The 63,361-nt window shown below is 37.6% G+C and overlaps 2 protein-coding genes across 2 annotated transcripts in view; one reads left to right on the plus strand and one right to left on the minus strand.

Annotated features, from left to right (window-relative positions):
- Nucleotides 1–18,184: 18,184 nt before the first annotated feature.
- On the minus strand, nt 18,185–40,523 carry LOC128850939 (interleukin-5 receptor subunit alpha-like). The gene is made up of 11 exons (XM_054056757.1): nt 38,528–40,523; nt 36,121–36,320; nt 35,599–35,753; nt 35,317–35,464; nt 34,645–34,753; nt 34,372–34,559; nt 31,478–31,614; nt 28,038–28,182; nt 23,012–23,099; nt 21,359–21,449; nt 18,185–19,975 (listed from the first exon to the last, which is right to left on the minus strand). Exons 2-11 carry the CDS (start codon nt 36,221–36,223, stop codon nt 19,853–19,855), a joined length of 1,287 nt encoding a protein of 428 aa, XP_053912732.1. The 5' UTR covers nt 36,224–36,320; nt 38,528–40,523; the 3' UTR covers nt 18,185–19,852.
- Nucleotides 40,524–55,422: 14,899 nt separating this feature from the next.
- The window catches only part of LOC128851390 (granulocyte-macrophage colony-stimulating factor receptor subunit alpha-like), an 8,789-nt gene continuing 850 nt past the window's right edge, over nt 55,423–63,361 (plus strand). Inside the window, exons 1-9 of the mRNA XM_054059845.1 lie at nt 55,423–55,514; nt 55,605–55,741; nt 58,250–58,379; nt 58,468–58,643; nt 59,257–59,396; nt 60,938–60,976; nt 61,889–62,027; nt 62,591–62,678; nt 63,222–63,303. Of these exons, the coding sequence (XP_053915820.1) occupies nt 55,423–55,514; nt 55,605–55,741; nt 58,250–58,379; nt 58,468–58,643; nt 59,257–59,396; nt 60,938–60,976; nt 61,889–62,027; nt 62,591–62,678; nt 63,222–63,303 (1,023 nt within the window). The remainder of the gene's footprint in view (nt 55,515–55,604; nt 55,742–58,249; nt 58,380–58,467; nt 58,644–59,256; nt 59,397–60,937; nt 60,977–61,888; nt 62,028–62,590; nt 62,679–63,221; nt 63,304–63,361) is intronic.

A 63,361-nucleotide genomic window follows, 5' to 3' on the forward strand; every position in this document is an offset into this window, starting at 1 on the left:
CTTTGGTTCATAACTGGAGCCAAGTGAAAATCAACTGGGATAAATAACACATATTCTTAAAATCTATAAGGCACGTTAAATGAAGAGATCTTGCTTTAAGCCTGAGATCTAAGAGCAGAAATTTGAGTTTCCGAGACACAAAAGTACTGATACCTAATACTGAATTTTTAAGTTAAAATGGTTTTGCTCAAAAGAATAATGGATGTTTTTAGTAAAACAAGATAAAATTCATTAAAAATAATTTGAAGGTGCCCCATAATAGCAGTTACAGTAGGAAGATGAACACGCCCTTATAGTTGCAACTTTTCTCACTACTCCTCCTTTTAAGTCTTATCTTTCCTACATTCTTCACGTTTCTAAAGTGACTCTGTAATGCTATTGATATTATTCTTTTCATCTTTTTTATCTGCAATGTAGATGCATTTTCTTGTTTTCTCTCCGTTTAGTTGCAGTCTCAGATCACAGCACTCTTTTACTCACTTTACGACTTACTCAACATGGGAGAAAATCAAGTATTAAAGACCATTGAATGGGGTGAAACACAGGAGTTTACAGCCCTGAAGGTATTTCTATACTGGAACAACAGCTGTTCATTATGAGCATGCAGCTGCAACTGACTCCACTAGCCATGTGCAGCCCTGAAGATCATACAATGTAGAAGTGACTCCCGTAGGGGTAAACATATATTCCACTCTTAACTAGCTTTTCTGTTTGAGCTCATGCTGAGGTTTTTAGCCATATTCCTAAAACCTAGAACTTTCTGTCATAATAAACTGAAAGACACTGTAGTTTGCACTTTCAGCATTACAATACTTCCTGACCTCCTGTGTATGGCAATGGAAGGTCCATTGTTGTGGGCAATCAATAGTTGGATGCTGAGCATCTTCAGCTCAGAGTAGTATGAAAGTCAGCTGCTGACAGAACGGATTGCTCTCTAAAATTGAATTAATGTGGGAAATAAAATATGTCAGAACTGTTATTCACCCAGTAGTAGGTAGCTTCTGTATCACACTCTGCAGCTCTGTAACAGGCAAGAAGGAAAGAAGGTGCATTATATATCACTCTAACTGCAAAGATCTTTAATGTTCTTATGGTGGTTTTATGCCCTTAAGCATATATATGTTTGCAGGTTTTTGCACGAGTGCATACATTCATCTGTATTTTTAAGTTCTGTAGAAATAGACACAAATACATGCATATTAATGTCCTGTAAGAAGCTGTTGCAATGCATACATATGAACACATATATATATATTCATATGTAGTTTATTATTTTGCCCTGGAATGAATCACATACTTATTGTTCATATTTCTAAATCAAATAAAATCAGATGTTTAAAGTGACTTCAGTGTACTCCTCTAAAACATACAAAAATTTGTACCCTCTAATTTCCTGGAAGGCTAACCAGAAGTTAATCTGCTTCCGTTGCTCACTCCCACTTGTTGGGGTTGTTCTATTTCATGTAAATTATATATACACAGAAAATGAGAGAATTCACATAGCAAGTGGCGTTTCTTTCTCAACAGATGTGCCTTCAGGTGATTGACTCATATACCTTTAGCATCACAGATTGAGCCCAAATCTGACATTTTTTCCTTATGTTTAACTAGATGGCTGGTGCTAGCTGGTAAGTGTCCTGACTTACTAACTGTGCCAGACCCAGCCTCTCGAGGAGCTCTCTGGGAGTCGATGGCGTCCAATGGCTATAAACTGGAGAGGGGCAGATTTAGACTAGACAGAAGGAAGAATATCCTCACTATGAGGGTAGTGAGGCACTGGCACAGGTTGCCCAGGGAAGCTGTGGCTGTCCCATCCCTGGAGGTGTTCAAGGCCAGGTTGGATGGGGCTTTGGGCAGCCTGATCTGGTGGGACGTGTCCCTGCCCATGGCAGGGGGGTTGGAACTAGATGATCTTTAAGGTCTTTACTGAAATTATTAAAGTATTTAAATCACCAAGAGTAAAGCTTTCAGAAGAGAAAGTGGCAACTTCTCCAAAGTTCCAATTTCATTAAATAAAAAATTAAATAATAGTTGCAATAACGAATTTAGGTATTTTAATTAAAAAATAAAAATGTTGAGAATTAGGAGGACCAAATATGTAGTCATCAATAATATCAATTATGTTTAGAAGAAACTTTCCTTTTCAGAAGGTAACCATGCCTGGATGAAAATGTTTCAGCTTTTATATATTGAAAATTTTAAGCTGCTTCGAGCGTACATGAAAGAATATAAATCACCATTTAGCTGACACAGGTGGACACAGAAGTTCTATCCCTCATGTGAGATGTTCACAGACTTCTAGAGACCTGATTACAGGACAGTGAGCTAAGAAGAGCAGAAATAAATAGACAAACACAACTAAATGCACAAAAATAAAGAAGTAAAATATTTTTAAAGGGAGAGGACAACATTATTGATTTAGAAATTCATGTTGTGTCTGTTTTGCATTCAGGTTTCAAATGTCTTCCAAAATACACTCATGATTTCATGCATAATCAGTGTGACATGAAATTACAGTGACTGCTGATGCAAATGAGGTAATTGTGCATGCCAATTACGTGTTACATGCCTGTTGCATTGTTTGAATAAGCAATTACTGAATTTATAGAGACACGCATGTTAACTAGGAATGCATATTAGGCACATAATTACCACCACTTAATTCAGAAAATCAGGCAAAGTAGAATTTAGCTGGGGGAATGGTTATGAATCTTGGCATTTGTCCTAGGAATAAAATTCTAGTTTCATTATATGAATTTCTTGCATTTATACCAGCTTATGCCCCAAAGTGGTTTAGAAAATTAAATAAGCTCAGTAAAATCAGACACGTGTCTAGCTGAGCATATGAATGAACATTTTGATTACTTTTGCACTTCTCAAGTTTTGTGTCCAAATCTTGAGGAAGCAGATTTATCTGTAGAGAGGTCCTGATTTTCTGCTGCACATTGGTTGCCCCACTGGCAGGTTAACCAGTCCCACATGCTGTAAGGCAGAGGAGGTAGTGAAGAGCTGACACAATGAACTTGAAATTTTAGCAAGAGCAGTGCCTGATGCTTTCTGCCTTCAGAAGCTTCACAGTCTTAGATTCCCAGGCTGCATTTTCATGCCCAGTCTGGGAAATGCTCTCATCTGGTGCTGCACCACCATCGATGCAATGGTGATAACTCCAGGTTCATTTGGAGTCCTACAGAGGGCTTTAACCACTGACTAGTCTGGATGGACTTGCTGGTGATTTCTGAGTCTCGAAATGGCATGCATATCTAAAACCTCAATGCTATTGAAATGAAGCCATAATATGCATTTTTCAACTTGAAAAGAAAAGTTTGTATTTAGTTGCTCCTGATGGTGGTTTTGTCAGTGATCACAATGCTAATTAGGAACTGGTAATTCTTAAAAATAAAGAGAAGATACAGAACAACTTATTTTATGGCTTTATAGCCTATTTACATGTCACATTTTATTAAATAATTTACAATTATATCAAATTATAAATTAGATTTTTTATAAACTTTCATAACTCTTCCAAATGATAAAATCAGTAACACGGTACTCTTTGAAGAATTCTTTGAAAGATGATCACAGACACAGAACTGGCAAGAAATCTCTTCCAGACCCAGTCTCACAAATCTAGGTTTTGCTCACTGACCATGCATTTCAATTAAACCACTTGCATGAGTAACACTATGCGCGCAAGTCATGAGGATAAGCCACGTATTTAAGGAATTGCCTGGAGTTCCTGGTTATAGTATATATAGCATTGCTCCAGCATTTCAGCACTCAAGATTCATGTTGCTTAATTATATTTGTAATGGTGTTGGGCTCCACAAGATGTCGAAACAATGTAGTTCTCTCTTTAAAAAATAAAAAATACCTACCTACCCAACATTCCGTCTTTCTGTCTTCTTTCTCCTCCTCTTCCCTCCACTGTCCCCAAAGGAAAACACATTGGATCTGATTAGATTGAATCCTTTTCCTTTTGTACACAAATTAAAGAAAATGACAAGTCATAGTTATCCATTTTGAGTTTTTTCAATGGTCAATCTGTTTTATTCATTCAAGTTCATACTCAACATAAGTTTCTTCTCTTTATGGCAAGGTTGAAAACGTCATCACTTCCTCCTGTGGTACATCTCTTTTCACTACACCTTTCTGATGAATATACATCAAACCCATAGTGATTGCTTGCATCCTCTATGCAGCCTTAAGATTGCTGTATCTACTTCAGACTTCTAAAAGGTTTGCGTGCTTAAAAGCTTCTCTGTGTTCTTTCTAGATCTGTGAGTTGCTTTCATTATGGTGCTTTTCAAGACAATTTCCTAATAAACATATAGATCTGCATAGATTTAATGAAGCATTTTTAATATTAAAATGTTCCTATCAAGAGTAGGAGTTTGACAGAAATTCATTTTTTTTCCATGGGTAACTGCCATTTTACTTACTTTTCTTGTGGAAAAATGACAAAGGAAATCTAAAAAAGTTATTTTTCTTTTTTGACAACATTTTTCATTGCTGTGTTTTTCACAAAGACAGATTTGTTTTAAATGGGGAAGATCAGATTTCAGGTAAATCTTCTGAACACTTGTAAAGCACCACTCTGGTAAGTGTGTTTATACAGTGTGTAGTTTTGGGGTTTGTTATTTGGCAGCTTTTCCAGACTGGGTTTTATTTGGAGAAGTTCAGGCATCAATGTTTACCTAGCACTGCTGCCTTCATAAAAATAAGCAGAGATACATGTAAACATGTCTCTTGCTTGATGAAGGCCTCTGGTTATTTATTTATAGTCATATATTTTAGCTATTTCTAAACTGTTTAAAAAAACTATTTCAAGTAATAGAGAAAGTGGCAAAAATTGAAATGTTTGTGAAACACTGTTTTCAGAGTCTTGAGGTTTCACAGCCCCAGACTTATACTTTGCATAGTAATGTTTGATGCAGAATTATGTTGATTCATGTCAGTCTTGTGGTATTTTACAAATTCTTTCACCTGTTCTCGAGTTAGTCCCTATATATATAAAAGTTTATGAACATAAAATTGCAAAGGAAAGTTAAGTTCATTCATCAGTCTTTCTTCTGGTTTGCATTTTGAACAAAAACTCCCAACTGTAACTCTAACTATTTGTCTGGTTTTTTCAGCCCATAAGGACAAAATTCAACTTTTTCTGAAGACTAAAAACATTATGAAAATTCAAGACCAGAATACTTTTTTTTCTTTCTATTGTCATAAAATGTTATAATAAACCTCATTTTTTTTTAAGTCTACACTGGAATTCAATGTTAGTATTTTATGCCTATTTTTAATTACCTTTTTTTCCCCGCTCACTTTATTTAATGAAATTTCAGTTCTTTGTTTTCTTTCTCAGTTTGATTAGCAGGGAATTTCTAGTAGAGTGGAAACTCCTCACATCTGCTTACCATGCCTTATTAAAAATTCCCATGTCATGTTCATCCACCTGAAATTTTGGAGTCTCCCTCAAAAACGATGCTGTCTCAGTACTCAACAGACAGTGCTGGACACTTTGTGAGAGTTTCCTGTCCTGCCTGGCATTAGTCTTATCCAGTATTCCAGAGTGGGATATAATTGCCTGGGGAGAGCTTGGACTTTGCCACTGTGGAAGTCTTTGTAATGGCAAAGAAAGCAGGGAGATAAACGGACACTTAATGATACTCCTTGTACTGATGAAATGGCTACCCATCACCCCACTCTCTACAGCAGTTTCTGATCCCTTAGACCCCAATTTGCCTGTGGTTTTGGAAAATTGTGTCAGAACCACAAATTTCAGAAAGTAGTTTTCTGTTACTCTTATGTTTATTTGTGCTCCAAGTGGTACTGAAGCTTTAAAGTAGGTCTTGATGGGAGAGCACATGTGGGGAGGAGAGAGTTAAGAGACTTATTTCTATATCCTGTAGATGTAAAGGTGACAAAGATGCAGTTCCAAACTCTGAGGATCTGGTAATCCTCTGGGCTCAAGGAAGAGAATTTCACATCAGGGAATGTTGTTCCTGTTGTACTATCTGTTTTTAACAACAAGATATTCTTGTACCTTTTAATGGCCTTAATTGCACGGAAGATTTCAGGTATCTAGAAGGGCAATCATAAAAAAATACACTAAAAGAGGACTGCATGACCAAAGCATTGTGATATCTAGGGAGAGTATGTATCTTTGTCTATTTTTGCACAAATATAATTTAACTTTGGGTTGGAGTAGGACTCCTCAGCCAGAATGTCTTCTTGCTTTGTTACCAGCTTCAGTTGTTACTAACTGCTGAGAGAAGCCTTCAGTACAAGTCTAATTGAGGGTGAAGTATGCAGAAGAAAATATTCTTAAATAGGCAAATCTGCTTAAAGAAGGAAGGGGAAAGCCGGCCTCTAGAGACAATCTCTTGCACCAGCAGCAGCTTTGTCTTTTTTTTTTGACAGTCCCCATTTTGTTTTCTCCTGTGAGTTGTTTTAAAAAGGAAGCAGGGGCCCTTCTCAGAATTGCAGTAAATGTAATTGAATTCCAAATGTTGTTTTCAAACAAACAAGCCATAGAAGAGTTGAGGATGGGGAAATCAAAACAAAGTTTTTTAAAATGTTGCTGTACAGGCAAACACATGTTTTGAGTTAAGCTCATTTCTGGTAACAGTATTAACTTTTGCGATGATCATGACCAGCAGGCATATGGGGAATGGAGGATGGCATTTGTTATCAAATTAGATCTAAAGGAGAAGAATGCGTATTTAGGGTCTTTTTTTCCTTAATGCTCTTTAGAAGGCAATCTGTAAAGGGTAAGCAGAGGCTGGGAGGGCTCATGGAAAGATCATATTGTTCTAGGGCTGGAAAAGAGGGGTCTACTTTTGTTAACAGAACATTTTTTCAAGATGTCCTTTTCTCTTTATTTCAGTTTAAAAAGTAGTGCTGATATGGAAAAAATCATGCTGAAAGTTTGTATCTGCTCTCTCTCAAAATATTTTCTGTTGTCTTGGTATTTGGATATGACAAGGCCCCTGTGTGTATGAGTGTAAACAAATTACGTTTTATGCTACATTGAAATGTCATAGCTAGATTGTTATATTCCATGATTTTATTTTCTAAAATCCATTCACCTACAGAAAATTTCAGCAATCCATGGTTAACTACAGGAAAATAATGTCTGAACCTACCCCTTGCCCAATCTCAGTTACTTCTGACACTAGACAGTGCTTCAATGATATGAAGTAGTTGTAAAAGCTAGTCTTAGGAAGTCTAAGTAAAAGGGCCTTCTTGGGATCTTACACTCATAAGAGGCTGATACCTCACTTGTCTATCAATTTGTATTGCTGATGAAAAGCACTACTAAAGGAAGGAATCCATATCTTTAAATGATTTAGAAGTGATAGATACAAATTTTCCACCTATGCTGCTTCTCCTTGAACTGCCCCTCTGCCATATAAACCAAATTACGTGGTTTTAACGGAGTAGCTTTCGGAGTAGAAGCTTTCTTTGTTCATTTGTGCAACAGGAGGACCAAGCAAGGACACCTCCATTCACAGCTAAGGAAGGGTCAGCCTGATCACTCAGTGCCTTGTAATGCATGCACTGATTCGAGGCTTTTCTTCATGAGTGTAAAACAACACTGTAACCGAATGTGTTGGTTTTCTCTTGCATTCCTGTAGTGTAAATTGCTGCCTTCGGTGGATTTTTTGAGTTTTTCTCCCTATCTATCGGTTATCAGCCATGAAACTACAAAACACAAGTTTTTCCTTGTTGTTTCACTGAAGGAAGAAACCTCTCCTTATTCTCTAAGGAGATCTGTGGGCTGGCAGCTGTGCCAGTGAAACCAGCCCAGGCTGCAGCCCGTTCCTTCCATTCCTATCACAAGGAAGCAAATTAAGTGTCAATCAGGCTCACACTCTGTCCCAGTTCCATGTTGAAATACAAGCTTAAATTAGGGATGAATAAATTTAGATTAGTAGCAATGACAAAATGGACAAATTCTAAAAAATAATTAATTTCTGCTGAAGTCAGTCTTGCATTAAGGAAGAGAAACAAAATTTAGTGACACCTAACACACAGTACTTACAGGGAGAAAAAAAAAACAAACATGAAGTTAGGCCTTTTTGCTTTTTTCTCTTATCTCAAATTTCATTATCTCTTTTATCAAATAGCAAAGCAGAGATAATAGAACACACTGAGCAACTTTAAAGTTTTGCTTCAAACAAAATGTATTCTCTCTGCTCCAAACCCATGTTCAGGCAGCATCTTTGGAAAAGCATTTTTCTTTCCAAAGGGAGAGGTAGAAGATGGAGAAGGGAGTGAAAACAATGATGTCAGCTGTGTAACTGCTGCTGTGCCTGCACCTACAACCCAAAGGTCTGCCAGGTCAACCCATAGATCTGCCAGTATTGTCATTAAAAAGGGCCCCCAGAAGGTTGTGTGCCCCTGCCCAAAATCATGGGTGGCTGTTATGTAGGAGATCATTACTGTGTCAGGTTATATTCTAACCCTGCTCACCATTTTTAGGAAGTCTCTACAGCCTTTTAGTGAACAGGTTCCAGGAAGAAGATATGGGCCACACCTGCTTATACCACTATCAACTGATGAGCTTATCTACACTTCAAAGACTACATATTTTCTTCCCCTTGCCAAGAGGTAAGAAAGAAAAGGCAGGAACTCAGCTCTAAATCTCCTCTGTGTTCTATCCCAGGGAGGGCATGGCTTAGTCTCCCAAAAGCCCACTCCTCCTCAGACAGACAGGGCAGATCCTTAGCTCCTCCATATCCAGTCTGGAGGACTTGATGTCCCAGGGCAGTTGGGAAGGGCACCTGGCACTACAAACCCAACCACTCCTCCATCTAGCATACTGCAAGAGGCCGAAGGAGAATGTAAGGAGGGGACAAGTGTGGCATGCAGCTTCCCTGTCTGGCTGGTTGTAGCTCAGAGGCTTCCTGAGTCACAGAAGAGTTAAAAGCTCTTGATGAATCAAGGATTACTGTATAAGAATTTTAAATAACATTTTAAACCCATGTTGACCATTAGCATCCACAGAACGACTTGGCAAAGATTTTTACAGCTTAAGAATGCATTTTGTTGGAAGAGATGTATCTGATTTTAAACTGGTTTAGTTTGTACCAGTTGTTTAGTTTACAGCTAGCATAATCATCCTTTTCCTTAAATACCGCTGTTGCAGGCTGGAGCATGCTAGACCACTTAGTTTCTTCCCAGGTACAAGGTGTTTCACACCTTTCGTTGTTATTGTCTTTTACTTCCTAGAGTTAGTTTATTCTTTTTAGGTTGGACAATCAGACCTGCATGAAGGTTTTGAGTCTCTGATACACCCTGAATTTATGAATTATAATGCCATTATAATATTTTCTGATTTGGTCTTTATTACATTCTTATTAGTTACAAGCATTCTTGACACCAATAAATAAATTGATTAAAAGCACACCCACACCCTGCATAGGAAAAAACTAGATAGACCATCAGTTTTTCTTGACAGGATGTTTGTGTTGTAATCCAACAGATCAAATTGCTGCTTTATATCAAGTATCATCTAGCTTTAGCAAAAAAAAAAAAAAAAAAAAAAAACAGAAAAAAGAATCAAAACAGATACAAAATAAAACCCCAGACAACGAACCCCAGTCAGTGAAGAAAACCTAAAATCTTTTTATCTTGTCTCCGATGTGATTTTTGTAATATCAAAATAACTTTTGTTCCAGAAACTTCAAATTTGTTATGAAATTCTTCCTGTTTGCATAATTATGCAGGCTTTTTAAGCCAGTGGAAGTATATCTTCATCCTGATGTGATACTCAGGTGGCATCTGTCTCTTTCTCCTTCTGTGGATGATACCAGGCACTGAAATCAGGCCCAGCTTTTCTGTGCTGAACAGACAGGCAACAATTATACATACTTCCTAGTGTTCTGATGGAACAAAGAAATTCCATATACTGAGTGAGAACTTTTCTATTAATTTCTTTTGGAGCAAAATTGGTGTGCTCTAATACAGTTTACATGATAGTTTAATTTCAATTCACCACAAGTGCAAAAAATATGTTTTAAAGACAAAGAGAGTTGAACACACCATAAGGATAGGTACCACCACTATAATAAATTGTATGCTTTTAAAATTAGACATGTAATAAACCCAAACCTTTGACAAGTAATATGATGCCTTTATATGAATCGAAAAACAATTGAGTATTCTCAGAGAACCCTTTCACTTAGCTTCACTTAAGAAAAGATCATCTTTTACAGAGGAAAAAGAAAAGGAGCATTCTGAGTCTGTGAATTGTTTCACTCCTTATTGATTAGAAAACTAGAAATGAGTCTTCAAAGTTATTATTAAGTATGAACCATACCAACCCAGTCTTTTGCTGAAGTTTTTTAAGTATATGTGTGGTTAATTCAATTCAGTTCAATAAATTTATCTGACCTCATTAAAGGTCAGATCTTACACATGGCATATTAGAATTTGATAATTTCACTTTGCAGAGTAGTAGCATGTCTTCAAGAACTTTGAACCTGATTTATTAGTTAAATGTGGTTGGACTGATCATGCTCTGTGTGTATATGTACCCATGTTTCTCAGTCACTCCTTCTTTTTTCCTTTAATTCATGAGATTCATTCAACCTTCATAGTCATGAAAGAATACCCATAGGCGAAGAATGTAGACTCCTTTTGTTACAGTGCTCATTTGTTTTACTTCAGCAGGAAAACACCAAATTCAGCTTCATATAGCTAGTTTGGAACAAAAGATCCACATGATAATTTTGAAGTATATAATTTTTTGCTTATGGCGGTATCTCACAGATCAAATCAGCTTAGTATCACATGCTTCATGTTCTGACCTCCATTTCTGAGTGAGACAAAAATGGTACTCATGACACCAAGTCAGTCTTAGGTGCATATAATCTTTGAGCATATAATAAGGCCAAAAGTCATCTCACTTTTCTGAACTGCTTTTAGATGGAGTCATAAATAGTTATGTCAAATATTTAAGAGGCATGTTTGGTGTTAGTTATCAGTCTTGCATTTATTCAAAAGAATAATTACGGAAGTGAGATAACTTTAAAATTAGCAGGTATATATGGTCAAGACAAGGCACCTTCTGATACTAGGTCTGAGGACACAGAGCACCTGGAATACATTTTCTTACTCACCATTACATTGCTTACCCCTATCTTTCCATTTTCTACCTTTTAACCATGTTTTCTGTTTGCGCTGCTACATCTTTGATATAGCTAATGTTTTTCCCTTGTTTATTTTCAACTAACTTTATGTTCTTGCAATGGGAGAAGAGTAAGAGGGAGCTCTTGCAATCCAGGGAGAAAAGTAAAATGAGATAGACATTATCCAGGGGAATAAAGCATCCTTTGGAAGTGTCTCTTTCTTTGTGGGCTGCAGAGGGGTTCTGGTTTTCTACCAGAGGCACCTCACTTAAGTGGGATGAATCTAGGTATAGATGTTTGCACATCGATCCACACAAGGCAGCCTTTGTCTTGGTAGAAGACTGGCCATACAAATATGTCTATTTTTTGGTGATTTGAGTAGCTGTCATGGCCATCAAGATGATGTGCAGGTGTAAAACCTGAAGTAAGGGGAACAAGAAAGGATGGACAAGTGATCACTGCAAGAAGACAGGCACATAGATGAAGAACTAACTCATTGCTGTTTTCTCCCATCACCAGGAAAAAAGTACTAAGGCTCTGAGGAGAGATCAAACAAACTAAATAATATAAAAAAGACCTAAATCTAGTGATCATCTAGACATCAAAGGGAATGGTTCTCCAGTCCCCTCGCCTTCTTCAGTGACCTCTGCTCAGGCAGGATGAGTGAAAAGTGGGTGGAAATACAGCTGCTCTCATGGAGCAGCCCTGCACATGGCTGTATCCTGCCTCACAAAGTACAGAGCAGTGAAAAATCCAGCTCTCTTCTTTCAGCCTGAAAGCTATTTCTTGCTCCCTCTGATGACATGTCCTCAGTGGTCTTTCATCCTATGGACTGACATGTGGAGGGGCTGCACTAACACAGCCTTTGGTACTCCATGATCAGATATTCGAGATCAGAGTAAGCATAGCATCCTGGGATCTCATGGGCTAGATTAAAAAAGATGTACGTTGTGGCGTCAGCTGTCATAAAAGATATTTCTCCTCAAAGTCTTACTACAGAAATGCAGCAATTTTAAATGTATGCACAAAAAAAGTAGATATCAGAATTGTAAAATACATTTCTTCATACACTCTAGAATAAATTTCCATTCGAGCTACACAGTGGTATTGTCTTAAAAATAGTTGAGTATTTGAAACAATACACGTGTCGTTCCAGGAAAGAAAGACAGTCTGAATATGTTTCAAGAATAGGTACCAGATTTTTTTTTGCATTATTTTTTTTAGATTATTGAGATTTCTGAATCGAAATGCAGTTGAAAAGAATAATAAAAAAACTCAGATACTGAACGGCTACATTTCAGACACTGGTTGGATGACCCAGAAGATGTATGTGCCCTGACATCTAGTGGAGCTGTAAGCATTTGAAACATGTCCGTGATGCAACAGAAGGAAAAGATGAGTGCTCAAGTTATGCAGCAAAAGAGCAGCAGGATTCCATCTTACATATCCGTACTGGGAGCTCAGTCAGGATATATAAGTTTGCGACCTGAGGCAGTACATCTGTAGTCATGCAGCAGTGCTTAAGCAAACAGTTCTTCTTGTACATGATCGTTTCATTGAGGCAACTCAGGTATATTGGCATCTCTTGTGCTAGCAGGTCACTAAAAGCCAGCCTCACAAAACTGAAGATCTGCAGTGCCCCTTTGCTGGAGAACTGGCAAAAGGAGCAAACTTTAAACTCTGTTGTCAATGCAAGCATTTGGCCCAAACAACCCTCAGTTGCCACAACTTGGCTGCAGGCATAAATTTCTGTATGCCAATGATGGCCTGTGGGGACCAACCTCCAAAGGTAGGGAAAACAAGAGGAGACCATAACTTCTTGAAGTGTGGTAGCACGACCTCTTGCCAAGTGTCCTAACTTAGCTAGGAGGAAATGCAGAAGAGAAGAGTGCTGCTTAAAATCTTGTTTTTTCAACCTAGCTGATGGCTGAACTTTCTTTTCAAACATATTTTTTTTTTTACAAGTGCTCCAGAAGCTGGAGCAGCATGGCTGGTTTACCAGAAGAATTTACCAATCACCTGTACCATTATACAACAAATTAACAAGGATTTTACAGAGAGAGTGTGAATGCTTACTGGAGTGTGTGCAAAAGTCTTTCTAAAAAAGCTTTTTCTCCATGTTCCCTGGCTCTGGAATCTCTGCGTCTGTTAAACAGTCCTGTGGAATAATTGCTGCAACTGACTATGGCATTACTGCATTTAATTACTTAATGTGTGCCTCATAGTACATGCTCCCTTTAAAAGTTTTTTCTGCCGAAGACAAATGTGCTTGGCTTGAGAGTCTGCATTTGTGAGGGGACTGACTGACACCTAGTGTTTAAAATATATCCACATTAAAAAAAAAAATGTACATAAGACCAATCAAAATTGGTCATTTTCAATGACAAAAGCACTCTGTTGTTTCAAAGTCCCACCCTATCAGCAATGCTCCAAGTTGAGGGCTGAGGTGCCCTGCAAAAGTAACTTTTCCAGAGATCACAGGATATACTGGATTACTAAATCATAAATCCCCGTGGTCTGATAATTACCATGTTTTTACTAATTTAATTGTCTGAAGTGTGCTGCCTTTACTCCAAAACCTTCCTGTGCCATTACAATGGATTTATGTCTCTAGAGCTAGGTAGGAAGTCACCTGCCACTGACTGGCGGGGTGGCCCTGGCATCTCTGTGCTCCCACAGAGCCCAGCAGTGCCCCAATTTCTACTGCTAGGAAAGTGGTTTCCTGACTACTTTTAGTACAAGTCCATGTGCTAGGAATACAACAGGAGATGAACAACATAAATTCCCCAAACAAGTTATCTTGAAGACTCTTATTTTCAAATTACCAAGACTAACAACTACTCATTAGGCACACCCTTTTCCTTTAACATACACTGTCTTCAGCCTAAAGCATTCCAAAATAAATGTTACATATGGGACATATATTCTGCTATTGGTTTTCTTTATTGGTTTTCATGAAGAGAGAGATTGAGAAATATAAGGATGCAAATAATTCATAATTTTATATAACCCTGAATAGCTCATACTTCATCGACTCTTCAGTCAAGTAGGGCATGTTTACAGTGTATCAAACCTGACTGCATTCACAATATAATGAATATACGTGACTGTAAACTCTCCTTAGTCTACTGAAACTAGACACAATTTTGCTTGTGTCCATCTCTTTCTACCATTGCCAGATGTCAGAACAGCCCATGGTATATGCATCGATATTTTGTTTTTATGAAATGTCCGAAAGGGATCAGTGAGAAAGTTTACTCATCCTGTGTGTTTAAATAAAACATGATGTTCTACAGAAAAAACACCTTGTGATTCAAGACGCTACTGAAATTATGTAAGTGGTTAAATCCCTTTTTTATTCTACTACTGGAAGCCAATAAACTTTCCCCACATTAGCACATTGAGGATGAACCGAGTGATTTTATGAAGCCACACAGTTCTGAGGTTTTCTGGGTTTAGATGCTGGCTTAGCAGCACGCCTTACTGTTCTGCTGAAGACCGAGTTCATACACTTGGTTTCAACATTAGTTGTGAATCCATTGGTCCCTCAACTGGAAAGCACATAGAATATCTCAGAGGTTCCTCCAACTGCTTTGAAAATATGGGCATAGTTGGTCAGCCAAAAGGCTTACTTAGACCAGTGAATCACAGAATCTTTTAGGTTGGAAAAGACCTTTAAGATCATTAACTCCAACTGTTAACCTAACACTACCAAGCTCACTACCAAACCATGTCCCTAAGTGGCACATCTATGCATCCTTTAAATACATCCAGAGATGGTGACTCAAACACTTCCCCAGCAGTCTGTTCTAATGCTTGACAACCTCCCTTGGTGCAACTTGAGGATATTTCCTCTCATCCTATCACTTGTTGTTGGGACAAGAGACCGATATCTGCCTCAATACAATCTTCTCTCAGGTAGTTGAAGAGACCAATAATGGCTCCCCTCAGCCTCCCTTTTTCCAGACTGAACAGCCCCAGTTCCCTCAGCTGCTCTTCAGAAAGCTTGTGCTCCTGACCTTGCACCAGCCATTGTCCTTCTTTGTCCACACTCCAGCACCTCAATGTCAGATTAAATTCTATTTAGGCTTTTGCTCTTCTGATTTTCTCCCTGCATAACCTCACAACATCTTTGCAGTTGTCCATTTTCTTTCTAATAGTGTCAACAGCAGGTGCTTAGGGGATCAGCTAAGAAGAGGGCAGATGTATTCTCTCTGTGTCTTACAATTTATGAGCGGAGAAACACATGAGACAGAAGAGTTCATTATGTATCTAGCAAATCTTTGATATTTTTTCATGTTTTTTTCCAGTTTCTTTTTGAACCCATGTACACTTTCAACATCCTATGGCAAGCAGCTCTATAGTTAAAAAAATGGGAAAAGGTTTCCCCACACAGTAGCCTTTTGCACAAGATCAAGGATGAAATGAGTATCTTTTAGTAACGGTGGCCTAGAATATTTACACAGTCACAGACTTTATCATTTTCTCCATTGGTCAAGAAAACAAATGACAGCAGAAACCCAAACAAGCTTTAAAATATAATTTTTCATCTGTATGAATGCAAAGCGGCAGCTTGCTGTATTCAGACTAGTTTTTTTAAGTAGTGAAAACATCATGTTATTGTTGTATAGTCTGGAATACTAAATCTTTCATTCTTTCCCTCCACTTCCATCTTTTCTTTCCTTCTTTAATAATGTCTTGCTTTGCCTAGGTGTTGTACATGTGGGGTTTTATGCGTATGTGTTTTAGATTTACTGAAGTTAGATAAGTATGACTGTGGGTTTTTAGACGCTTTTACAAAATTAGAGAATATTAGTAGGAAAGCTGAGTAAAGCTATGATAGTTTTGACCCAATGGTGTGCTTCACTGGGTTTGTGTCACTCCAATGTTTTCCTGAACTAAATATCAAAATGAACCAAAGTCACATTCTCTATTTGTCCAGTGGTTTGGGGTCCTATCACCTGCCTGGTTTCAGGACAACCAGAAGTACGGTGACAGGCTTTATACACAATTGACATTCAAAGCTGTGGCCTGGGTATTCTCTGTGATTGTCAAAAATATGGCGACATCAGTATATTCTGATGAGATGCAATAATACAGCTCCTAGTGCAACCCAGTGCTGCATCAGCCACAATAGCCTTATCTCCTCAATATCATCCTCTGTCTTTAGAGTTACTGTTTAGGCATTATCTGCTTCCTTTAGATATAAGTAGATTAAGTTGTACCAACTGACTATTCAAATGCCAGCAGATAGCATATAGAGCTGTAATGGAGAAATACAAGCAGTATGCTAAGAATGCAAACATGCACCGTACACTTGCTTCTGATAAATATTGGTGCCTTTTTCCATGCAGACAGCCTTTTCTTGACCACATCTCTTCCACATGCATACACCACACTCACATACTAGCACACTTTTCCTTTATCTATTTGATATGTTTCACTTTGGTCAAACCTATAATGGTGCACAACAACATATGTCAGACACTTGCATCCTCCACCCTCTCCATTTGATGGTGAGAAGAAAAAATACTGTGAACTTAGACTTTGCCCTAAATACTGCGCCCCAAAATTTTCTGCCCTCTATTTTGATCGAGGCTGTTTCTGATCAAAACTGCTGTTGCTGGCTTAATAATGTTGGTGTGAAATATGATGAGATATGAACTATGACTTCTTTAACTGTGTTGGAAAAATTCCCAAAGGCAAAGGCTACAACAGCCAAGCTGTTCTTTGACCGAAGTATCTTCTCTTACCTTGACAGGGAAAGCCAGCACAACTTGGTCAAGAAAAGCAAGTTTTGCCAATGTGGACAGCTGAGTCTGATCACTTAGCATCTGACAACAAAGAGATGCACATCTACAGAGAGGGCAGTCTTCCTGTCTTGGACACCTGTCCTACATCGGAATGAGATGTTGACTAGAGCTCTTTTCTCAATATCCCAGGGCCCAGGCCAGCTCTTTTGGATTAGACATCCAACTTTGAGAAAGCTAAAATTAGGGGAGATGGATCCCAACCCTAATAAAGGTCAGGTCTTCATGATAGAGAGGAAGGTGGACATCTTTAATTATAGCAGTGCAATTAAAGCAGGAGATCTGACCTTAGTTAAACCAGTTTGAAAACTCTAAGCATAATTCTCATGAAAAGCATACCGGTTGTACTGTAGGTGGCAGCAACAGACAATCTGACCAGCCTTGATGCAGCATGCCGAGATGAGGGTTGTTTTCTCTTCATCCTCTTGCAATCATCTTCCTTTTAAAACAAAGGGAAGGGTCTGTGTGCCTTCAGAAACTACAGTAAGGCATACCTGATATCTACATATTCACATGTCCAGGAAGAAACACAAACACTGGATAATACTCCTATCCCTAAATCCCTGTGTGCTGTAACTGCTTGGAATTGAAAGCATAAAAATTGCTGGTCATGATATACCACAGGGCTTTATGATCCAAACTAACTGATTTTGACGCCAGAGCCCTCTGCATATGTATATAAGTGGAGAGGAAGAGCAATCTCTCTACGTGCAAAACACTGCCCAGTGTCATAACGGGTTGTGCCAGAAGGTAAAATCTTATTCACAGGAACTTCATTCCCAGGTGAGATGAAGACACGTATTTCATTTACAGGAACAAGCTAGATGATCTGAGTAAGATTTTGTATATAATTGTCAATTGCCAAACTGCAGGACAAATAGTTTTCCTTTCAGAAAATTATATTTTATTATCAGTGTATTGCACATTAATCTGCTACTGCATTATAGTTTAAGGATATCTTTAGAATAATATTCTTCTTTTAAAGAAATATTATACTATTTTGTAAAAAAATTGTAAAAGTTTTTCTCATAAAGATCTAAATACTGGTATCTTTTTTAATTCTTTAACAATTTGCACTTTAGGGTTAATTTTTCATGCAACTGGCCCTGCAATACTTTTTTCTTTATGTACCTCTGGAGACTGACATGCTCATGTGGGCAAATTGTGTGCATTGACAGAAACCAAGGCCTATTGAAAGCAAAGTAATTTTATTTAAAAGAATTATTCTATTTCCAGGTAAAATAGTAGAATTACTTTAATCTATAGGTTCTCTGTCTTCTTTTAAATCCTGTCACTGTTTGTGAGCTTCAAATGCTGCAAGTCAAAACCGTATAAAATATGTGTATATCAAATATATTTTAATGAAAGGTATAATACTTATTGGGACCTGATTTCACCATATGAAGTCTGCTTTCCAGATGTGTTTGGCCAATGTGTGGTGCATCTCTACCCCTTTAGCTCACATATGTTCTGATTCTTTCATCATAACGCTTCTGCAACCTTACCAAGAAAGGAGTCTGCAAGTTCATGACACTTGTTTTCTAAATGCCTCCTGTAAAGATTTTTAACTGAAGTAGTAATTCTTCTTCCCGGATTGAGAAAACATGTCTGGACCACTGTTGATGGGATAAACATAGAGTCAGTGTCTGAGCATCCAAGAGAAAAATGAGTATGTTGATTGCTGGTTTTCCCATCTGCACTCAAGACAGAGAAGGAGATATTACAGGAGTTGTCATTACTGAAACATGATTCAGTACCTGATATCTACCCTTTGCCTTCTTCCTGAAGATTCTGCATAGTCATCAGGCTGAGGAGTACAAGGGGAAGAGCACTGATATTCAAAGGTAAGGCCATCCAAACCTTCTGTCAAAAATAAAATGCAATAGGAAAGGTAACACTGCCTAGTAAAGTTGATTGTTTTTTCCTGAGGTCGTGAATTTGATTATGGCAAGTAAAGTCAATAATAGTTCTTTTGTCATTCAGGCATTTCCGGCTTCGCCTTTTGAGATGCTACTAGCTATTCTTAGTCATACCCACCATGGTGAGGGAGAAATTTTATCAAAAAAAAGCTTATTCAAGTGAACCAAAACTCGGCACAGAAAAATATATTATAAACTGAATATTTCAAAAAAGCACAAACAAAAGTTTTATATTGTCCCCTACAGTAATATAATAATGCAAAAGATGTTGTAACATCAGGTGTAATTAAATATTTCATTAACTAATATTATTGTAAGCATGAAAATTTTACCAGAAATGAAAACAAGAACTTTCTAGGTAGCTTCCAAATCTTCCAGAAAATTAGATATATATATTTTCTGCCTACAATAAAAGTCTACAGAGAAGTTGTCTTTTCAAAATCAAGGCCCTATATTCCTTCTCTTGTAGTTAAATAAATACTAGCTCAACTAAGAGTTAAAATATTTTGCCCTGTTTGTGTACTGCAAAATGAACTGGCATGGCTCACCACTTCAGGAAAATGGAAAGAAAAGTTTTTTAAAAGGATAGAAGGCAGGGGAAAATAAATAGCAATAGTGGTCAGTTATGAACTTTAACTTCTCTGAGTTATACTTATTTAGACAGCCACAGTACAGCTGAAAGCTTTGTTTTCTTTGTGTTGTCCCAAGTTTTCTTGTTTTACTAACATCAAAGGAACAAGTCCACCACATCTTCACAGACGACTTCTTTTTCTGGTTGAAGATCTGTAGCAGTTAAAGACAAACTGCAAGGTAAAGCTTTGCCTTTGTGATCCAAAGCTCATTTTAAGACTTGCACAATGACAAAACTCAAAATATTTAAAATTATTGCACTCAGACAAACTCCAGTATCAGCTGTTCTACAGTCTGTCAGAATATTGTCCACTTCACAGAAAGGTAACTCTTGCACGCAGATAAAAAAAATGTATTGTCCCTACAGGTCATCTAATGCAGGCAGCTTCAAACATCTCTGCTGTTGAATGTTCTCATCCCTGTTCTCTTCTAGTATTTCCATGATAACTTCTGAGTGCATCGCCTTTTGCATTGACGGCTGTTTCTGTTGGATAAAAATTACATTATGGCCAACATCTGAATCCAATGGTATTACAAATTCTGAATACTGCTACAAACATGCTACTCATTTGGTGTATCTGGCATTAGTACAGTTTACTTAGCCTGTCATGTAACTGTAATAGAGAGATCATATGAGTTACTCTCTCACTCTAGAAGTTGCTCACAGGCAAATTTTCTTAGTTGTTCTGAGCTCTACTTTTATTGTTTGTCACTCTCCAAGATGACCTGACTATGTACCTAAGGTTTATGTCAAAGTCACTGTCTAGTTTTCAGGAGTTATATTTATTTCCTAGATAAAACAAAATATCTCAGCACCATTCTCCACAGTCGTCTTAACTCTTACAGTATGTCCAAAGGTAATATCTTTGCTATTTCAGATGTCAACAATACTTGAGAGACTGATGTGTTCCATAAGTTTTAATTTCTCTTCCCTAGAAGTGCCATCAACAGTCATCTCAGCCACTTGTTTTAGTCATGTAGACAGCAATTTCACAGCTATGCTGAGAACTTCCTGTCAAAGGTAAATTCAGTGTTTATAACAGTTTGGAGACATAAAACTCATCTTTCTCCCTTAGTGATATTAAATATATTTTTTTGTGACAATCATTTATTGCTGTGATGTTTATTTATATATTGAGATCTAAGACCCCTAAACAGCAGTGCATGCAGTTCCGTGGCGGAGAGAGAGATACAGAACATAAGTTTGATGATTTTATCTTTCCATTCTGCCCCTACGTATGTGATGGCCACAAGTTGTATTATTAGTTACTTTGCACAGCATAGCTGGTGAAAAGGATCTTTGAACAGAAGAGGTGGTAAATATGGCACATTTGGGGTCAAATTTGATCAAGTAATTTTCACCAAAAGTGTCATAGAAATAAAAAGACATTTCAATACTGTGGTGTAAGTGTAATAATAAAGTAAGCAGAGTAAAATTAATAGAAACCTTTTCAAACCAAAACAAAACAAAAATTCTTTCAGAACAAAGACTTCCGCTTTGAATAACTTGCCAACATGCTCATATATGTAATACCCCATAACTGACTATTCTGCAGAGGCTCAAAGTGATCACTCCTTAAAATGTTGCCTCTGTGAGTGTGGATATGCTGAAACATTTTCTCTTTGAGGCACATATAAGATAATACTCCCCTTAGGACCTTCTCCATCCTTTCTACCAAAATCATTGTATTGTAATGTCCACAAGTTTTCTGTTCTCTTCTGACTTCGCTACAAACGCTATCCATACCTTTTCCTCAGTTTGTCTTAAAACTGGCCTGCTGCTCCAAAAGTTATTTTGTACCATTCCAATCACAAGTGATATCATACATGTCAACATAGTGAGAGAAAAAAGACAGAAACACTGTACCTGGTGGCTGGCTTCATTTGCAGCTAACCAAGTTCTGATATTATCTGAAGGATGTGGAACAGGCATGGTTATAACCTCCAGGCATCTATGCCTACAAGAGAGTGACACAGACATGCAATTCTTAAAGGTCTGATTGAACAGTTCAGTAATTCTTTGTAATACTTACGCCAATTAGACAGGCATCTACTATTTCTAAAGTCATTCTACCCTTTTTTGTTTCACTCTAGACAATTTTCTCAACATTTTTCCCAGCCTGACTGTTTTTAACCTGCTAGAGATTTAAAAGTACTGCATGACTATGCAACCATGTTTGATTTCCAAGCAAAGCAAGAGCTTGCAGCATGCTACTGTGTCTACAGCTAAAAAATTACTCCTATATGTCCTTTTCATAATTAAAAATATTATATATAAAGTGAAATAATCAAAGAAAGAAACATTGGATGACAGGGAGGGGGGATGGTATCGGAAATAGCTTTTAACTCATTTGCTGAGGTCCGGCAGAATTTGGGGTTGAGAGTTAGTGCCCTCTGCACAGAATCATGAAAACATTTTATAACATAATAAAAAACTATCTGTTGATTTTGAAAACCATGTTAATATCCCACTGAAAAGATCTACTGGTTGAATCACTCTCTTGAGGCTAGAGTCATTGCTCATTATTTGACCAGAATATTGTTTTATGTTTAGATGCAGATGGCTTTCAATTGCATTTCTCTTTGCCCCAGGGGAAAACCTTTTATTCTGTACTTCTATATTAACTCTTCCATGCCTCTAGGCCCTTGAGTCTTTGTTTACTGAAAGAAGACAGAGCACATGATAACCTAATTCTAACCAGGAATCATATTAAATCATTAATTAAATAAGCAAACTAATTTTAACAGAGATTCTGTTTACATAGCTCACCTTCCAAATAGCAAGACAACGTGAGTTTACCATCCTATTCTGAATTTTTTTTTCAGTTTTTTTTCAGAAGAAAACCTTCTCAGCCATGTCAATAGGAAAGCTATGCAGTCAGGCAGAAAAGTGGTGGCATGAAGGAAGTTGGCGATATTAGCAGCAGGCGGGTATAGAAACACTACTATTTGCTGTACTGATAGTACAGCAAAGCAAATTTCTTCTGTCAGCCTGACTTCCTTTTTTTTTTTTTATTTCTTGTAAACTGTTCATCTTAAACTGAAAGACTGCTTTCAGCAATTCCCATGGATTATGAAATGAAATTGGGCAACATGACAAATGCAGTTCATCTTTGGCATGATTAATGTTGTTGGCCCTCAATGCAGAACTTCAAAAAGCATTATGCCAAATTTACACTGAAAGTGGAGAGGGAGCAGTCGTAGTAAGGTGAAAAAACATTCATTTGTAGTGCAGAGAGACACTTGAGAGTACAGTGTGAGACTGGAGTTCCAAGGATTGTGATGGGAGCTGTGAGATGACAGTGGAAGTGTTCAGAAACTTTGTCTTCCATCTAGTACTTCTTTGTTAGAACAACAGTTGGCGATGCATAATTGACTGCTTTTTGTAAACATAATTCATGCGAGAAGATCTGCATTTGACTTTAATCCATTGTACTGGGTCTTTCTGTCATTCACTTCTCTTTCGCATTGACCTCTCTTCCACCAGAAATTTATATAACCTTCTACAATTGTACATTACCTTATATATATAAATATCAGCAGACCTCCAAGGAAAATGAGAGGACAAAATGATGTGAGGCATAGCAGCATGATATCCACTGTTTTTTCTTAAAAAGAAGAGGGAGAGGTGTTGTTAATAATGTGGAAAAAGGTAGTTCATAAATGGCTGAATTATGTATTGACCCATAAATATTTCACCATTCATGAACCATTACAGATTTAAAAAAACGTTTCCTGGAGCTTTTCAGGGGAAATAGGGACTTCTGACTTGAGCACCTTTCCTTCCTCCTCCATAGAGCTCTCAGCCTTGCTGCTGCCTTAATCCAGCATTTCCCTTGGCTTCCTCTGCTCCAGTGGACTCCATCTCCTCCTTTCCCTGGATTTCTCCCTCGCATGCTGGACACCACCTGTTCCACCACTGGATAATTCTTTCCAGCCTTGATTCCTCTGGATACAGGAGCCCTCCATCCATCTGCCATTGAAACAAATCCACTGCCCCACCTGCTTCTGGATTCTTGATGCCACCTCCCATTTTGTCCTGTTTCGGCTGGGATAGAGCTAATTTTCTCCTTAGTAGCTGGTATAGTGCTGTGTTTGAGATTTCGAATGAAAATCAAGTTGAAAATACTCCAACATTTCAGTTGTTGCTAAGCAGTCAAAGGCTTTTCAGTTTCTCATGCTGGCTTGCCAACAAGAAGGCAAGGGGTGCATGAGAGGCTGGGAGGGGACATAATCTGGACAGCTGATCCAAACTGACCAAAGGCATATTCGACACCATATGACATCATGCTCAGTATAGAAACTTGAGGAAAGTTGACTGGGGGGGATCGCTGCTTGGGGAAGGGATGGGCATCGGTCAGAGAGTGATGAACGATTGCATCGTGCATGGCTTACTTTGTATATACAGGCTGGGTGATGAATGGATTGATTTGAGAACTGGAGCACCTCCCATACGTGGAGAGGTTGAGAGGGTTGGGCTTGATTAGCTTAGAGAAGAGAAGGCTCTGCAGAGACACTATAACAGCTTTCCAGTATTTAAAGAGGGTCTACAGGAAAGATAAGGAGGGACTCTTCATCAGAGTGTAAGGAGAGGATGAGGGGTAATAGTTTTAAGCTGAAAGAGGGTAGATTTAGATTAGACATTAGGAAGAAATTTTTTTCTTGTGAGAGTGGTGAGGCACTGGAAGATGTTGCCCAGAGACGTAGTGGATTCTACGTCCCTGGAGGTGTTCAAGGACAGGTTGGATGAGGCTTTGAGTAACCTGATAAAATGGATGGTGTCCCTGCCCATGGCAGAGGGGTTGGAACCAGATGATCTTTCAGGTTCTTACCATCCAAACCATTCTATGATTCTACATATTATTATTATTATTATTATTATTATTATTATTATTATTATTCTGTCTTGCCTTGCTGTTCTATTAAACTGCCTTTATCTCAACCCATGAGTTTTACATTTTTTTCCGTTCTCTTTTGCATCCCACTCTAGGGGAGAGGGAAGCGAGCAAGCACGTTGCTTAGTTGCCAGCTGGGGTTAAACCACAGCACATCATGTACCATGAGCCTCCTGCTGCTGCCTCCTCACCCCTTCACAGCTGTTACTGGTTTAAGGCAAAACAAAAATAAAAGCTTTTTTTAAAAACCAAAATATTCTCTTTGACTCAAGAAGTAACATTTGGGTTTCGTTCTATTTACCGTTTTTAACCCTGCCAGGCATAGTCCTAAAGTGACAACAATACATATTTGTATTGTTCAACAAATACTATTGCTCTATGCCTTGCTTTGCTTCCTTGAAAATACTTCAAATACCAAAAAGCAATGTCTTTAGTTGACTCAAAAATGTATTTTTGGCAAATTTTTTTCTTTAGTACATAGCTTAAAAAAAAGAACTAGTTTGGACTGCTTTGAACTAAGAACTTACTTTGGATTGACTTTGAAGAAAACCAGGCAGAAAGACCTCTAAAAATGTTAAGAATCTGAGGCCAATTTTGCACAATGATTTTAAGACCAATCTAGACCAAATTCAAAGAGCAAAAGAATTGTACAAAAGTTCCTAGCTTGAACCAATCTGTAATTTGAACGAAGGTTACTATGAATTTCCACAAACTTTATATGAAAGCAAGGGAAAACTCACAAACTGCTGGACAGAACCACAAATAAGAATAATCTTTATGTACTACTAAAATGCAAAACTATTCTTTATTCACTTTAAGATGAAAAGAATGTTTTTCCCTTCTTATCTTTTGAGATGAAGGTTCAGAAAATATGTTCTGAACAGCCTCTGGACTGTGTAGTAGAAATTATTTTGTTTGAGGTAATTGTACAGCATCATTCTGGTAACCCTGTGTCCTGTACACACCTGGGAGAAGAGGAAGTGGTGGTCTTTACATCAGCCAAGCCACAAAGAGGTTTGGTTCTTTTACTTTCTTACTTCATGTGTTTTGAAAAGGAGGAAGGAAAAGCAGCAGATACATTCTTTTAGGTAGATTGTTTTATGGTGGCTTTTTTTTAGATTGAAATGTTTAAACTTAGTCACAAGTAACAGTACTTTGAAACCAAAACAAGTGGCTTGGTTTGCAAAAATGCAAAACACCTTTGAATTACCATTAACTTCAAAGTGATCTATGAATGCTCTGCAGCTCTAAAAAATTAGACCAATTATTTCAAGTTTCTATATATGAACAGAGCTGATCAAACATTTCTTTTTTAGCAGAAAGTTTCTTTACTAAAAAGCTCAGTTCAGTTTAAATTACAGGTTTTTTTCAAGGACATATGCTAATTCCAATGGAAAATGAGTGTGATTCCCACAAGAAAATTAACAAATTCTTTTCATGTCAAAGGAACATTTCAGAACAAATATTTTAGTTATGTTTTGAATTATGTTATTTCATTTTGATGTTTCAGCTTTTTTAAGTAGAGGCTGAAAACCTCTTAAGAATACATTTTTAAAGAAATGTAGTTCATTTCCTAGATAAAACATTTGAACATCATGTAGAAGCAAACAAAAAGCAGGTCATTACATGTTCTTTCAAGGCTTTCAGCAGAAAAAATGACATGTTCCAAAATAAAAATACCAAATAGGTATTTTTCCTTTCAGGTTACTCCACAGAAAGATTCAATGTTTTCAATTCACTGTGTCCCTGAAATTAGGTACCTGACTTTCATGGAGTTATCATAAAATACAGTAGGGTTTTTTGGAATGTAGGCAGTATTAAAACACACTTCATAACATTTACTTATACGTCACCAGTTAGAATCATACAAAATAATTTCAACCAAATACAAAATAATATGGACAGAAAATTTTCTCTAGGGATCAAAGGAGACCCCTCGAAGTGATATACTCATAGATTAATTTTGTAAACCCCACTGATCCTCTCTAAGTACAAGATGGAAGAAGGGAAATTGCCACAACATGTGAACTTGTTCATATGTACAGTTTACTCCACGAGTAAATCAACACGCTGCACTGAATACATGCAGATATTACAGCTTATATGCAATGGCAGTCTTGCCCACCATAAATTTTTTCGAAGTGGAGGAAGCATACTGTCAGTTTTCAGCCCCACAACAGCTGTAGCGGAAGCTGGGAAAGCAGTGGTGTTGAAAGCTGTTGAAGGAGAATTGCAGCTGCTGAGAGTAAGGTTTGGCAGTCTGGAAAGAGGACAAGTAACGGCTCAACTCCATTTCCTCTTTCTGGTGAAAGGTTGGCAAGGGATAAGTAAATCTACACTCCTCCAACCAGGAAAAGCCCTTCTAATTTCCCCTCCCTCCACTGTCTGTACATCAGACGTGTTTGGTTAACACCAGGCAGACCCCTTTGGCAGTCGTGCTGCAGTCCCAGGCTCTCTGTCTTCAGTGGCGACTCAAGTCTCTGACAACCTGACACATGTCCTCTCCTTCGCCATAGTCAGCATCTAGAGCATCTAGATTTCTCTCTCCAAGCACTCCACAAGAGAAATGCTTTTGAAATGAAATGAAGGAATCTGGGCCAAAAAAGGTGGCAGCAGAGAGGTGCCAACAGACCAGTGGTATCTGATAAGGCATCCGACAGAGTAGGCAGGCAACAACCTTTAAACTCTACAACTGAGTTTATATCTAACCCATTGCAAAAATGCCTGGCCTCATGTTTCCTGTGTCTTCAGATAAATAGGTACTTAAAGCTCAACAGATCAAGAAGGCATATTCCTAAATACACAGTATTAAATAAAGATATTAGTTTTGTTTTACTTCCAATACAAGTATAGTAGTATTGTACTTTTTTTTTTTTTGCCTGTCAACGTACAGAGACAAGTCCGTGTGCCAGTTTCTCTCCATAAATATAGCATCACTCCATTATACTACTTCCCTTTTACCTAACATGACATCAAGAAGCTAAAGCATAGAGAGGCCTTTTTCTCATCACGGAAAGCACAAATTTCCCTTGTTAGCACACATACATTAAAATCTAGTCATAGGAAGTGAGGGAAAAGTATTACAAGGTTCTTGTTTAATTTGTGCTGAAGTGAACTGTAAGGGCCGGAGCATATATATTAAAATGAGAGCTAAACCATATCCTACCTCTGCCAGATAAGAAATTAATCCGCTGGCGTAGTAAAATAAATGTTAGACTTAGTTCTTGAGGACCATGTGGTTTCTTGAGTGCTATAACATTTGTGGAGTTCTTGGCTTACTAACTCCAATTGAAAGCATTTGAAAAGATGCTTGGGCTGTCTGTTGCAGGGCAGCCAGGGCAGTGTTTTTGGCTACTGACCATTGATGTTTTCTAGAATTTGTCACGAGTCAGATGTAATTTACCTCAGGAGAACAGCCCTGTGCTAGACTGACTTAGGATCAAGGAAGTTCAACTCGTTAGACCAGGACTGTCCTCCCCCACAGCACCTCGAGCTGTGCGAGTCTGGTGCATGCCGTGGACCTTTAGGCACTGTCATGGTACAATAACCCAGCAAGGGAAAGAATAGATGCAATAATGAAGTAAATAGAGTTGAATGACAATAATTTATCTAATGATAAGGATTATAAATAATAAGTACATGATAACTTACCATCATAAATAAATACTGGCTCACTCCATTCACTCCAAATCTTGTTCCTTATGCACACCTCTTTCTTTACCCTCACTTGTGCCGCACATTTTTTCGCCGGCTTATGAAGTGGATACTCATATTTCTCTGCAGTGACATCTACAATCTATCAAGATAGGTTTAGAAGGTTATTTTAGGTGATTTCACACTACAGTTTAGACTGATATAAATCTAGGGATGTCAAATACTGTTATTTACTTCTCAAACCTAGTGGGAATAGTGTTTCTGTAAAACCAGTGTTTCTGTCCAGACACAATCTGATTCTTTACCTGGCGTGTGTTAAAACTCAAGACTGAAAATGAAGGAGACTCTGGAACTGTATAAGACAGTGGGAGGTATCATCTATAGTAGGACTCTAAGAATTTGAAACATTGATTCACCCTTCATTTTTTATCACATCAGGTGTTGGATAAATACAGTAACTATGAAATCGCAAATTTCAAGGTTTTGGTGCGGTTAGTGTGCTACACTTCCACTATCTGGTAGAATAAAAACTTGTGTTTTTCAGCTGGCTGGTGGTGAGGGATACTCATTATTTTAGGAACTACCTTGAAACGCCTTTAATTGTGCCTATAATAGCACATCACTTATTCACAAGTTGGTACGGGTGAGTATAACTATGACATTTCATTTGCCAGGAGATGGTTAACATAAGTTACACTCCTCTATGCCATGTCCCTCCACTGCTAGAGCATATTTTCAAAGCTTATGATCATTTTGATAACTCTCACTGTTGTTCTCTGAACTTTTTCTGCAGCATATTTAAATTTTGTGGTAGTGCCCGAATCAGTTTCAAATTTCAGGTGAAACTCAGTAGCTAGAAGGGCAAATTAATCACAACCCACATCTTACATGTGATATGCCTGTCATATATACTTGAATAACATTTGACCTTTGTGTAATAGCATGAAATGACTGACTCAGTTTGTGGTTCAGTGTAATCCACGGGCCTTTTTTCTTCTGCATTTCTGCCTACATGTTAATTCCTTATTTTGTGTTGACGCATTTGACCTGTACTTCCTAATCATAGGTTTTTCCTTATCACTGAATTTTGGCTTGTTGATTTCAGACTTACCCAGCATTTCAAATTCCAATCTTTCTTTCCTGTAGTACATGCGAACCAACACTTCATATCTTCCCATTACTTGCAAAATCAACTCCCTGCTTTCAAGCTTTACCAGTCTGTATCACAGTATTATTATTTTTGTGCATTCAAAAAGTCATGTTTTCAGATATTCAGAATAAATTCAGAAAGGCTTATGTAGTTTTATCAGTATAATCTTACATGTTCTTCAACAAATGTCTACAAGGCTGTTTAGGGATGCTCTAATACCTCAACCCACTAATAAGTCTGTGCAATAGGAATTAAGACGTTACTTTGACCAGGAAACAGTCTCGGGCTTATTCCATTCCCTTCTTCCTATGTCTCCTTTAATACTGCTGCAGTTTTCTTCTTTAACTTTGCACACAGACATCTCCTTTTTCTGCTCCTTGGCCAGGTAACTACCGTTTAAAAAAAACTACTAATTTTGACACTTATTCTCCTCATATCTAACATAAAGACCTTTCATTTATCTCATGCTCTTATATGTCTTTTTTATTGTTGTTTCAGCTCCATCTCTCCTGTATTCCCAAACCACGCCAACAGTGAAAAAAAAAAAATAATAACCTGTGATTTTCTACTGTTGTTGGTGTTTATTCCCTTCTGGACCCAAATGATTTTTCTTTGCTATCCTCTCCTACCTTTCTATCCCGCAGATATGTACAAAGAAGAGGGCAGCTGTATAAGACAGGGAAATTAAGATAGACTTATTCCAGTTAAGTAAGGATGTGGGATTTTATTATGTATTTGACCTTTCTTTTCAGAGAGTGGAACGTCTAAGAAAACTGGACACAGAGGCTGCAATGGCCATGTGAATACTGGATTGCAGCATTCCCCTGCTCACCTTGGGCATATCCCAGTCCTGGTGTGGGAAGGCATACCTTGCTCCTGGCACTCCCCATTTCTACCTGCCTTGCTGTGAGTCTTGAAACAGGAGGGAAATCTGCATGCATGGACAGGAAGGGATTATAAGGACCCCAGTAAATGGCTATAAACATATACCAAGGATCCAGCAGGAATCTGTCTCCCTCTTCTTGCAGCCTTTGGCTATTAGTGACTTCATGAATGGACAGGGGCAAGCCCCTGGATGTCGCTTACAGGGGTTTTGAAGACTTGGGAATGGCTAACAGGACAATAACTATGTGCAGAGGTGGCTGGACAGAAAAATCCAAAGAGGACTGGGAAGCTTTAGCATGTCTACATACAGACCTGAGCTCCTTTTCCACATGCTGCAGTGAGGGAATGCATGAAGAGTCAACCCTGTTCTGGAAGCTGCCTAGAAGTATCAGCACTGCACCTGACTTAATAAACCCTCCTTTAACTTGTGAGGATAACGTTATGTGATCAATAACATGTCTACCTCATTGCACTTCTTTCTACTCTGTCAAAGAATACATGCACGTCAATTTAGTCATATGTTCTTTCAGGCTTTAAATATCTCTTAAATGTTTGCAGCCAACTTAGATAAGCTTTTTATTGCTAGAGTACTGTGCACTGTCTGAGATGTGTGCGTTAGCTAAATTTTAGGCTCTTAAAGAAAAACACAGCTTCAAAGACAGCTTGAATGAAAACACCAAAGTTTCATAAAAGTCATATTCCACTACATATCTGAATTTTGTACCTGTTGCATTCTGCATTAAGTGCTTGGCTTTCTAATCTCTGAGACGTAAAAGAAGAATCTGCATGAAAATGTTTCAGCTTTTATTTCCAAGTAATTGAAAAATGCCACTGGTAATGCCAGGCTGCATTCAGTTTCCATATGGCATAACCTAAACTACTATATTGTTCTTTTTCTTCCTGATAAGACTAAGAGAAGCTGCCAATACAACAGGAAAGATTTTTAAATATGTATATTTTATGCAAACAGCATGGATGATTATTTTAGTGATGTATGTAGAAATAACACTAATAACGTAATTTCTTTAAAATGTTATCAAAATATCTCTTAAAATTTTCTTTTTAGCAATGCTCCTTTTTCTACAACAAAAAAGTCAGTAATCTCAGCCAGTCCACCTTAATGCAAGCATGACTCTGAAAGACTTCATAAAATGTGTTGATTTTTCCTTTTTTTTACCAGAAAGATGAGAAAATTCAGATTCTTCATGAAAAAGTGTGGGATTTCTGTAGAGTTTGATTCAATTTTAATTCTGCTAAATTCAAGTTTTTACAAAAGATATGCTATACTTAAGTATATATATATATGCTATACTTAAGTATAGCATATATATATATAAGTATACTTATATATAAGTATACTTATATATATAAGTAATAAGTATATTACAAAAAAAGTTATTACCTTTCTATCTGTTATTTTCACTTGATACAAAAAGCACTTGCTACTTGCAGAACCAATAGTAGGTGGGGGTTTCCAGTGAATTTTAACACTTCCATTTTCAAGGGAAAAAGAGACATTCATTGGTGGGTTCAGTTTCTCTGAAATAAAAAGTATACAGAGAGACCTTCAGTACTTGGTGCTCTTTCTCATATTTATGCTGATACATAAGCAAACGTGGTGTGTTCGTCCCTAACATTCACAGCTGACTGGTTTGGAGTTTATAATACACAAACAAGGAGTTCAGTGAGTGATATATTTTCTTTTAAAATGCTGCTTACCACGTGGCATCCTTTTCTGTCTCACAACAAAGAGAGGGAGTTTTCTTTTTCTCCTGTCTTTCCAGGGAAGATGGCAAGAGTGGGCAGGAGGAGCAGCCCCCTTGAATTTGCCCTCCGGAGTCTGAGAGGGTGTCTAAGGAGACTTCTGAGCTGCTACAGGGTCCCTGCCATGTCAGATTATTTCCACTGTGTGTTGTGGGATACCCGTGAGCCTGATAGCATAACTTTAAAAAAAAAAATGGCACTTTATCTCTCACTAAGGGGTTACTGACAGGGTACCAGCTCCCAGCAGGTCTTATATGATAAACGAGGTTTTCTACATATGCTTCAGAAATCTTTCTACCTTTTTGGCAATAAAGCTGGTGAGCACGTGCTGCAGAGGAAGAAAGATGTGCTTAGGAAACGTAACCAAACAAACAAAAAATACCCTTTCTGCCACCGTGCTCCAGTCACAAAGTGTCAGGGATGTAATGGCAATGTTTGGTTTTTTTTCTGGGAGAAATGGGATATAGAGTTGGAAGCTAGGAACATTGGTTTTCCCAGGATTTTAGCCTTTGAGGGTGAAGGCATACAATAAGCCATGAAAGGTGAGAGGAGCAAGTATCAACTTTTTTTCTTTATTTAGTCTCTACAGTAGGAAATAAGTATTTTCCACCTCTGAAAACTATTGACTGAAAAATAAGTATTTTCCACCTCTGAGCTTCTTGCCCTTTTTTTGAGTATACTGAGAGGAGGAAACCATTTTTTTTTCATTATTTTGTCACCTGTCCTCTGTGAATTACTTCAGTCCCCACGTCCAGCCAGGACTGAATTATTTTTGGACTACCTGCAACATAGCATGTGCATAAATTCTGCTTTGTCAGACTGTACATCATATTACTAGAGGGAAGCTAGGATTGCAGAGGCCTTTTTGGTGCCTTTTAAACAGAAATGTACAACTGCTCTATTGGGAGAAGACAGACATGGTAACGATGGAGCTCTGCAAAAGTAATTCCTCTACTTATAATATAAGTAATGTCCCCTGCAATCTCACTTAGATTTTTCTGTGCTCTGCCAAGGTTTGGCAATGGGTTTAGAGGCAAGGCGAGCTAACAGGGTTTGTGCCTGGTACTGAGACAGGAGGGTAGGCTGTTGGTTGAACCAGCTGGCACTCCCCCTCCACATGGCTAAAAGTGGCTAAAATGGGAAGGGAATGAGGTCAGGGAAGAAGCACTGGCAGTCTGGTCTCTGTAAAGAGGAGGTGGTGGCTTCTCTGAGCAGGAGGAAAGAGATGAGGTGATGGGGAGAGAAGCAGGGCAGGGACAACCTGCTCCCATCTACGTAATCCACGTGCTCATTCCCGCACCCCACAAACCTGTGCTCCTTGGGTGTGAAGTTTGCACCAGCAGTAACAGAGGGGTGGGAGAAAGTGTGAAACTGCCAAGGTGAGGCTGGGAGAGCCTTCAAGAGGTTGTCGGGCAAGCTAGAGAAGTTCAGGCACCACCGCTGCACACAACATGAAATCATTTGATGTCATGAGAAGCATTTGATCCTAAATTTGGTTGTAGTATGGCAGCTCTCTGCTCTGGAGTCTGCAGGTGGAATCACACTCAGGCAGCCAGCTTAGGAGTGTGCATTTTCCCAGTTAGCCACGAAAACACTTAATACAGTCTTCCTGCAGATTAGCTCCCGCTCCTCCCTTCCCCCCCGTCCTTTTTCTTTCTTTTTGGGAAAATCTGATTTTTTAAAATATGTTATATTTTGCTAAAAGAGAAGATTTTGCTTATAGCTGGCTTTGACTGGAGTGTAAATCTTTGGGTTAAGCAAATAATTCTAATGTATTAGAACTGAATAAATGAGATCTAACTCAGAATAAATTTTGATAATTTTGATAATTTTGATTGATTTTTTTTTATAACCCTTCACTCATGACAGATTGCCATGTTACAGGTCTGGAATATGATCAATGTGTTCATAATCTGAAAGGTATTTTAATCTTCAGTCTGTGCTAAAACTCAGGTGAATTTCTTACCCATGAGATTAATTGAAACTTCCCAGAGAAGTAAAGAAAACTAATTTTTTATGAATATTCAGAACTGTCGCCAATTAAAAATAACCATCAAAGTATTTTTAACTGAAAATGGTGTCATAAGTAAATAGAAATCTTACTAATGTTTGAGACATTCATATTTTAAATTCAGCTATCAATGAGACTTGTGTCTATTTATATTCCTTTTTTTATCACATTTTCTTCACCACTATAAAAAAAAAGGAAAAGATAAGAAAGAAAGAAAATTGAGAAAAGAAGGATATAATGCTTTTCAAATTGCATTTTCTCACACTAGCCTACCAATTTTTTTAACATATCAGTTAAAGATAAAACATAAGATTGCATCAGAGGAAAAAAATAAAAACAAAATCCTTTGAGTAATAATCCATTTTTTTTAATGTTCATGTAAAATTCCCAAAGGGATGAATGCATAAAGTTAGAATTAATATTCTGAATTTGTCACACTTCCCTCTTTCCTTTCTTTGCTTTCCAGACCAGTGAAATAACCAATAAATGAACTTTTCATATTAGATAATAAAAGACATTACCTATTGTCTGAGGTATAAAAGCTTTGTAGTAAGACAGTCTTCTTGAGTTATTTCTTAGATGTCTTACAGTTACGTTTAAATTGATCTTTCTTGATGGTTGGAAAAATATTTCTTTCATATGGCATCCAATGTTTTCATTTCCTGTACTTTTTATATATTGCTGGCATTCAAAATCTTTTCCTACATGTCTGTGAGGAGGAAATATGAGTCTTGTAAATCAAGAACCTGGGTACAAAAATATGGTTACATACATATTTTGCACAAGAACCTTACCTATATGAAAAAAAGATCTGGATATCTTCAGGAGCTTCTGCTTTAATATACCAGGTACAATTGAAAAAAGAAATGTTATATATGATGCATGAGAGATTTTGAATATATACTGCAACAAAGAAAGGGGAAAAAATAAAGAGTGATGTTTATTTTACACAGATTTTCTAATAACATGATGATTGCTTTTACAAATCAATTATATTGCCTTATTTCTGGGAGTGTAAATAAGTGGTAAGTGAGAACAAATGGGTCTTTTGGCTTTTTGGCCAATGACACTGAGAGGCACATCTGCGACTGTCATCAAAAGCCTTACTATCTCAAAGAAATAATATTCAGAGTAGCAGCTGAAAAGCTCTGCTCTTTTAAGATTTATTGAAAGCAGGTGATAGGGAAGGCAATCTTCAAGTGACATGAGTTGCAAGGGAAAACTGAGAGTGATTGGGTTGTTCTGACATCTTTGCCAGTAGAGCTGGAGTTTTCTGAATGTGAACAAGTCTAATAAAGGAAATAATCCTGCAATATTTCATGGTGTTATGTGCCAACTTAACAAATCCATGCAAAAAAAAAAGTAGCATAAATTAATGATGAGCTTTTAGAAATTATATATCTCCAAGTAAGAGAGAACATTATCACAAATGCTGGATGTCTTAACACGTGTAGGAAATAGCTGACCTGGAGGTGCCTTGTAAGTAAATTTTGTCCAGCCACTCTCCTTAATTACGTTTTCTGTTTCTTTTGCAAAAAGTTGTGTTTTAACTTTAGCATTAAAACCAGAATGTAAATTAAGACGTATTATCTTTTTCTTCTCCTGAAGTCTTTCCTAAGAGGAGGAAGAAGGAATTGCATGAAGGTAGATGGCACTAAGTATTGAAAGGGAAATCATACAAAATCATCTACTGAATGAAGAAAGATATGATTTCACTTTAAACTATGCATAACCATTGAACAACTTACTTTCCTTTCGTGAGTGGTGTTGAAGAATTTATAACTCAAAATGTACTTCACACTGTACTGCTCAGTTTCTTCTTTCGTCAGGTTGTTGTTCCAGGACAGAATAACACTCGACTCATGCTTGGTAATCCACAGAACATTAAGTAACCTGAGAGCATCTGCAATAACAATGGAATTATACAGAAGAAGAGTTGGCCCATCACTATGTACACAAAGGATTTGACTCTTGGTAAGGCTCCCATACCCAGTAGCTCCCCCAGGAGCTACCTTCTTACATGGAGCAGGTGGTTGCTGAGCTCTGTTGAATATGACTTATTTTAGCAGTGAGATTTAGCAGTGAGATTCTTATATACCTCTCTGCAGTTTTCAAAATGTTAAATGATTCACTTTATCTGTCTTGGACACTTCTCCTAGCACAGGTCCTTCTTTCTCTCTATGGGCTGTAAATAGTGCCTTGACAACAAGTTCAGACTAGACATCTGTGATGTTAGCATAGGATGAGCTGTTACTTAATATTTTACTTACCTTCTACATCTGGTTGTCCACTTGCCAGGCTAGTGGAAAATAGCATCTTACGCTGGAAAAAACTGAATATCAGCATGACAGGAATGACTGTAACACGTGCCATAGTAAATGCCTTAGCCCACAGATCTGCAGAAACTGAGATTCTTTATTTCCAAGTTTGGTTGAAAAAACACTTAGAACATGATGTTTTCATTTTGCATCTGTGAAACAATATGGAACAGTTACTTAACCACTTAAGAGATGTCTGAAGTACAAGAAGTAAATATGAAATTACATATGTTTAATGGGTCTTCTTGATCAGTGCCTTCTATTCCCAGAATATTTGTATTTAAGTACACTTTTTATCTGGTTGCCAGGGCCAAAGATGACAGGTATGCCATACTGAGCTCGTTTTTGAATGGCAGTATTGCTTAGATTGCAAGGCAGGACCACAGATATGACGCTACTGACACCAAAAGCAAGACTACAGAAATGACACTAATGATACTTGAAAGCAGACAGTTTGGGTAGCGGCTACCTGACATAACTTTGGCTAGATACAGCACCAACATCTATAACTGTATGAGTTATCTAGCCTCTGGTGACAGTAGAGCAACTGTCACTTCTAGGTTTTGATTTATGTTACCTGATTTAGGCATATGCTTTAGGAGGGTATGAGCATCCTGAGCAGAGATGAATTTGCCACGTGCAAAAATGACTGTCATCAAGAATATATCAGCTGTTTGATGAAACCGGGATATCGTGAGAAAACAGACTCAGCACTGGTCAAAGTCAGTTTGAAATAATTGCTGTTTGATGGTTGAGTATTCATTCAAAGATTGCACTAATGTTAAACAGCCTCTGAGACCTTACCAATTCTCCACAGAATAAATATGCCTTTTTTTTAGGATCATTCACTCACAAACTAACAGATTTATCTTGACTCTGGTTGATTTCAATACTAAATCCTCAAACACATTTTATGTGTGTTATTCAGGGATCAGCAAAAGGACCCCTGGAGCCATATCAATATGATCACAATACATGGCTAACTCTAGGCATCGGTGATGTAGAGGAAAATGGTTCAGTACATCCAAAAAATCTGCAATGAGGTTACCTGGAAAAGAACCCATACACATACAGTTTCACTTATAATGCTATTTTGGCACAATACAGTGAGCAAGAGGTCATTTAGTGAATGCTGTCATTGTTTATGAAGTACTGTGAAAAAATCATAAAAAAATGCTTTAAGTCAGCAATTCCTCTGCATGGTTTGTTCTGGTACTGATCTCAGCTGTAGCAGCAGCAGTAGCTGTAGTATGCGTGCTACACCGTGTCCACGGCAAACAAAATAGTGATTAAATTCGACTTGTTATGCCTGGGAAAGAAGACACAATTGCCAGCTAATTGCCTGGAAAGGGAAGATGTGAGCTGTTCTTATGCTCACTTCTCGTTAATAATACCCCTAGAATGGCAAGGGTGTGGCAAACCAGGCGAAATTTAAAACAAAAATGAGGAGCTTTCAAGGGTTCATAATTTAAGTCAGTGTCTGTAGTGGGCTCATCCATTCCCAAGAGACAGAGCAATCAAAAGTAGTGCTAGAGACACATATATACTTTATTTAAACTTGAAAAAAGGGAAAAAAATAGAGTGGAAAACGCTAAGAAAGTTAAAATATTTGAGGTTGTTAGTAACATGAGTATTTCATCTCTGAGGTGATATAAACACATTCAGATGGAGAAAGGAAATGCAGAGGCAGAGAAGGAAGATTTTTAAAGTAAGTATGAACAAACTCAGAAAAAAGCAAGCAACTTGAGTCAAAGAAAGACATTTCAGGGGAGATCATTGTTGGTTCCTGGAGGTGACTTCTTCCAAGGAGCACCTTTTATACAGCACTGAGAGACACTTCTCCTCTCAGCGTGCAACGAACCTCTGCACCTCACTCCCACAGATGCTGTGATAGCAGACAGTGTCAGCAAGATGAGAACAGTATTAGACAAGTTCGTGGAAAGCAGGTCTATGAAAAGCTATTAAAAAGAGTTAGAGAAGAATGCACCCTCTAACAACAGCTGTAGGTTCTGAGGGAATATTTGTACAATGGGTTGTAAGAGGTGTCCAAAGTTGTGAATTTGTATTTAAGTAAGAACTCCTATTACCACTGCTGCAGACAGAACAGAATCATCTGGAAATTTGCTAAGGGTGCATTTGATCCCACAGTCTATGTCACTAATGAATACATTATACTGTGCTGGTCTCGATACAGACCCCTGAAGGTCAACAGTCTCCACTGGGACATAGAGCCATTGATGACTACCCTCTGGATGCGCCCATCAAATCAATTACTCATCCAGAAGCAGTACATCCATCAAATCCATATTTGTTTAATTTAGAGAGAAGTATGTTGCAGGGGACCACGTCAAGGCCTTACAGAAGTCCAGATACATGATGTCCACAGCTTTTCCCTTGTCCACTGATGTAGTTACTCCATCATAGAACACCATTTGGCTGGTCAGGCAGGACTTGCTCTTGGTGAAGTCATGCTAGCTGTCTTGAATCATGTCTCTGTCATCCATGTGCCTTAGCATGACTCCTAGGAGGATCTATTTCATGATATTCCCAGGCACAGTGGGAGGGATTTTGCTTCCACAGTCCCTTTCTTGAGGTCCCTCCATACAAGAGCTGTGGGAAGAGAGGTTGCCAGAGAAGACTGAGGTAAAAAAGTTAAGTATCTCAGCCTTCTCCTCATCTGCTTTTGCCAGTTTGCCAGTCCTATTAATCGGGGGGAGTATGCTCTCTTTGATCTTCCATTTCTGGCTGACATACCTGTAGCAGCCCCTCTTGTTATTCTTTTAATCCCTTGCCAAGTCCAGCTCCAGTTGTTCCATGGCCTTCTTAACACCATCCCTTCACAACCAGGCAGAGTCCCTATACTGTTCCCAGGATACTCATCTGTGCTTCTACTGCCTGTGCATTTATTTCTGCCTTTTATATTGAGTAGCAAGTATCCACTTAGCCATGCCTGTCTCCTACCTCCTTTTCCCATTTTCTTACATGTGGTGATTAATAGGTCTTGCACTCTATGGTAAACATCCTTAAAGGTCTTCCAGCTCTGTGCTGCTGCCCTGAAGGCAGCTTCTCAGGGCATCGTATTGACTAACTTATTGAAGACCTGGAATTTTGCATTCCTAAAATTCAGGGTCCTGACTTTACTTTTTGCCTACCCCATATCCCTCAGGACTGCAAACTCCACCAGGGCATGGTCAATGCAGCCCAGGCTGTCTCCAGTCTTGATGTCACCATTTTGCTCACTTGTGTTGGTGACCAAAAGGTGCAGTATTATATCCTCTTTGGTAGGACTGTCTATTATCTAGCTTAAGAAGTTATCCTCAATGCATTCCAAGAGTCTCCTGCATTGCCTGCAACTGTCCATGCTAATTTTCCATGTTGGGGTGGTTGAAGTTCCCCATAAAGATGAAAACCTGCAAGCCCAATGCCTCCTGTAACCAGCGAAAAAAGCTTCATCAATAGTCACCCTCTCATCAGGTAGCCTGTAGTAGACAACCGCAAGATTCCTTTTCTGCTTTGGTCTCTGACTCTTACCCATAAGCTTTCGACCTGCTCATAGCTATTCTGCAGAGACAGCCTTTCACAGTCTATCCATTTCTTGATGTAGAGGTCAATGCCTCCACCCTTGCCTGTCCCTTCTGCACAGCCTGTAGCCATCAATAGATGCACCTCAGTCATGAGATTCATCCCACCAAGTTTCAGTAATGGCAATTAGGTCATAGTTTTCTAGCAGCATGATGACTCCTCCTGTTTGTTGCCCATACTGCGTGCACTGGTGTACAGGCACTTCAGCTGGGCTGTCAGCTGTATCATCCTCTTAGAAGACCACTCCTTAATTCTTTTGAGGTATTTCACTGGTGTTTCCTTGTTAGCTCCTATTACCTCTGGAACCCCCACTCTTCTCCGTAAGAATTCAGGTGTGCTGCAGTGTAACCAGTATGTCTCAGAGCAACCAGTTGAAGGCCCTCACTACCAGCCTCGTCCCACAGCTTGTCACAGGCAGACAGAAGGACGGCTGGTCTAAGCCCATAGGATCTTTCTCATGTTTATATGCAATGAACTGGTCCAGAGAAAACAGCAAAGGAAAAGCACTGCAACATAAATGCATTCAAAATTATCAAGAGGAAAAAGCCATCCATACGTAAAATGCTTTTGATTCATGACTTGTCAAAGAACACATATTTATTTCCAATTACGACAGCATATCTGAGCAGAAACACAGAACATTTCCTCTCAAATGTGCACAGGCAGGACTGTGTGCTTCTGATCCTGTGCTACAAAGAGTTTTACATTAGCATATGGCGCTGAAATTCAGTCTATGAGGTGCAAACTAAAATTCCCTGCCTGGTTCTATAGTCTTTTTGTCTCTGGAGAAATGCACAGTAGCCAAATATACTCACAAGCAGTCTGGTTAATTTAGTGGGATAGAAATAATCTAAAAAATCACAAAATTAACCATAAATTTAAAAAAAAAAAAAGGAAATAAGTGCTTTCTGAACAATGTACTTTATTTTAAGTAGGAAAGTATTCTTAAGAACAGTACTACATTTATATTTTACTCTTTTTTTTTTTTTCTTTTGTATGTTTTCATTTATCCCCTTGCTTTTATTGCAGAGCTTCAGCTACAGCCAATGCCTATTTGTTGCTGGCTAGCAATATCTGGTTTTACAATGCTGGATTCCTGGAGTAAGAGAAAGTGGAGGCAACATAAGGAATGCTGACAGCCTATGCACTACAGCAGCTGCAGAGATTTTTAGGGCTTATGAAAAATGCATCTGGTGAATCTGGGAAGTAGACAGTTAGGGTAAGAAAAAAGAAAGTAGTGAAAAAAAGTCTTCACCAACATAGAGCAGTTGCTTTGACTGTGGGGAAAATGAACTGTTTAATTTTAAAAATACAAGAGATCCGAGAGTTTCCTGAAGCGTAGATCTCTTTACTCGCCACGTGTCTGAATAAAATAACTTTTGAAAATTTCGTGGGGCTGATAATTTATCTCCTAGACACAGAAGTTAACATTTCAAGAAACAGATCTTTTAATATTTTCATTGAAAATAATAGTAAAATTTTCCAAAAAGGATTTCAAATGCTCTTGAAAAATACATTACAACTAATTTAGAGGTTAAATTCAACCATTAAGCAGTGGAAACTTTTATTCATGCCTCTAATGCACAGTCTTAGCAAAAGGAACTCACTAGGAATGTTTGTCTGATTAAGATGACCTAAAACTTACGCTTCGTTTAAGGCTGTCAGTTTATATTTTTCAAAGCTCCTATACTTGATAGTAAACAATGCTGAAATTGATTAATAAGTAGTGAAATAAACAATATAGGTCAAATACATTTTAAAGGTCTGAATAGCTGAAGAGTCAAAAAAGAAGTACCATTTTCATTCTTTTTTCAAAACTTACCTTCATTTTAGTATGTGTTAAATCCTGGATACATATGCATTCTTTGGGCTGAGAAGCAGGCAAGGTCAGTGCTGGATTGTCTTTATTTAAGCCTATAATGAGAAATTCATTTGAGATACTTCCCTTTTTGCAAGACACCACCTCAGAAAAGCCCATTTCCATTGCCACATCCTGCTGTGAGACCTCTGAATACGCAAACGTTAACGAGAAATCTAGTCAATTTCTTCAAAATACCTTGAAAGAAGAGCACCTCTGTATGATTAACTCAGTTGTGGGAGCTGTTACTAACAACCAAACAAACCCAAAACCCCAAACCCCACAAACAGATAAGCAAAAATCCCAGAACTTACAGAGGGAATAAAATAAATACATTTTGGACAGGTATCCCTGTCTGTTTTACTCTCTATCTGAAGCTTTGACCAGTCTAGCCTCTCAAATTGTTCTACTTTTACTTTGTTTACTTTGTAAATGGGGTTACTTTGTTTTAATCACGTATGTATTTGCAAGCCACAATGCATGTTGTGAATGGCACTCTGAGAGATATGACTTAATAATAATGTGTTTGAATTCAACTTATCTCTTGCTTGACACAAACTGATAGCTCACATTCCAGCTTTGCATCTTAAGCTGAATTTGGAGGGGGAATAATGGATAAAATTCAATTTTTTTTCTGGGAACCTGGCTTTAAACAGATATGCCTCTTCATTCATGTTAAAAAGTATATTCGCTAAGAATCTGACCTCAAGTTTTGCTACAAAAATAAGCCTAAGGTGTTGAGAATCTATTATTTACTGTCTTTTAAAAATTTCCAAACTTAGGCAGTCTCTGTTTTGTTTTTCTCCATCTTTAGCTACTGTTAGGTTGCTACAGTTAAGTATAGAAACATTTTTATTCTTTCAGTATGTATGTTAAAAATACATGTCAAAAAAAGCCCAATCAACCAAAAAACCTCAAAACCTAAACATAAAGATGTCATAGGAAAGCCCAATGGAATGTTCAAACTTCTTAATATTAAAGCCTTAAAGCCTGCTGCTTTTCATCTTGGGTATAAACCATGTGCCTCTTTCTTATAATAACAGATTTTTTCTGTGATTAATGTGACTACATTATATCCAGATTTTCCTTATACATAGAGTCAATAAATTAATCTTGGTTTTAGATTAGAAAAGAATGTATTTATGTCCATGTCTTATTTTATTGTTGGCACTAGGTGATGCAATTATACAGCATAAGGCCAAACCAACAGCCTTTATCTCTGTTTTGAAGTTTATCAGACACGAGCTTAAGGTGGTTGTGTACAACTCCCCCTCATACTTTTCTAATAATGGACTAGGTGAAGGGAAGCATTTTCTTCTTGAGAATTTCAAATGTATTTAAAAGTATGTTGTATTTAAGTGAGAAGAATGTGACTTAGAATTTCAAATCCAATGTTAATTGTAGAACACCCAATCATAGGTCCAGTACCTAATTTTTAAGCTGTAGAAAACTTGCTTTCTCATCGTGTCTCCTGCTTATTAGCAAAACATGTAAATTTTATCTGTTTTAAGTGTGGTTTGTACATTGAATTGATGGCAGTACAGTAGTAATTGAAACATCTTTCTTCCAGTTTCCTTAAATCAATAAAATACTACCATTGGTGACTTCAGAAAAAAAAGACATTCATTACCAGCTCATACGTTGTCTGGAGTTTACTTGTAATTTAAAATAATTAAAGGTTAAAGGGAAGAAAGCTATACCTGAGGGGTTTTTGTTTATCATTACTATCATTACTTTTATTTTCTCACGTTGTTAATTCATCCAGAAAAGCAAGAATAGTAGGAGTTCAACATTTTTCTCCATCCTTAGGAGACTCTCACACTGAACTGAATGATAGTTCCAGTTCATTGAAATGCTGCTTTGGAACAACATGAATATCTAGCTATCCTGGCTCATGAGAAAAATATTGACATTTGTCTTACAGTGTATTACTTGTAGGGAAGTAAACATTGACCTATACAGTTAATACCTACCTCTAAGAGTAAAATGCTCCATGGAAGAATATATCATTTTCATCTGTTAGCAAAATTGTCAGTAAAATCTTGGACAAACATCTGTATCACCACCTTCAAATATTTATTACATATTGCATAAAATATTTTTGTGTTTATGAAAGTCTATATTTAAAACCTCATCTGCCTGTTTGAGAAGCATAGTTAGGTGGCAAAATGGCTGTCAACGCTATTTTCTGAAAACTATTTTTTTTAAAGGAATATGTGCTACAAAATTCTATTTTCCTAACTTCTGAGTTTTTTTCCAAATTGTGGTGCTTAGGGACATGGTTTAGTGGTGGAGATGACAGCGCTAGGCTAAGGGTTGAACCCAATGATCCTAAAGATCTTTTCCAACTCAACCAATTCTATGAATATGGGTTGATCAAAATGACATGTCATAGAATTAAAAATATCCATAAAGCCAACGCAGAGTGCAATACTTCATCTAGGCTTTAGCTGCCTTTAAAAAGAAATGACTGCTAATAAAAGATAAAGTCGGTTCTCTAAGCAAAGCTTAGTATGTATGTAGCAGTCATTAATTTCATAGGTATCTGAACCTTGCGTTGAGCTATTTCCAGTGAAGTCCCATGTGTGTGACTAAAAGACATGGGTTTTCCCTTCCCACATTCTCTCGAAGTGTAGGTTGTGGTACCTCAACCAGTGGTTGTAGCCATATGTTGGGGACATTTGGGATGCTCTTTAGTTCCACCTTTGTTTACATCAAGAGAGGAAGAGGGTAAAATCTGATCTTTTGCTTTGCACTAATGTGAAAATGAAGTTTTGGAGATTTGGTCTGCCGAAAATGAAATGTGTCGCTGCAAAGGGGTAGTGAGGCAGGCTAGAAGGATATCAGTAGGGTAAAGGGAGTATCCTGAAAGTCCTTGTTGGCAGAAAGGAGTTTTGACATCACTATTTTCTACTACAATGACTAAATTACCACCATTTGAGTTTCTTAATCGTGTTTTGAAACTAATCTTATGTTTCTGTTCCACATAATAAAGATGGCAGCTGTCCACGTGGCTTTCTACTCTGCGTCCACAGTCTCAAAATGTAACGTTTCTTTTGTTGTGGATTACTTTTGCAACACTTTAATTCAGTTAAATAGGTGCATACCTACACATATCAACATAAGGCTTGCCAAAGAAAGCCATTTATCAGAGTAGACATATCTTTACTTTCCCACAATTATCAGCTACCGCAAATAACCGTCTGTTGACAGCAGAAGTAAACTTCAGATATAGTGCCTCTGTTCTAATTTCTCTGTTTTTCAACACCTGTAGAGGTTAATACCAATTGCAGTCAAATCCTACATGCAGAGAATTATGAGACAGCAAACTGCAGATTTGGAGTAGACTGTGGGGAACTTTGACTTTGTATTAGAGGTGGGAATGAACCGTAAAAAAGGTGTGCACTACTATATAGACGCCCTTGTTCTCAGCTAATCAGGAGGAATCAGTGAAAGGTTTGAATTAAAAAGGTAGTGCTGATAGTATCGTGATTACAAATCTGTTAGACTAAATCACATCCATTTAACATCTACCGTACGATATTCACTACTTTAACTTTGGAATGACACAGAAGAATTCACAACACTGATCAGGAGCTGTTATCTCATTATGCACACAAATTCCTCTGGGGTGATGATGAGATCAGTAGTGAATCACCATAATTGTGATGCCAAGCAGCCTAAGAGACTAAGGCTTGCAATAATGACTCATCTTTTAGCATGAAAATGATAGGTATGCATCCTGAATATTTCTAGGAAAAGAGCCTGCTGTATTACAAAAAGTAAGCTATGCTTTATAACTGTTACCCTTTTTTCAAATTCTCTCTTTGCATTGTTCTCAGAGGTCTCTCTTTCTCCTCTCAGTGAGAATACACTAAGCAAGAAATTACACAGAAAAACAAGTTCCATGTCACAATACTTCTGAAGCATTGCTGCATCTAAGCTTGGAGCAAACTTCACACGTGCTCTTTGAAGCAACTCTATTCTCAACCAAAAGACTGACTTATCTACAGGTACTGTTACTTGTCATGGGTAAAAAGAATCAGAAAATATATTGATAAAATCTTAAAATGTTTGTTAATGCATCTGATTTATTCTAAATTTTAGAAAATTTAATAAGAAGAGCTTTCCGAAATCTACAACTTTGTCTGAAAATAATTTGAGAGTTCAGGAAGGTTTTTTTTTCAGTTTCCCAGTGGAGGGTACTCAATTTTTCTGACTAAGCAATAAGTATTTTTGCTTACTGGATAGAAAACAAAGGAGGTGCAGGAGAAGGTGTGTTGGCATCTGTCAGTCAGAGGAGAGATGCTCTGGCACAGGCCTGACTTCCTTGAGAGAGAAGGAGGTGAGGGTTTCTGCCTCTGGGAAGAATTTGCAAAAAGGGAAGGAACCTCACCTGAAGTTTAAAATAAGGAATGATGTTGGGACCTACCTTTGGCAGAGATTCACAGCTGTTGCAGCCCATCCATGATTCACTCCTTCAGTCTCACAAGAAGGGCACACACTTTTCTGAAGGAGTTGATGAGAGGATACAGACCTCTATGCTATTTCCAACTGCAAAGCTTCAGTAATCCCCCATTTAGGATGCTGGAGAGTCCCAATGAGGCATGCTTTTCATTCTGCAGTGATTTCTCAAAGCTGTAGCTTCCACTATAAATCAAGCTTGCCTAATGTTTCCAAATCCTCTCCTGCACTCAGTCTAACGTTACTTGTACTTTTCCCACAGAGGAGCTTACTCACTTCCCTGCATGTAAGCAGATCAGCAAAGTAGTAATCAGATCCCAGGCACTACTTCCTTTTCCAGCCCTTAGTAGTGAAATTCATCATGCAAGCAATACCAGCTCTCTTGACGTAAGAGGACTGCAAGTTTGCCTGACTGAGTCAGGACTGTCATCGTGCTGAAGTGCTCCCTGTGTTAGGCTTAGTTACATTAGTTTAGCCACTTCCACCTTGTTTCATCTGATAAGTGCAAGAGGCCATATGATTTTCTTCCTTTTAAGCAGTTGTTCCTTAGTTTAACAAAGGTTTATTTCTGAAGAATCGCAATAAGTCTTCCAAAAACTAGAAAAACATGTAAACATGATAAAGCTAAATAATTTACAGTAACCTCATCATTGAATCTGCCAGCACTGATATCTGGCACTGTGCAATGATCTGCCTCTACATCAGGAGGATAGGATTCATCTGCCATTACTCAAGTATCTGTCAAAAATACTTAAGTTTGGGCTTTTAACCTTGGGTTCCCCTCAGAGAGAATAAGGATTAATAAACTTGTCAAGAGTTAGGTGGCTGTTACATGTTTAATCTCATCCCATAAGGCAGAATGATTGAATTACTTCCTGAATAATTCAGAGTTTCACCATCTTGAGTGAGACTCTAGATCAACTTGGATATAATTTTTAGATGGTTGACATTAGACATGAATCCCACCCTAATGATTTAGAATTACTTTTCAAGTAATAACTGTCCTGTAGATAACTATTAGGATCTCAGCTTTGGGCAAATAACCCCATACTTAAACCAAAGACTGTTTGGGGCATATCATATGAAAACTATTCAACATTTCATCTCTTCCTGAAATTGCTGGTAACCTGTCTTGATTGGATCATTATTTTGATCAGCATAGTGTTTAAATCAAGGAGGAAGAAACATCCTTGCATATTTTGAACTGTAACAATTTTGCTGGTGAGAATGACTGTACACAGATGACGTCCCAGAGAAAGTGCTGTTGAGCCCTTGCTGAATTTTAACTCACCATTCTGTTTATTTTAGGAAGAAAAAACAAAGGACTAGAAACCTATTTTAACATGCATTGGGTGTAGGTAGCCAGATGAGGTGATAGGTGTGTCCGGGACTGCAGGGCTGGCCCCTTTGTGAAGACACCAGGGGCTGTTCTGAATCCTAACCCAGCCAGCTCCTATGGACCCACAGCAGGACACAGCTGAGTCCAGCAGTCAAGGTGTTGGTACCTCTGGAAAAACACATTTAAGAAAACAGGTGAAATGTTTGATAGAGATAGGAGGAGGGAGCAAAAAAGAGTAAGAAAAAGCAGAGGGAACACCAAGACTGGAGGAGGAGGAAGGTTTGGAAATGCTCCATCATTGAGCCGAGATTCACTACAGCCCACAGAGGGCCTGTGCTGGAGCAGAGAATAAGCATGAGGAGAAAGGAGTAGTGGAGTTCTGTTCACATATTGATCATGGTTCCCCTTGTCCCCAATATCCTGTACCACTTGGGGAGGTAGAGGAGCCTAAAGTGAAGGTGTGAGGTGGACTCCAGGCAGGAGTTGGCAGAGGCAGGTGATTTTAATGTTTGTCTTTCTATTTCTTACTACCCATGTCTATTTTCATTGGCAATAAATGAAAGTTAATTTACCCCAAGTCAAGTCTGTTTTGCCCACAGTGGTAAATGGTAAGCAATATCCCTGCCCTTATCTCAATCTCATAAGCTCTCATTCTTGTTTTTTTCCTGTTTTCCCACTCTGTCACACTAAAGAGGGGGAGTGAGCAAGCAACTATGTAGGAGTTTGTCTCCTAGCCAAAGCTATGCACCACGATATTGAACCAAAGTATGATTTTTGAGTTCAATTCAGTATTTAAGGTTTGAAACTATTGTAAGTTTTCTAAATAGCTCAAAGGGAAAACTGCACAAACTTGTAGGGTAAATAGTTTTTAAAAAGACCTGAGAGAAAAAAAAGGAAAGCAGAACTACATTGGATAGTATATCTCACAGATTTGAACAACACATCAATGAAACAGATCCTTCCAGAACAAAATTGCTATAATGCAGAACCTCACTAGAATGTAAAAATTAGATCATGAGAAGCCCAAGTTTTCTAAGAAGTACAGAAAGGCAAAGGAAGAATGTCATTAATTTACTTCCTTAATGTTTTCTTACACAATAGTCAGCATGGCTTAGACTGGAAATGACTGAAGAACCTGAGTACAATTCTCTGTAAGTCAGAGTATAACAATGATTGCATGGGAAAGAAATAAAAGAGCTTACATCTGTATAACCATAATTTCAGAACGATGCATATCACCTTCCTGTGAATAATCAGATGATCGCTGTCGCAACTTAAATGGTAAAGGAGTACTAAAATGAAGAAATGGCTTTTCAGTGGAGATATTTATATTTGCAAAATTCAGTTTCACCTATCATTATTGCCAATAAAGAGGAATATACTTTACCAAGACAATATTCTCCTCACCCTGTTCATTTTCACCCAGGAGGTATCCATTTCTTTTTCACGAAGTCTAAAGTGAACACAGAGACAAGGAACTAAAGTATAGATGACCACAATAGACAGCTTTACTCTACACTTCAGAAATTAATGATGTCCTTGAAGTCATGTTTAACATTAATCGTAAGGAGCTCTAATATATAACACGACTTTAAACAAAAGCATAATTTAGTCTGGTCAGTCAACCTGCCTGCAGATTCAGCATTTATTTTCTCCTTATTTAACATATAATTTTCTCCTTATTTAACATATAATAATATTTCTCCTTATTTAACATATATTTAACATATTTTCTCCTTATTAAGTATATAAACTCTGTTAACTGAGTTTACAATGAAAAGGTTTAAGAGCTTTAATGCTGGTGGAAAGAAAAGAAAAGAAAAAGAAAAGAAAAGAAAAGAAAAGAAAAGAAAAGAAAAGAAAAGAAAAGAAAAGAAAAGAAAAGAAAAGAAAAGAAAAGAAAAGAAAAGAAAAGAAAAGAAAGGAAGAAAAGAAAAGAGAAAAGCTAGTACCAGGAGTTATCATTGTCTATACGCCGGGTTGAGAGTCCCCTGGGAGGCAGCCCTGAAAGGCAACAAAGCCCAGGAATGCCTGACATTCTTCAAGGAGGAAGGCTTAAATGTGCAGGAGCAGGCTGCCCTCATGTGCAGGAAGACAAGCCAGTGCGGAAGATGACCAGCCTGGCTAACAGAGAGCTCTGGCTAGACCTCACTAAATAAAGGGGAGTTTATGACCTTTGGAAGAAGGGATGGACTACAAAGATGTTGTGAGGTCATGCAGGGAGAAAAAGGAGCAAAAGGAGGGCTAAGGAGAAAAAGGAAGGGGAAAAAGGTGGCTGGATGTCCAGATCCTAAGAGCTGTGGTGAGTGCAGTTAAATGCAGTGAGTGGCTGGTCACAAGTGATGTTCCCCAACACTTAGTTGGGGCTGGTTCTGTTTAATATCTTTATCAGTGATCTGGATGAGGGGATCGAGTGCACCCTCAGTAAGTTTGCAGATGACAGATTGTGTGGGATTGTTGATCTGCTTGAAGGAAGTAAGGAATCAGGACAGGTTGAGGCCAACTGCATGGAGTTCAATAAGGCGAAGTGTCATGTCCTGCTCTTGAGCCACAACAAACCCAGGCAAAGCTACAGGCTTAGGGAAGAGTGGCTGGAAAGCTGCCTGGTGGAAAAGGACCTGGGGATGTTGGTTAATAGACACCTGAATATGAGGCAACAGTGTGCCCAGGTGACCAAGAAGATCAATTGCATCCTAGTCTGTATCAGAAACAGTGCACTTTCCAGGCTGAGTAATTATTCTGCTACTTGGGAAGATTCTCAAAGTGGCCACATGATGGTAGCCTAAGATCAGAGACAAACAAGCTAAATCATGAAAGCAAATGAAATGTGGTGAAAAATTACTTCTTGTAAACCAAAATCAAAACAAACGTCAGTACAAGTTCAGTGAGGAGCTGAACTATATTTCAGCTTCCAAGTAGTGCAATATTAACCACAGGGCTATCTAGTGTACCTACTGGATAGCTGTATGTGTCTAGAGCTCTGAGATGCTACAGACAAATCAACATCTAGCTAACTCCAGCTTACACTTCCCTCACCATGTGAGGTCAGTATGTCATTAGTTGCAGTTACTTGCAATTTTCCCCTTCCTTCTAAAAAGCAAAACAGAAGGAGTAAAAAGTTTAAGGAAATCTTGCTGAAGTCTCAGATTTTCTTATTTATTAGAAAAATGAATAGCTTTGTCTGAACGCCACAAACAAAGGAAAAAGAGGGTTTTGGTCAAAATAACCTGATTCTGTAATTTGAGGAGACCTGACAGTATCTGCAAGATTTAAATCAAATGCAGTCAACAGATTCATAGCCCATTTCCTCAGAAAGGTATAAACTCTGCATATAAGATTTGAAGCATATTTTGGTCATACAAAAAGGTGAAGACAGTGCTTGTATTCTACAGAGAACACCACTGGCCCTGAAGCCAGCTTGGGACTTAGACAGTTCTAATACAGAGATGTGTATATTTGTTGATGGAATTAAGAAAAAGAAATATAATGAAGCAAAACCCAGTTTTAAGTCTTATCCAAGCTCCTAATATAATTTGTTTCCTATGTCTCGTACCTCCCATAAAATGTGATAGATTTAAAATAGATTAAGCCAGAGGACAAAAAAAAATAAGCAAAAGGTTCTATTTTGAATATCAACTTCTCTTTTGAATATCAACTTCTTGACTGTGACAGCAATGGTCTTTCTTAGAATTAGCAATGATTAAGACGATTAGTCTGCTTTTTAGAAGAATCCAGACTGACTCAAAAAATCTGCAGCAAAATGTGCTAGTCTAGTAAAGGATGCCTTTAGACTACTCTGGCATGCAACTCCCCTCCCTTTTATTAAGCAAATCAAACCATTCTTCAGACTGCACAGCAGCTAAGGGGAACTTCATCTTCAAGTTGTCTGGTTTGGTGAAAACATGTGTGTCAAGGTTAAACACTGATTATGGACTCTGAATGATGAAGCTGGGATGCATATGTAATACCCAAAATCCTCTGCAGAGATGATCTTGTGCATTTTGTGAATTTTCATGAAGTCATACATTCCATATAGTTAGTTAAATTGACTGTAGTGAAATTGATAGCCTATTGTTTATTCTGTCTAAATACTGAACATTTTAACTTTTCCAATCTCAATGAAAAAAAATCATAATTAAAGAAATTCAACTGACAACAAATTAAGGATTTTATACCAGCTCAGTTTCTTGTATTCTAATTCACAGTAACTGTTACATCATGACTCAGCTTCTCCAGTTCTGGGACTTGGGGTTTCCAAGAATCATTCTGTTCTGAGAATCTGCAGTGTCCTGTTTTAAGACTTAGAGAGCCTGAGTAGACACAGAAGTCTCAGCTCTGTCTTTATACTCTAGCAATTTTTTTTTCAATTCCCCTACAAAGCAGCAATCAGAGCAATTAAGTTCTTTTTTCTCTCCCATTTCATGTTTTATGAAGAAAATAACCGTACTGAATAAATGCGTTGGCCCATAATTCACAAGGTCTCAACATTTCAGACATTGCCATAATGCAGTTCATCAAAATAAACTTTTGGTGTAATTGTGGACTTCTGTTTACCTGCCTTTTAAGTGCATGCTTGATGCAAACATTCTTTTAAGAACTACAAATAGCCACTTAAGGTAGCTCTTTCCGATCAATGCCACTATCGTTCCACATGTTCTGGCATGTGTGTCCTTCAGTCCCTCACTTGTTTCAGGAAGGCGTTTCTTTCACTTAAGCGACTCCAGGAAGCAGCAGCAGCTTCAGAAGGCTGAGCAAATTCTGTCGTTGTAAGGACACCTCTTGGCCTTCTTAGCACTTTGCTCACTCTTCCAGGCTCAAAGAGGCTCTCTTCACTTGTATTTGAAATCATAACATTAACCTTGGTATGTTTATCCAGTGAAAGGTTTTATGCAATCATGCTCAGTTCTAACATGAAACCACCACTAAAGGAGAAATAAAACCTAACTCATGAAACCTTCCTCATATCATCCTCATGCTGGTAATATCTGTTTCTCAGAGGAAGCCTTTTACTGGAAGGCAAACAGACACAAATGAAGAGCAGGATTTCTTTGCAGAGTTCATATTACATCTTAAAGAAACGTGTCTTAATTATCTGCAGTTCTTCACACGCCTGAAAACGAAGTTGATCACTTGTTTCCTTTTGCCTTTGGATTTTTTCTGTTGCTGTATTTTCATAGTAATTCCACATGTCGTTTTGCATCTGTTCCCACAAGCCTCTGATGAAAAGTCCCTTGTAGAGTCTGTTATATGAACTGGCACTCTTTAGAAGGAAGGGAATAAACAAGATGCAATACTTTCTCTTAAATAAGAAGAAATGTCTGACTGCCCTCAGTCATACTGCGTTATTTCATCTGCTGTTAACCACAATAGGTACATAAACACCATCCATCTGTCTGTATTTTCTATATGCTAATCAGAAAAAAAAGGAAAATAATTACAGTTTAAGTGAAGTCTCGTTCCTCTGTGACTGCACTAGAGTAGCTCCTGATTGAACAATTCAATCCGTTCCCTTTATTTCTCTCTGTACTTATTCTAAAACTTCTGATCTGTTTTGCCAACCAAGCTGCCCCTTTAAAGTATAGCTTTACAGTGAATTTTCATCTTTTTGCCATTCCTTATTGCAGGGAAAGTATCCCAGTCAGGGCAACTTCACAATCAGTGGGGAGTGGGAAAACATGTTTTAAACCCTTTTCCCTCTTTGAGAGCTTGCCAAGGGGAGATTTTCACCAATTCATATGGAAATTACTTCCATGCCTAAATAGAGCTTGAAAGTCAGTTCTTCCCCGGAGTAAGCAAATAGCAGAAGTTCTCTGAAAGACAGACAGGCACAATCAATTCTATGTCTCAAGCTCAAGGTGTAAACCAAAAGTGTATCCTAAGCCTTTCCTCAGCTTATGGGAGAAACAATAGGAATGTGAAACATACTTACAGTAGCTGCATCACTCAAGAAAGGGTGTTGTTCTGTGGACCATTGTAGAAGTTTTGGGGAAGTCATTCTGGTGACTGACTTGCCAAAGCATGACTTTTGCACATTGATGCTCAGGATGCAGAAATGCTGATACAAAAGAGAAAGCCTCAAGGTCACCAATTAACTTTTGTTCTACCTGAACGTAATAATATAAAAGCATACTTCACAACTCGATGGTTACCTGTCTGTACGCTATAGGAGGGTGAAACAGAGGTAGTGCAGAAAATCTTATCTTCCATAAGACCTGCTAGCTTGTCTGATAGATGTGCCAGGTCATGATTTTTGGGTTTTAGTTGAAAACAGTTCACATATTATTTCAGGGAAGACATAATGAGTGTAAATTGCATATGACTTCACCAGGTACCACATCTTGGAGCTTAAACAATTACTAAGGTCTGAACCAAATGCAAGGACACGTTCTTCTGCTGTCACTGCTGACTACAAGAACACCTCAACTTTTATTCTGCATGTTCCTAGTCTACTGTTTTCATGAATGACTTCACCTGAAGGCTCATGTGTTCACCTAATGATGCCTGAAGTTCTGGATCAGGTACCATATTTTTCTTCTTGGTTATCATGTAGAGACTACAAATCAAATGTCCAACGGTCTAAGAGATTGTACGTAACACTGATGGATTTTTTTCTGCTCTGGCCTTTCTAAATCCTTTGATGTCTTTAATTTCCTCTTCTTTTTTGCTTAAACAATCTGTCCTTATCAGGTACAAGGACACTGTGGCCAAAAGCTTTAACATCAGTGTGACTTGTATACTTACCATCCGCACAGAAGACCTGTTTCATTCTGTGCACCTTACGGTTGCATATGAGAATCAGTTGTTTATCTTCCATCCTACATAGAATTGTTATCAGCTATCTGGGCAGGTTGTACAAACCTTATAGAAAATGAGGTTTCAGATTCACTGATAGAAATCTATGCCAAAAACATAATTCACTCCAATTTTATAGAAACTCTGCAACAGAAAGTGAGAAAGAGAACAAAAGGTCTTACTTCTGCAGCTCCTGAAATGAAATGTCTTAGCAGGGAACATGCTAGCATCCTTTTGCCTACTCTATGAATAAAATTGAGGAATTGAGACCTGAAGAAGAGGAAATATCTTCTCAAGAAAACCCCCCATTCCTTCTTTGTCCACAACAGTGACAAAACCACAGGCTGATGAGAATAAAGCTGTACAAGATACGGGCAAAAAGAAGCAGAACAAATCTGGTTTGATTTACCACTGCTCCAGATATGTGTAGTAAGCCTAGTACATTCAGTGATTATTCTAAGTAATAAGATTTAGATATAGCTTTCTTTAATAACATCATTTTCCTGTTCAAATGATTTAAAGGTGAAAAAGACAAAAGTATCTGTAATCAGACTGTGCTATGTGGTAGATGAAAAGGCATGTGCTACATTTCTCAGTTCACAGAAAGTGGCTTTGTCAGAAAAATACATCTTTTAGGACCCAGTCACAGTTTTCAATGTCAATAGCTATCAAGATGGAAAAAAAGGCTTGGTCTTACTCTTTCTGGAGCCTACTACTATGGATAGTTGTGGATCTCCATGCCTGGGCAGTGCACAACTGTCTGTGCTCACATGCAGACGGAAAGAGGATGTTCAGACTCTTTAATCAGAGCACAAAGGGAACTGAACTCCCTTCTGGGACCAGAGCATGAGCACAGATAAGTGACATGGTGTTGATTTAATACATTCAGGGTATTTGCACATGTGAAGAAATTTTTCTAGGTCTGTGTATTAAATTCAGTCAACCCAGAAAAATATGTACTTGTCAAGTGGAAAAGTTGTGACATTGGTGCGTTACTCATCTACAGGAAAAGAGGCTGGCTAGTGCAAATCTGGGAATGGCTGTTATGAATTCCAGAGCACTAGGCTTATTCTCCTGTGCAAGTCAGTGACCTTAAGCAATAAACAGAAAACAGTGGTGTGGCTTGAAACAATGGTGCCTGATATATAGCTGAGCCAGAAGGCAGAATCATACATTCATCTACCTTTAAGGCTGTGCTCTGTACACTTATATGAAAAACATGACAAAAATGAGTGAAAAATATGGGAATGGAGTGGTAAAGAGGATGTCACTCTTCCGACCTATTTGCCTCCCTGTAGAAAAACAATATCTGTAACTGTGCCTTTCCCTATTGCATTACAGGCGTACAGGATAAGGAAATGAGTAAGACGTAGGCGGGATTTTTACACCCTGTTACATCAGTGGTTCAGAAGAACTTAATAATGAAATCACATTGTCAAAGCACACAAAAATATGCCACCAGGGCAAATTCACAGCTTCTGGGTGTTTTGTGCCCCATCACTACAGCTGTCACAGGGAAACGTGTTTTCAAGGAAGAGGTAGGTTTTATTTTGTCTTTGTCTGTGGTTTACTTTTACTCCAAAGAATCTGGGGAAGGAAATACTGCATTTTGTTATTTTTGATAGTTTTAATGTTGTTAAAATAACTATGAGGGGTGGATAGACACTACCTGCAAATGCATGCTTTTGTCTGACAAATGCCTTAGCCAAAATTTTCATGGTGTATTTTTTTCTACTGTCTGAAAATTATTATTTTTTTTTCTTAAATTAGCAGAGTTTCCAATATCAAAACTTTCTCATCTACACAGTAGTATTTTGCTTTTTAAGTTAGAACATGTATTACAGCATTGAATAGTGCCTATTTCACTTTCTCTTGAAAACACAGTTGAACTGGAAATGGATTTAAATGGTCCCGAAATCCACAGAGAAAAAAATCTATGCAAAGTGAATCCTTTTCAGAAGTACTGCAGTTAGGCACCAGTAGAATGGAAGTATGTCAGTGTCTTTTATCTTATTACAATTTTAGTACTGAAGTAGATGATTTCACATATGCAGAGTTCTCTTTAAATGCCACAGGTATGAAGGAAAATTTTATCCTTATGGTATATCTAACCTGTAAGCAGTAATTCCATTTCAAATACTCCCTCTGACAAAAATAACTTTCCAAGTGTTTCAGAGGCAAAGCTGGAAAGACTCAGAAGTCTATCTTAGGTACCTTACGCAGCAGAGATAAGGTTTTTTTCCCTCAACAAAAAATAGTATTATAAATATAAGGTTGTGGGGTTTTTCCCAGTTTTACACTTTCCATTTCATTGATTATGAAAATCATAGCAGTATTGAAGCATGCCAAGCTGCATTATTACATGTTACTTCCAATTAGCAGTTTATTGGATTATTTTTATTCTCCTCTAATCAACTCTTTAATCCACCTGGATGACAATAGCCACTGCAGCAGGATTTAAACTTTGGTGACATTTCCAAATTCCTAACATGACCATCTTCTTGGACATATACCAGGATTTACCATTCTTTGAGGTAAAACTGAGAGTGGCTTGTGCTGCGGCACAAAGTCTGGCAGTAGCCAATTTTCATAGTTTATAAACTTAAGTGCAGAAATGGAACAACAACGGGTGCAATCACAATCACTATATCTGTCTCACTAAGTGCCTTACATATTTCATTAAAAGATATAAAGAATGCCAAGAAAGATTGCAAATCTATCTAATGATACTATAATACGGTAAAATAAGTTATTCATGCATGGAACAAAGGATATTTGTGAGGATACTTGCATATGTATTTTGTTATAGTTATCAAAGAGTAGAGGAGGCAGTTCAGAAGAAAGAGTTCACCACAGAGAACCTAACCTGTTCTTTGTATTATAGCTTACAGAAGAGGAACATGAGACTATAGTCCCACTTCTTTTTTCAAGAAAATAATACTAAAGAAGTGGCAAAGGAAGGGTAGTCATACTTGTCTTCCCTGCGAGATTTTCTTTGGCATAGCCACGGAAAGACAAATAAAGAAGAAATGTAAAATAAATCTCCACAAAACCTGCAAAAAAGCCCTGTCATCAAAGGGAATTGAGTAACTCACCCATATCTGAGTGATCTTCACAGCGTTTGCTTTTTGTTGGTATGAACATGATACTGCATCTGATTATGGCTGTTTGTAGGCAAAGTAATGTTCTGGCTGTAGAACTGAAGCTAATTAAAGAACACGTCAGTAGATATGCTTCTCTGGGATATAAAAAGCTGAGGCTATCACTGAAGATGCCTCCTCATGTAAATAGACAGCCTGAACAGTCTTATGAATTAAACAAGCTATCAACTTCTGCTTCAATTTTGTTTTATTTTGCACAAATTACTTGGATATTCAGGACTACTTCTGTCAAGTTCAGTGCAAAAAAAATTCCTACTGTCCTTGAATCCAAAGTGCCAGAACAGATTAGCAACCATTTTCAATTCAAGATAGAAAAATACACTAGTCTTTATTCAAAATCATGACACTTCTGCAGGGCCCAGCTTCAGGAAGCAGTCTCAGGATTAGGTCGTATTCACCCAGCTGTTATACAGAATAAAGTGGTAGACAGTTCATTTTAAATCCTTAGTCCTTTATGAGTCAACCAAGAGTCAGACTACTTAAGATAAACACAGGTGAACTTGCCTTGCCCATAGTTGTAGAATTTATATTCCACTATAGACTGGGCCTTAGATAAGCAGGGTATCTAAACAAAATACACAACAGTGACTGTCTTTCTATTAGCTTCCTCTGTATCACTGTGCCTGAGTTGATTAAATGGTTAATTAAACCCTAGTCATAACTTCAGCATCTGTAACAATGGTAGATAATTGTCATGGCTTAACCAACAAATATCACTGCTATCTTAGAGGGAGCACATGACTACAAGACCCAAACAATATGCAGTTGGATTTACTAATCAGGTAGCTAAAAATTACTAAATGAGCTTGCAGAGATCTGCATGATTTGAGCAGTTATACAGTCTTTGCACAGAGTGGACATGGGATATTCTTCCTGTGTTTGCAGGCATGAATGGGACAGCCATTGAAAATTTTGTCTGCCTCATTTTTAATGTATCCTTCATGAACTGCAGTTGGCACGCGAACAAGACTTCTTCAGGAGATATCCAATATTTCTTATATTGGAAGACCTCAAGGTAAGTATGTCTGCTGGACTGGGACTTAGGGAATTTTGTTGACATGTGATGCTGTCAATATATAACTGATGCAGTATGTTATGTAAAGGAAAGAAGATTTCACAGAATGCCAAAATTACATCAAAGATGGTTGTGGAAGGAACACAGGATGTAGATTCCAGAATGTGACAATTGAAAACAAGAAAGCTTATTTCCTGCTTAATGTGTCTAGAAGTGGACAAAACATTCAGTCCTATAAGAAGACAATTATTCTACATGAAATCGGTAAGGATTTTTTTTCAATTTTATTTCCAGTTTTATGCTGAAGGAGTGAAGAACTCATCTCTGGGGGGAAAAAAAAATATATATCTTTAAAATACTGTTCCTTGGAACAGTATTACTGCTTATTTATTCTTGATAATAAAGGTGTCATCTTTTGTGATCAAGCAGCTAAGAATGCCTGAGTGGGACTCAGATGTTGGTCTTATATCACTATCTCATAATTCTGTCCGTCCGCATAATACAGAAGAGCCAATTACCATAACACTGTGAGCAAAAGCCTTCATTTTCTTTAATGGAAGAAGGTAGCTAACAAAAAAAACCTAAATAAAAATGAAGCAATTACTTCTGTTTAATATGAACACATTCTAAAAAAAATTTTTAAAACCCACATTGCCCAGTTTATATGCTGAAATCAGTAAAATCTAACAAATGGCTCCTCAACTAGAATATTAAATCAGGAAGTCCTACTTCAGAATTTGGCAGGAATATAATAATTCTGGTAAAGCTGCATTACATCTTTTTAAACCAATTACTTGAACATCTACTTGTATTTTTAAAAGGCAGAGTGAAAGGAGCTGATTATTAATCAATAGTATTTTTGATTATTTTATTGTAGAAAAACTCACTCCTCCATTAAATGTCACTGTGCACTGTACAAAAGATTCACATGGTTGTGAAATTTGGTGGCAGCCACCTCGCACAAGTCATGTGAAAAGACATGCTTGCTTCAAATATGAAGTCGTCATAGAAAACAAGGTAAGAATAACTATGACTCTTCATAGTATTTTGCATGCTGTATGTCCACACACACATTGCCATACAACCAATTCCCCCCTCTCTTTTCCTACTTAACTAGTCTGTCCTTTTTGATAAGTAGTGTCCCTTTTGCACACGAGCTGAGGTCTGCTGTCATTGACAAACAATAGCTGTTCTATCACACATAGGGGGATGGGCCATATTACCTCATGACATTTTATCAATATGAGTTCATACAATACATGAGTATCCTGCGTATCCTATGAGTTGGGACATATTAAATAAACTCTGGAACACTACAAAAAGAGCAAAGGTACTGTAAAATCAGATACAACCCATTTTATGTGCTCTTGTGAGGCAATGTGGGTCCCAGTGTAGTTTTTTCAGTCCTACAGCTGTTTTTTTATGAAGTTAGATCAGGAACTGCTGTTGTGTCATTTCCTTCTCTGAGGTCTCTTATCCCACTTTTTACTACACCTTTTACAAACTCACTTTGCATTTGTTTCTACTTCTTGAAATCATCATTACTGTTCATTCAGATTTATGGTGTTACTAAATTAGATCCAAAGAAGTAATGTGTTTTATTACAAAGGTGCACCTGTAAGTTGGAATATGCTGCAAGAGCTCTTAGGTATCTCCATCTGGACCTCTGTATTTTCCATACATTCGTTTGTGTAGACGACTTTGTCTTTTTCTCTTATTGCCTCCATTTACTGACAACAGTGTCGTGCTGCTCAAGGAATTTAGATTTATCTAAAGTAGGTCTGCAGCACACAATCAAGATATTTGCACAACAGCTATTACAATCAAATATAAGTGGCAGCAATGCAGCATCTATTTATTGTGGGGCTTTATTAAGTTCTGTACCCTTTCTTTTTAACTGAAAGTGGAAAAACCCATCCACATCTCTGGATAAGAAAAATATTCTGTCAGGTTATTGGAACAGAATATCAAGGTTTTCCAGGTCTTAGTTGTATAAAGTTGTTTTTGTATTTTCTGTAACTGTAAGTATTTTGAAGACTTGGATGAATATGGAAAGTAGTATTACATCCATCGAAACCAGAGTTTGAAATATTTTTGTGGAAATACTTTTGAGTTTGTTGTTCCAACAGTAAAAAAAAAAAATAATAAAAAATGGAGGCATAACATAGCTAAATTAAATGTCTAAGAATGTAAAATCTACACAGATAAAAGTTTTGCTGGAAAAATTGCTGTCCAAGATTACCAGTATTATTTTAGATAGGTTTTTTTTGGTACAGGTTAAACATAAAATTTTAATTGGTGGGCAAGCTGAGCTTTTTTTGTTTAGTTCTTTAATACTCATTTCTGTAATCCAGTGTAAAGGCTACAGTATTTCAGAACACCAGTGGTGAGGAAAAACCTTTACGTGGAGAAACAGTTTAGGTTCATATTTTTTAAAATAGGCTATTAAAAATATTGGAATTTTTTTTCCTGAAAATAAAATATTCATAAGCAGGACCCCATAATATATAGTAACAAAAAGAGCAATCATAAACAATAAAATTTTCTCTTGTTGCTAGGTTGATCACGAGAAAAACATCAAAACCGCTTCTGAAATAGTAAGTCTTTATTACTGTATTAATCTAATGTTTATGTTAGATTGAAATTTCCTCTGTATCCAAGCACCCTGCACCCAAATATTTTTGGTTTTACACTACCAGTTTCAATATACTACATATGCTTCTTATTGTCAAGTTTACTAAACACAATGTTTTAAAATGTTTTTTATAAAATACGGTACAAAAATACCCTGCACATGTGAGACTTTATACTACTTCTATGCGAATCACAAAATCTTCCACTTTAAGTCTTACGTACTTCCTACCAAATTCATATATAAATGTAGAAACATGGATCATAAGTCCACGTTACACTTAAACACACAAAATATGGTGGATTTTTTCTCTATTCACAAGTAAGGCAAGAAAATACCACCTGAAAGATTAAGCCAGTAAAAAGGAGGGAGAAAAAGAAAAATTGAGTTTTTGAGAAGGCTCAATGTACTTCTGAGAAGGATTTCAATATATGTTAAAATTTTCACTTCTGTATGATCTGGCTAACTTTACTTCATTTTGAACTTTACTTCATTTTTTAAAACAACCACAGAAAAGGAATGCCAGATCTTCAAGGAATTACTGTCTAGTAAAATAAATTATTTACAGACTGAAAATAAACTGTCTTTTTTTTTTCTTCCCAAAGTCTTATTGTTTAGAAGAGGCTAAGAAACATATTGCAAATTTCATCTTTGTATCATCAATAACAAAAATGTCCAAGCAAAAGGAATTAGGATAGAACAGGTTAATTTATTAAGGGATTAATTAACATATTTGTTCATTCACCCTAGTCTGTTCACATAAGTATTTGTGAGATTTTCTTTTATAACTGTTTACATAATTAAATGAACCTGATTCATTCTTAACATCCACACATCTAGTGAATAAAATTTCTCAGTCTAGTTGTTTTGTATTTAGGAAAGAAGAATCACAGAAAAATCCTGTGTATTTGGGAGCTTCAGTGCAGAAAAAAGGTACAGAGTCAAAATCAGAGCAACTGACAATGGTTGCTTAGTGAGCACGAGCTGGGGAGAGTGGAGTACACCCATAGAGTTTGGTAAGAATGGAAATCAATTCCTTGACCTAGTTTTCCCTCAGGTATTAGTTGTCTGCTTTATTACTTCACAGGTAGAAATACATTGATATTTGTACATTAATCTGCTAGGATGAAAAGAAGCAAAGAATTGACATAACTCTTGATATGAAGGTGGTCTCCATGTATTCTGGTGTGAGGGTGGGTGCTTTTTACAAGGAGACAGTGAATAAAATAAACTTTCTTTGCCAGCTCTTTTCCTTCTTCCACTTCTACTTCTGGCTTTATAAACTTCTGTTTTTTCCTGTTACTCTCTGCCACCTTGGATTTTGAAGCAGTGTGTAAGCTTCAGTTTCTCACAAAATGCTTGGTAAGGTTACCAAGTTATGATAGACCATCTACATACTGTCAGCTATCCTGTTACTTCACGTTACAATGAGCTCGTTAGGCAATGAGCTCCTAAGCTAAAGAACAAGATATTTCATACTGGTGCTTGACACAAACATGTAAACAAAATTGCACATAACTATGCAGTCATTCTGGTTCTGTGATACTAACCAGCACTTTGATGACTATTTGCCTTGCAGGAAAAGAACAACTTACATCTAGTATATCATATATGATATTTCTGGTACCACTTCTGACGGCAAGTCTTGTACTTTTTCTCTGCACAGTGTAAGCCTTTTTTCTTGCGCGAAATTTTTATTCTGTGGTTGAACTAACACCTCCTTCCCTAACAAAAAATTTCTGGCGTCCTTTTAAAGAAGAGGAGGGAAGGGGGAAAATCAACTATATCAGGAATCGTCATCTGCTGGAAGTTCCTCAAATGGGGTCTACATTCCTGGCTCTCAACCTTTTTATATATTTGATCAACAGAACACCATGCTTTCCAATACTAGTGCAAAGCCATATATCAGTGCCACTTTCAAGCCATCAAATCCTACAATGAAGATGGGTTTCCCTGTTTTGAGGGTATTTCACTTTCAAATACTTAAAAAACCCAACTTCCTGTGATAATTGAATGTCATAAAATAATTATAATTTGAATTCTGAACAACAAAATTATACCACTGTATTTTGCCTATGTAATTTTAATTACTGTTTAAATAGTTTTATCTTAGAGGAATAAAATAATACCTCAGGAGCCTTATTATATAGTACATGATCAAGTGTTTACATTCTAAGTCTTTTCTTCACCAACCCTTCTTGTCACTGTAGAAGCATTTACTTGAAAAAAACTTCTGCTACAGTACCACAGCCAAGAAACCTGTTCCATGAACTCTCTCCAGTGGATTTCCAGGTATGTTTTCTTTCCATTTGCCTGAAATTTTCTGTAAATCAGGATCTATTACAGTCTC

The sequence above is a fragment of the Cuculus canorus genome, chromosome 1 (genome assembly GCF_017976375.1).
Source record: "Cuculus canorus isolate bCucCan1 chromosome 1, bCucCan1.pri, whole genome shotgun sequence".
NCBI lineage: Eukaryota > Metazoa > Chordata > Aves > Cuculiformes > Cuculidae > Cuculus > Cuculus canorus.

Bases quoted from the DNA above. Each gene is read 5' to 3' on its own strand.
- LOC128850939 (XM_054056757.1), bottom strand. From the start codon at position 36,223: ATGGCACGTGTTACAGTCATTCCTGTCATGCTGATATTCAGTTTTTTC. The intron at 28,183-31,477 runs GTAATAACTTTT...CTATCTTGATAG, and splicing joins TGAAAATAACAGATAGAAAG to ATTGTAGATGTCACTGCAGA. The intron at 19,976-21,358 runs GTACAGTGTTTC...TTTATCCAACAG, and splicing joins CAAATGAAGCCAGCCACCAG to AAACAGCCGTCAATGCAAAA.